Source organism: Metopolophium dirhodum, chromosome 6 (assembly GCF_019925205.1).
Source record: "Metopolophium dirhodum isolate CAU chromosome 6, ASM1992520v1, whole genome shotgun sequence".
Lineage (NCBI taxonomy): Eukaryota > Metazoa > Arthropoda > Insecta > Hemiptera > Aphididae > Metopolophium > Metopolophium dirhodum.
Genome location: NC_083565.1, coordinates 25041393 through 25113481, shown reverse-complemented (window position 1 = coordinate 25113481; position 72089 = coordinate 25041393). Strand labels below are relative to the sequence as shown.

At 30.1% G+C, this 72089-nt stretch overlaps 1 protein-coding gene across 1 annotated transcript; it reads right to left on the bottom strand.

Moving 5' to 3' along the window:
• Positions 1 to 45876: 45876 nt before the first annotated feature.
• On the bottom strand, positions 45877 to 63771 carry LOC132947562 (uncharacterized). Its single transcript, XM_061017864.1, has 2 exons — positions 62844 to 63771; positions 45877 to 45935 (listed from the first exon to the last, which is right to left on the bottom strand). The coding sequence occupies exons 1-2, from the start codon at positions 63769 to 63771 to the stop codon at positions 45877 to 45879; spliced, it is 987 nt and encodes a 328-aa protein (XP_060873847.1).
• Positions 63772 to 72089: the final 8318 nt, after the last annotated feature.

Below are 72089 nucleotides of genomic sequence, written 5' to 3'. Positions count from 1 at the left end.
TTCCATACCCCTAATAAAATAGTAAAATATAAATTTAATTTCAGTTCTATGCGTGCTTCAATCCGTAATGGTTATAAGTAGTGCCCGGAACTTGATGCATATGCATCTTTTTTTCTAATGCTTACATACAAGGATCGTCTTTACAGAAAATTGATTCATAGAGTACAGAATAATTTTTATTTTGCATTTTTAGGGAATTTGTTGCTTTACGGTCAATTTTTAGTATTTTAGGTGCATTTTATTACATTTATTTGCATTTTTCTTGTTGAAAGTTACCCATTATTGTAACACATTCAGTTTCCATTAGCTTGTCGATTATCGACGTCCATTTTCTTTTTCGTTTGTTGTCGCAATCTATGATTATTTAATAAACTGAAAGCCGATACTATTTTAGGCCCGCTAAATTAGAAAAAATTTCCCAAAAGTCGATCGAATTATTTCAAACTGCAAACAAATATTTTTTAAGGCTCCTTCGAGAGAAAACATTTTTAAAGAGATAGAACCTATAATAAATACGATTTATGAACCATGAATTGTATAAAATGTAATTTTTGTAAAACTTTAACTTTTAAAAATGTTAAGTCATTACCTATAAAATAATTCTGGGTATTTTGTGGTTATTTTTTAAGTCATTTTTTGATGTTTATAAGTAATTTTAACATTTTTTTTTTGTGTGCAATTATTAAAGATTTTTAGGTCATCAAGTTCTGGGTCCTAGTTATAAGCGTGTACATTGTGTAAAAATTTTATTTATAAAAAAAAAAGTTTACGGGAAATGTATTTAGTTTATAGGCTTAACTCTTGAGATATTTTCAATTTTTAATAATAATGTTATTTGATTTTTTTATATTATAAGTAAGCTAGGATGACACACCGCTCCAAATAGAATCGTTTTTCGGACTTGTATACAATGTTTTTCTATTGAATTCAAATTTCCGACATCCATTAATTATTAGAATGATAATTTATTATACTCGAAAACTACAATGTACACCAGAGCGGTACACACTTGTTAACAATGAATTATATAAAATGTAATTTTTGTAAAACTGAAACTTTTGAAAATGTTAAGTCATTAGTAATGATATTGCATATTATGTGCATGCATATTTCCTACAATTTGTGTGCAATAAGTCCCGAACCCTAGTCATTACCTATAATTTAATTTTGAGTATTTTTAAAAGATTTTTAGCAGGGCTTGAAACAGTTTTCAAAGCCGATTTCTGAAACTGGTATAAACCGTTTTAAAACCGAAACTGAAACCGTAATCAAAAACGAAACCGAAAAAAATTGGATCGAGCCTCGAGCCGAGCCACGCGTGTCGTGGAAAGCCGGCTTTAGACATATTTTATGCATAACTGCATAGTGAAAGATTTCCGCTTAATTTTTAACGATTTTTAATGGCTTCATTAGGTAGAAATACCTATGTATAAAGTTTAAATATCAGATAAACTTAGTATATTATCCATATTCAATTTAAAAGTGTTTAGAATAAAAGGTTTAAACATTTTCCTTTTTGCTGACTATATATAATACCTAATTTGAAGAGTAAAACCAAAAGTTCATATTAAGATAATACATTTTATAATAATTTTTTTAAACAAACAAATATAATTCTCTATATTCTTGAATATATTTTTTCATTTAATCATTTATTCCTATTAAACAATCGCTTTACTTGTTCAGCCTATCTGAGCAAATGGTATAGAACACGGTTTTATTTAATACCTGTACGTGTATCTTTACACGAACAGCATCAGCAGATTTTTCTAGCCCTCACTATTTGAAACATCGATTAAGCTTATTATCTATTATCATAGATTAATCTTATTAGCTATTATCATAGATTAAGCTTATTAGCTATAAGCATAGATTAAGTAGCTTCATAACTATCCGTGTTACCAAAATTCACCCTGACTCCAATGGAATTGTACGAGCTGTCACTGTACCTACGTAATGCTTGTGGAACCGAGTTCAAACAATCAGCAATCAAGTTGGCTGTAGGTACCAGTGTTGAGCAGTATCTAGATAAAACTACAGCATCTTTATCTCATCTAGATAAATAAAATATTAGGTATCTGATTGTCGTCTAAGATAAACTGTATACCTATCTAGATAAATAAATAATTTTTGGTTTCGATTGATTTGTTGGTAGTTTGGCACTTTTAATTTTTAATTTTATCTAATCATTGATCAAACAAAATATTATTACACTATTTCTGAATTAAACGTCAATATATTTATTTTTTTCATAGCAGTAATTGTATTGATAATAACAATCTAATACTATAAAATCACAATATTATAATTTATAATAATATAATATTCATACGAATGTGTTTTGTTATTTATTATTACGTTTCTCGTGTAATGTTGATTACTATTTTATAGAAATGGTTTCAATGAAATAATATCGTTCTTATCTATTTATATAAAGCTAAATAATATTGTTATTACGTAAAAGTGTAAAACCCTCGTCCAGCAGCGCACATTATTTTGTGAACTCGTAATGGAAATATTCTATACTCTATAATATAGTTATAGTATATTATTATAAATTATAGTATAGTATAGTATAATCTTCGGAATTCGGCACTGTCCCGCTAGACGTTCACAACTTCACGTTATAATAATAATATTATCTTGGTTTTTGGATAGTGAGGCGGTGTCCGGAAAGTAAATCGAACATAAATAGCTCAGAACATAATAATAATTGGTACATCTCGAAAACAGTAATATTATATTCTTATTCAATTGCTAACGTTCATTCGCAGTCGTCACTCAACGTTGAACGTAATTATGTATACCTACTTCCATATTAGCTGTAAAACATGTAAGAATGTTTTTATCAATTGTTTTTTTATAATTTATTACATGTTATTCTATTTTGAAGTGGATGTCATCTTAATGATACTTACATGCAATTATTATTTATTAAATTAGGATAATAATTGTAGGTATAGCGTTTGAAGTTTTGACTTCTTAAAAAATACAATATAAGTTACCAATTAGTGACGATTGAAAAAAATTAATAAGTCTTACAGTATTTCCATATTCAGTTTGAAATGTTTGAATTGGAGTAAAAAAGTAGGTACACAGAAATAAATCATTGTTTAACAATTAAAATAAGGAATTGCATAGAAAAATTTGCTTATTAAAATTAATGGTCCTAAAATAGTAAAATACTAAAAGAATTTGTATAAAATAATTAAGCAATATATTTATTTTTTGCGCATTTTAAACAAAAAATAAAAATATCTATTATGATATCTAGATAAAAAAAATATGTATCTTTATCTTTATCTAGATAAAAGTAAAAATGATCATCTGAATCTAAATCTAGATAATTGTTAACGAAATTATCTTTATCTTATCTAGACATTATTTTTGTTATCTGGGCTTAACACTGGTAGGTACTATATCCACTGAAAGTGATGAACTCGAATAAGGTCAAGTTTTTGTAGTTATAACCTCATAAGTCATAAGTTATGATAACTAGTTATTGTATTATTCATTCCGTTGTAATTAGTCTTAGAACTTAGTTTTTCTTTATATGTTTTTATGATGTTTTTATGATGTTTATTATAGTTAGTTTTCAAGTCATTGTAGTTTTTAAAGACACATCTCTTTTAAAGAAGAAAATATGTTTGCACCACCAACAAGGCGTGTAGGGCTTAGCAAAGTGCAGGAAACCTGATAAATGGCACATATGAGCCTAAAATGAACGAGATGCGCAAAAACAGTCCACCAAGTGAATATTTTGTTCTTATTAAATATTTTTGCATTAGCTTCGAGGGAAATTTATCTGTTTTCATTACGGTTTGAACTTAGTTTCGTTAAAAAATACTGGGTTGGATAGATTAGGAACCTGGGAGTGGGCCAATAAGTTTTCCATTGAGTCAATTATCGGCCTGGGTAATATAAAACTTTTGACCCATTATTTTTACTGCTCCAACATTTTTCTTCCAAGTTCCATAACCCGTAACCTATAGTTGTTTCTATATAAAATGTAGTTTTATTAATCGACCAATATCAAATATTGTGAAATTTAATGTCCATACGTGTTAATAATAAAAAAAAGTATGTACAATGATTACGATACTTTATTAATACTTACACAACTATATAATATGGAAAAAATATGTTTTTTCAAATAAAACGAAGTATGATTTTTTTATTCTAACAAGGATTATAATTCTCATAAATAAATATATATAATTTAAATCATATCAGTGTGATGTACAACGGTAAATTACTAGAATGTAATAAAAATAAAAATTATAATGTAAATATTTTTAATTTAGGTTTATCGTTACCGTCACCACTATATTCGAGCGGAACATCTGTACAATGATCAGATGGGCTGTAATCATCTAAAAAATAAAAACAGTTAGACTTAAATAAGTTTTTTTTATATTGGATATAAAATTAATATAGAACCAATATTATTAATACTTAATATTAATATTATATTATGCATCAGATTCATGTATTACATTTAGTAAGACGTAGAGTCATATAGTCAGCTACATGATCTGAAATAATATACATTTTCTTTATTTATTGTAACTTTTTTAGCGAATTTTTTTTTACTCAGATGAAGATTATGCATGAATTAGGTAAGTATAAATGTTTTACAATTTAAACATTTATTTTATGGAAAAACAATATTTTTAATCATCTTATAACATTGACAACAATTAGGTACTTACTTCCGATCTTCAACGGAGTTTCAATCCCTAAGCAATTTATACAAAAATTACAACATGAATACAATATAATATAATGTTCTATGGTGTATATATTATTTTCCTTATAAAATAATGTATAAAAATAATTATTTTATGTCGATTAGCACTGATGCAAAAAATCTAAATGTCATATTAGCATATAACGAAACATTTTTAATGATATGATAATAATTGTGTATTAGATTCTGAGTGAAACTATGAATTTATTGATTTTACAAAGATTTTTTTTTTTATTTTTTTTTTTGGGGGGGGGGTCTTTGTACACGATAAGTAGTCGAAACAATGCTTCGATTTTCAACTTCAGTATCTTGTTCGATGGAAAAATGAATATTGTTGCTGCAATGGGGAGGTCGAGATTTAAAATTCCCAATAGGTTTTCAAAAGCACCGGGAAAAACAACATAAAAATTAAGGAAAAACGGGAATTTTTACGCAAAATAGGTTTCCGCAAAATCAATTTCGGTTTTGGGTGTAACTCTACAACAAAAGAGTGTAATACATGAAGTTTTCACTGTTTGTTTATATTTGCATTTTATATACACGATAAAATTTTCAAAATATTTTGGTTTGTTTTGAACTGTTTAGGAACATTTTCTCTTTCCAATTTTATTAGCCTTTTTTTATATGAATGTCATTAAAACTTTATTTGTTGGGTAAAAAAGCTTGACAAATTAATACGAGGCGCCTTCTATATTATTACAAGGTCATTTGAAAAATATTAAAAATCCTTAGTCACAGTTTTTATTTATACGCATTTAAGGTTTAAATCTTGACAAAATACTGAAAAATCACAAAAATTAATAAATTATTTTGAGTAAAAATGTCTCTTTTTAAATCTAAGATTTGAAAATGTAATGCAAGATTCCTCATAAGTTTGTCTATCTTTATTAAAAATGTTGGATATTAAGTATTAACCCTATTTCTCATGTAGCGGTTTTGTTAATTTATTGTTATTCAAAAACGAATAACTGTAAATACATGAAAATTTCACTGAATATTTATATTAGCATTTTCTATACACCATAAAATATTTTGACTCGATTTGGGCTGTTTACGGACATCGTCAGTTTTCAATTTTTTTAGTTTGGTTTTCCATATATATCAATAAAATTGTCAGTAAAATTTCAAATCAACAGTATCACAATCTAGATGATTATAATTATAAAATTTCCTTTTGACAAAATAGAATATTAATATATAATAAACTTAATATAGAGAGAAGTTCAATTTGTATAGAAGTTCAAGAGGCTTCACCTGTCATTAGGTTTACGTTACAGCCGTGACCGCAATAAAAGGCAATAAAACGTAAAAATACCCAATTTACTATAGATGACGTATTCTGTCATAAATTGTAACGAACTCTATCTATCGACTATCTGTAATTTGTATGTGTGTATTGTGTTAACCTGCCTAATTATATTTTAATTGTAGTTTGACAATACTTGACAAGTGACAATGTCACAATATATTTAGTCTGTGTTTTGCTCCGGTCGGACACTTAGCGTATCCGTATATATGTGAGGTGCGTTTTACTTTTAGTTTTAAGTAATTTAATTATAAATTATGAGCTCTTTTTTATTAAAACGTAAAAGCTTTAGATGAATTAGAAGACTTATCTGAGTATTTTCAAAGGCGTAATATCACTCTTGTAGAAGCCGATGAGGCTATTTGAACGAATTCTCATGTAACGATTTTATTATTTTGTTGTAATTAAAAAACAAATTACTGTAAATACTAGGTCCATTTCAATGGCCCCCCACTTTCAAAATTTGAAATTTCGACCACGCCAAAAGTTTGTGCATCGTTTGTGCAGAAATGTGCACCAAGTCCAATCGTTTGTGCACAAAAACTGTAAGCTCTATCCCAGAAACAAAATAGGGGGGGCCATTGAAACAGTAGCCCCCCCACTTTGAATATTTGAATTTTTGAATGTGCCAAACGTTTGTGCATCGTTTGTGCAGAAATGTGCACCCGGTCCCGACGTTTGTGCACAAAAACTACCATCGCTATCCAAAAAAAAAGTGGGGAATAAGAGTCCCCCTTTTTTGAAATTTTAAGTATTTTTCATATTAATAAATGTCATTTAGGTACCTAATAGGTTTAATACAATTTTACGTTTTTAAACGTTTAGAAATAGTAGGGTAGTAGGTTCATAATAATTTAATATACAATTTTTCAAATTTCTATAACTGAACTTCCCCATCTTTTAACACGCATTTAGCATGAAGACAGGAATTCTATTTTATTATTCTTAATTATCATTATAAGAAATTATTTTTTCGTTGCTAATGATTAATAATTAAAATTGATAAAAATTATAAAAAAAAAAAACAATTAATACAATTTTCAACTTTTTATGAATTATATTTATAATATATTTATTTGTAATCTATTTATAATAGATGATTTATTCAACTAGACTTTTTATTTCAGGTAAGATTTTTTTTATTCTATTTTAATTTTATTATTCAATATCATTTTTCATTTACTTTAAAATTGGTTTATTCAATGATTTTTTTTATTCACATAAGATTTTTTTGAAACGAAATTTTTTTCAACTTTTTAAACCTTTTTTTTAATATGATTTGTTTATTCGATTTTGATTTTTTTACTATACATTTTTAATCGCATAAGGTTAACATCTATAAATTTATTGCAAATAAAAATTGTAAAGTAAAAAGAAAATCAAAATTAAATAATCAAATCGTATTTAAAAATACTTAAAAAAGTTTAAAAAGATTTAGTAAAAAAATTCTAAATTTAATAAACAAATTATAATTGAAAAAAAAATATGATTTGCATAGAAAATGCATGGTATTTAGTTTTTTTTATTAATTTAACTATTCTTTTTTTATTGAAATTACTTTATTTTTAAATCAATTTTTCTTATTCAGCTGCCTTTTTATCAGTTTTAGATATTATTCCTATTAGATTTTTATTAAAATTAAATATGAATTTTTTCTCTAATAATTAGCTGATTTTTTTTTATTAAATATTAATATTCATTCAACCAGGGTTTTTTTTTATAAATATTTAATTTTTTATTCGATGAATTTTATATCCTTTTTTAGATTCTAAAAAATATAAGTATAAACTAGGTGGGTATGTGGATGTCGCTCTACTGTACAGTAAGTTACAAGTGGGTTACTGTAATGGATGGTGTTAAATTTGAATTCAATGATATAATATCATTGTATAAGAAAAACGATTCTGAGCGAAAAATGTCAGTCGGCCTATGATATTACTAAGTATATTTGATGATATTCTTGTGAATAAAGTAATTTATATATTTACTTATTTACGTGGAACCTTGTTTTAAATTTCCAATCCTTAGCTACAAAAGTTGAATATTTTATAAATTTTTAACTACAAAATCATTTTTAGATACTGAGTGGAGCGATGAATTGTATTGATTTTAAGTAAAACTTCTTCAATTTTCTTTAAAAGTATCTTGTTTGATGGGAAAGTTAATCGAGTTAGAAGTCAAAATTTAATATTCCCAATAGTTTTCAAAAGCGCCGGGGAACACAACATACAAATAAAGGAATTTTTATGCAAATCGGTTATCGACAAAGTCAATTTTGGTTTTGGGCGTAACTCTAAAACGAATGACTGTAGATACATAAAATTTAAAAAAAAAAATTATACAAGCATTTGCTTTTAGATTCTGCACCATAAAATATTCGAATATTTTGCCAAGTTTCAAACTGTTTACTGACATTATAATTTTTTAGTTTTTTTCTATCAATTTTAATAACTTTTATTCGTTGGGCCAAAAAGCATCAACATTTAATACAATGCGCCTAATGTGTTGTTTAAATAGCAGTTGAAAAATATTAAAGCCTATGTATTTTCAACTGTTATTGTAACAATAGATATATCAGGAGCCTTGCATAAAATTATCACGTATTTTCTACCCAACAAATAAATTTTATTTATATTTATAGAAAAAAAAAATAAAAAAAATTGAGAACTGACATTATTTTATCGTGTATATAAAATGTTAATATAAACATTCAGTGAAATTTTCAAGTATCTACAGTCATACGTTTTTTAATTACAACAAAATAAGAATATCGTTACATGAGAAATCGAGTGAATATCAAATGTTGTAATAATATGAATTTCAAATGCTCATAAAAATTTAATTTGACTTTCTTCTATTCATGTAGATAAACTTATGGATAATCTTGTATTACATTTTCAAATATTAGATTAAAAAAGAAAAATGTTTATGAATTCTCAACTCAAAATAATTTGCTAATTTTGTGATTTTTCCGTATTTAACTTTATATTGAACTTTAAATAGTTATAAATAAAAACAGTGACTAAGGATTTTTAATTTTTTTCATCTGCCTTTTAAACAATAACCTAGGAGCCTTCTATTAAATTTTCAATCTTTTTTACTCATCAGATAAAATATTATTGATATTTATAGAAAAAAAAACTAAAAAAAATGGAAATTGACAATGTCCGTAAACAGCTCAAAATAAGACAAAATATTTGGAAAATATTATATGTCCATGAATTTGACCCACCCACTTTCTATGATAAGACCCAAACCAATACCAAAAGTTAGCAAATAGTTAGCAAATAATAGCAAATTTACTATAGAAGTTAGCAAATCATTCTTGAGGCAGTTATAAGCATTATTTATTTGGGTGGGCCAAGTTCAGGTAACCCACCCACTTTGTCCGATCGTCTCCAAACAAACGCCGGTAGTTAGCAAACAGTTAGCAAATAATAGCAAATCAATTTTTGAAGTTAGCAAATCAAAATTCTATTTTTGGCAGATTTTAGAAAAAAAAATTCCAGCCCACCCACTTTGTCCGATCGTCTCCAAACAAACGCCGGTAGTTAGCAAACAGTTAGCAAATAATAGCAAATCAATTTTTGAAGTTAGCAAATCAAAATTCTATTTTTGGCAGATTTTAGAAAAAAAAATTCCAGCCCACCCACTTTGTCCGATCGTCTCCAAACAAACGCCGGTAGTTAGCAAACAGTTAGCAAATAATAGCAAATCAATTTTTGAAGTTAGCAAATCAAAATTCTATTTTTGGCAGATTTTAGAAAAAAAAATTCCAGCCCACCCACTTTGTCCGATCGTCTCCAAACAAACGCCGGTAGTTAGCAAACAGTTAGCAAATAATAGCAAATCAATTTTTGAAGTTAGCAAATCAAAATTCTATTTTTGGCAGATTTTAGAAAAAAAAATTCCAGCCCACCCACTTTGTCCGATCGTCTCCAAACAAACGCCGGTAGTTAGCAAACAGTTAGCAAATAATAGCAAATCAATTTTTGAAGTTAGCAAATCAAAATTCTATTTTTGGCCGATTTTAGAAAAAAAAATTCCAGCCCACCCACTTTGTCCGATCGTCTCCAAACAAACGCCGGTAGTTAGCAAACAGTTAGCAAATAATAGCAAATCAATTTTTGAAGTTAGCAAATCAAAATTCTATTTTTGGCCGATTTTAGAAAAAAAAATTCCAGCCCACCCACTTTGTCCGATCGTCTCCAAACAAACGCCGGTAGTTAGCAAACAGTTAGCAAATAATAGCAAATCAATTTTTGAAGTTAGCAAATCAAAATTCTATTTTTGGCCGATTTTAGAAAAAAAAATTCCAGCCCACCCACTTTGTCCGATCGTCTCCAAACAAACGCCGGTAGTTAGCAAACAGTTAGCAAATAATAGCGAATCAATTTTTGAAGTTAGCAAATCAAAATTCTATTTTTGGCCGATTTTAGAAAAAAAAATTCCAGCCCACCCACTTTGTTCGATCGTCTCCAAACAAACGCCGGTAGTTAGCAAACAGTTAGCAAATAATAGCAAATCAATTTTTGAAGTTAGCAAATCAAAATTCTATTTTTGGCAGATTTTAGAAAAAAAAATTCCAGCCCACCCACTTTGTCCGATCGTCTCCAAACAAACGCCGTTAGTTAGCAAACAGTTAGCAAATAATAGCAAATCAATTTTTGAAGTTAGCAAATCAAAATTCTATTTTTGGCCGATTTAAGAAAAAAAAATTCCAGCCCACCCACTTTGTCCGATCGTCTCCAAACAAACGCCGGTAGTTAGCAAACAGTTAGCAAATAATAGCAAATCAATTTTTGAAGTTAGCAAATCAAAATTCTATTTTTGGCCGATTTTAGAAAAAAAAATTCCAGCCCACCCACTTTGTCCGATCGTCTCCAAACAAACGCCGGTAGTTAGCAAACAGTTAGCAAATAATAGCAAATCAATTTTTGAAGTTAGCAAATCAAAATTCTATTTTTGGCCGATTTTAGAAAAAAAAATTCCAGCCCACCCACTTTGTCCGATCGTCTCCAAACAAACGCCGGTAGTTAGCAAACAGTTAGCAAATAATAGCAAATCAATTTTTGAAGTTAGCAAATCAAAATTCTATTTTTGGCCGATTTTAGAAAAAAAAATTCCAGCCCACCCACTTTGTCCGATCGTCTCCAAACAAACGCCGGTAGTTAGCAAACAGTTAGCAAATAATAGCAAATCAATTTTTGAAGTTAGCAAATCAAAATTCTATTTTTGGCCGATTTTAGAAAAAAAAATTCCAGCCCACCCACTTTGTCCGATCGTCTCCAAACAAACGCCGGTAGTTAGCAAACAGTTAGCAAATAATAGCAAATCAATTTTTGAAGTTAGCAAATCAAAATTCTATTTTTGGCCGATTTTAGAAAAAAAAATTCCAGCCCACCCACTTTGTTCGATCGTCTCCAAACAAACGCCGGTAGTTAGCAAACAGTTAGCAAATAATAGCAAATCAATTTTTGAAGTTAGCAAATCAAAATTCTATTTTTGGCAGATTTTAGAAAAAAAAATTCCAGCCCACCCACTTTGTCCGATCGTCTCCAAACAAACGCCGTTAGTTAGCAAACAGTTAGCAAATAATAGCAAATCAATTTTTGAAGTTAGCAAATCAAAATTCTATTTTTGGCCGATTTAAGAAAAAAAAATTCCAGCCCACCCACTTTGTCCGATCGTCTCCAAACAAACGCCGGTAGTTAGCAAACAGTTAGCAAATAATAGCAAATCAATTTTTGAAGTTAGCAAATCAAAATTCTATTTTTGGCCGATTTTAGAAAAAAAAATTCCAGCCCACCCACTTTGTCCGATCGTCTCCAAACAAACGCCGGTAGTTAGCAAACAGTTAGCAAATAATAGCAAATCAATTTTTGAAGTTAGCAAATCAAAATTCTATTTTTGGCCGATTTTAGAAAAAAAAATTCCAGCCCACCCACTTTGTCCGATCGTCTCCAAACAAACGCCGGTAGTTAGCAAACAGTTAGCAAATAATAGCAAATCAATTTTTGAAGTTAGCAAATCAAAATTCTATTTTTGGCAGATTTTAGAAAAAAAAATTCCAGCCCACCCACTTTGTCCGATCGTCTCCAAACAAACGCCGGTAGTTAGCAAACAGTTAGCAAATAATAGCAAATCAATTTTTGAAGTTAGCAAATCAAAATTCTATTTTTGGCCGATTTTAGAAAAAAAAATTCCAGCCCACCCACTTTGTCCGATCGTCTCCAAACAAACGCCGTTAGTTAGCAAACAGTTAGCAAATAATAGCAAATCAATTTTTGAAGTTAGCAAATCAAAATTCTATTTTTGGCCGATTTAAGAAAAAAAAATTCCAGCCCACCCACTTTGTCCGATCGTCTCCAAACAAACGCCGGTAGTTAGCAAACAGTTAGCAAATAATAGCAAATCAATTTTTGAAGTTAGCAAATCAAAATTCTATTTTTGGCCGATTTTAGAAAAAAAAATTCCAGCCCACCCACTTTGTCCGATCGTCTCCAAACAAACGCCGGTAGTTAGCAAACAGTTAGCAAATAATAGCAAATCAATTTTTGAAGTTAGCAAATCAAAATTCTATTTTTGGCCGATTTTAGAAAAAAAAATTCCAGCCCACCCACTTTGTCCGATCGTCTCCAAACAAACGCCGGTAGTTAGCAAACAGTTAGCAAATAATAGCAAATCAATTTTTGAAGTTAGCAAATCAAAATTCTATTTTTGGCAGATTTTAGAAAAAAAAAATTCCAGCCCACCCACTTTGTCCGATCGTCTCCAAACAAACGCCGGTAGTTAGCAAACAGTTAGCAAATAATAGCAAATCAATTTTTGAAGTTAGCAAATCAAAATTCTATTTTTGGCCGATTTTAGAAAAAAAAATTCCAGCCCACCCACTTTGTCCGATCGTCTCCAAACAAACGCCGGTAGTTAGCAAACAGTTAGCAAATAATAGCAAATCAATTTTTGAAGTTAGCAAATCAAAATTCTATTTTTGGCCGATTTTAGAAAAAAAAATTCCAGCCCACCCACTTTGTCCGATCGTCTCCAAACAAACGCCGGTAGTTAGCAAACAGTTAGCAAATAATAGCAAATCAATTTTTGAAGTTAGCAAATCAAAATTCTATTTTTGGCCGATTTTAGAAAAAAAAATTCCAGCCCACCCACTTTGTCCGATCGTCTCCAAACAAACGCCGGTAGTTAGCAAACAGTTAGCAAATAATAGCGAATCAATTTTTGAAGTTAGCAAATCAAAATTCTATTTTTGGCCGATTTTAGAAAAAAAAATTCCAGCCCACCCACTTTGTTCGATCGTCTCCAAACAAACGCCGGTAGTTAGCAAACAGTTAGCAAATAATAGCAAATCAATTTTTGAAGTTAGCAAATCAAAATTCTATTTTTGGCCGATTTAAGAAAAAAAAATTCCAGCCCACCCACTTTGTCCGATCGTCTCCAAACAAACGCCGGTAGTTAGCAAACAGTTAGCAAATAATAGCAAATCAATTTTTGAAGTTAGCAAATCAAAATTCTATTTTTGGCCGATTTTAGAAAAAAAAATTCCAGCCCACCCACTTTGTCCGATCGTCTCCAAACAAACGCCGGTAGTTAGCAAACAGTTAGCAAATAATAGCAAATCAATTTTTGAAGTTAGCAAATCAAAATTCTATTTTTGGCCGATTTTAGAAAAAAAAATTCCAGCCCACCCACTTTGTCCGATCGTCTCCAAACAAACGCCGGTAGTTAGCAAACAGTTAGCAAATAATAGCAAATCAATTTTTGAAGTTAGCAAATCAAAATTCTATTTTTGGCCGATTTTAGAAAAAAAAATTCCAGCCCACCCACTTTGTCCGATCGTCTCCAAACAAACGCCGGTAGTTAGCAAACAGTTAGCAAATAATAGCGAATCAATTTTTGAAGTTAGCAAATCAAAATTCTATTTTTGGCCGATTTTAGAAAAAAAAATTCCAGCCCACCCACTTTGTTCGATCGTCTCCAAACAAACGCCGGTAGTTAGCAAACAGTTAGCAAATAATAGCAAATCAATTTTTGAAGTTAGCAAATCAAAATTCTATTTTTGGCAGATTTTAGAAAAAAAAATTCCAGCCCACCCACTTTGTCCGATCGTCTCCAAGCAAACGCCGTTAGTTAGCAAACAGTTAGCAAATAATAGCAAATCAATTTTTGAAGTTAGCAAATCAAAATTCTATTTTTGGCCGATTTAAGAAAAAAAAATTCCAGCCCACCCACTTTGTCCGATCGTCTCCAAACAAACGCCGGTAGTTAGCAAACAGTTAGCAAATAATAGCAAATCAATTTTTGAAGTTAGCAAATCAAAATTCTATTTTTGGCCGATTTTAGAAAAAAAAATTCCAGCCCACCCACTTTGTCCGATCGTCTCCAAACAAACGCCGGTAGTTAGCAAACAGTTAGCAAATAATAGCAAATCAATTTTTGAAGTTAGCAAATCAAAATTCTATTTTTGGCCGATTTTAGAAAAAAAAATTCCAGCCCACCCACTTTGTCCGATCGTCTCCAAACAAACGCCGGTAGTTAGCAAACAGTTAGCAAATAATAGCAAATCAATTTTTGAAGTTAGCAAATCAAAATTCTATTTTTGGCAGATTTTAGAAAAAAAAATTCCAGCCCACCCACTTTGTCCGATCGTCTCCAAACAAACGCCGGTAGTTAGCAAACAGTTAGCAAATAATAGCAAATCAATTTTTGAAGTTAGCAAATCAAAATTCTATTTTTGGCCGATTTTAGAAAAAAAAATTCCAGCCCACCCACTTTGTCCGATCGTCTCCAAACAAACGCCGGTAGTTAGCAAACAGTTAGCAAATAATAGCAAATCAATTTTTGAAGTTAGCAAATCAAAATTCTATTTTTGGCCGATTTTAGAAAAAAAAATTCCAGCCCACCCACTTTGTCCGATCGTCTCCAAACAAACGCCGGTAGTTAGCAAACAGTTAGCAAATAATAGCAAATCAATTTTTGAAGTTAGCAAATCAAAATTCTATTTTTGGCCGATTTTAGAAAAAAAAATTCCAGCCCACCCACTTTGTCCGATCGTCTCCAAACAAACGCCGGTAGTTAGCAAACAGTTAGCAAATAATAGCAAATCAATTTTTGAAGTTAGCAAATCAAAATTCTATTTTTGGCCGATTTTAGAAAAAAAAATTCCAGCCCACCCACTTTGTCCGATCGTCTCCAAACAAACGCCGGTAGTTAGCAAACAGTTAGCAAATAATAGCGAATCAATTTTTGAAGTTAGCAAATCAAAATTCTATTTTTGGCCGATTTTAGAAAAAAAAATTCCAGCCCACCCACTTTGTTCGATCGTCTCCAAACAAACGCCGGTAGTTAGCAAACAGTTAGCAAATAATAGCAAATCAATTTTTGAAGTTAGCAAATCAAAATTCTATTTTTGGCCGATTTTAGAAAAAAAAATTCCAGCCCACCCACTTTGTCCGATCGTCTCCAAACAAACGCCGGTAGTTAGCAAACAGTTAGCAAATAATAGCAAATCAATTTTTGAAGTTAGCAAATCAAAATTCTATTTTTGGCCGATTTTAGAAAAAAAAATTCCAGCCCACCCACTTTGTCCGATCGTCTCCAAACAAACGCCGGTAGTTAGCAAACAGTTAGCAAATAATAGCGAATCAATTTTTGAAGTTAGCAAATCAAAATTCTATTTTTGGCCGATTTTAGAAAAAAAAATTCCAGCCCACCCACTTTGTTCGATCGTCTCCAAACAAACGCCGGTAGTTAGCAAACAGTTAGCAAATAATAGCAAATCAATTTTTGAAGTTAGCAAATCAAAATTCTATTTTTGGCAGATTTTAGAAAAAAAAATTCCAGCCCACCCACTTTGTCCGATCGTCTCCAAACAAACGCCGTTAGTTAGCAAACAGTTAGCAAATAATAGCAAATCAATTTTTGAAGTTAGCAAATCAAAATTCTATTTTTGGCCGATTTAAGAAAAAAAAATTCCAGCCCACCCACTTTGTCCGATCGTCTCCAAACAAACGCCGGTAGTTAGCAAACAGTTAGCAAATAATAGCAAATCAATTTTTGAAGTTAGCAAATCAAAATTCTATTTTTGGCCGATTTTAGAAAAAAAAATTCCAGCCCACCCACTTTGTCCGATCGTCTCCAAACAAACGCCGGTAGTTAGCAAACAGTTAGCAAATAATAGCAAATCAATTTTTGAAGTTAGCAAATCAAAATTCTATTTTTGGCCGATTTTAGAAAAAAAAATTCCAGCCCACCCACTTTGTCCGATCGTCTCCAAACAAACGCCGGTAGTTAGCAAACAGTTAGCAAATAATAGCAAATCAATTTTTGAAGTTAGCAAATCAAAATTCTATTTTTGGCAGATTTTAGAAAAAAAAATTCCAGCCCACCCACTTTGTCCGATCGTCTCCAAACAAACGCCGGTAGTTAGCAAACAGTTAGCAAATAATAGCAAATCAATTTTTGAAGTTAGCAAATCAAAATTCTATTTTTGGCCGATTTTAGAAAAAAAAATTCCAGCCCACCCACTTTGTCCGATCGTCTCCAAACAAACGCCGGTAGTTAGCAAACAGTTAGCAAATAATAGCAAATCAATTTTTGAAGTTAGCAAATCAAAATTCTATTTTTGGCCGATTTTAGAAAAAAAAATTCCAGCCCACCCACTTTGTCCGATCGTCTCCAAACAAACGCCGGTAGTTAGCAAACAGTTAGCAAATAATAGCAAATCAATTTTTGAAGTTAGCAAATCAAAATTCTATTTTTGGCCGATTTTAGAAAAAAAAATTCCAGCCCACCCACTTTGTCCGATCGTCTCCAAACAAACGCCGGTAGTTAGCAAACAGTTAGCAAATAATAGCAAATCAATTTTTGAAGTTAGCAAATCAAAATTCTATTTTTGGCCGATTTTAGAAAAAAAAATTCCAGCCCACCCACTTTGTCCGATCGTCTCCAAACAAACGCCGGTAGTTAGCAAACAGTTAGCAAATAATAGCGAATCAATTTTTGAAGTTAGCAAATCAAAATTCTATTTTTGGCCGATTTTAGAAAAAAAAATTCCAGCCCACCCACTTTGTTCGATCGTCTCCAAACAAACGCCGGTAGTTAGCAAACAGTTAGCAAATAATAGCAAATCAATTTTTGAAGTTAGCAAATCAAAATTCTATTTTTGGCAGATTTTAGAAAAAAAAATTCCAGCCCACCCACTTTGTCCGATCGTCTCCAAACAAACGCCGTTAGTTAGCAAACAGTTAGCAAATAATAGCAAATCAATTTTTGAAGTTAGCAAATCAAAATTCTATTTTTGGCCGATTTAAGAAAAAAAAATTCCAGCCCACCCACTTTGTCCGATCGTCTCCAAACAAACGCCGGTAGTTAGCAAACAGTTAGCAAATAATAGCAAATCAATTTTTGAAGTTAGCAAATCAAAATTCTATTTTTGGCCGATTTTAGAAAAAAAAATTCCAGCCCACCCACTTTGTCCGATCGTCTCCAAACAAACGCCGGTAGTTAGCAAACAGTTAGCAAATAATAGCAAATCAATTTTTGAAGTTAGCAAATCAAAATTCTATTTTTGGCCGATTTTAGAAAAAAAAATTCCAGCCCACCCACTTTGTCCGATCGTCTCCAAACAAACGCCGGTAGTTAGCAAACAGTTAGCAAATAATAGCAAATCAATTTTTGAAGTTAGCAAATCAAAATTCTATTTTTGGCAGATTTTAGAAAAAAAAATTCCAGCCCACCCACTTTGTCCGATCGTCTCCAAACAAACGCCGGTAGTTAGCAAACAGTTAGCAAATAATAGCAAATCAATTTTTGAAGTTAGCAAATCAAAATTCTATTTTTGGCCGATTTTAGAAAAAAAAATTCCAGCCCACCCACTTTGTCCGATCGTCTCCAAACAAACGCCGGTAGTTAGCAAACAGTTAGCAAATAATAGCAAATCAATTTTTGAAGTTAGCAAATCAAAATTCTATTTTTGGCTGATTTCAGCTCACCCACCTTGTTTGACTGTGTTGGAATTTTTTTTATAAGTTTTCAAGTCTATTCTTTGTATCTTGCAGGAACTCAACTGGTTATCTCCTATTATTTTAGCAAACAACTTACAAAATATGTTTTATTTTAAACTCTTCAACACTTATCCTTTATTATGAATAATTAATTGTTTGTTCTACGTATAAGTGGTATAAGAATAACAATAAATATAATTTTTTTTTTGTAATCAAAAAACACTACAATTCATAATGTAGTTTTACTTTATTCTTTCATCAATAAAATAAACATACTTATAAAAATAATTTTTAAATAAAATAGATTTTTTACCTTTTTTTTACTGTATATGTTATAATACTAAAAACATGATAATAATATAATAAATTGACTATCAATGTTATTTAAATTATTTAGAAATATTAAAAATATAAAATAATAAATAATCACAAATCATACAAGTAATAAGATAGTTAATTGATTGCTTCTTGCTTTTTTTAACTAAACTATTGTCTGATGTACATTATAGCATGTGGATTTATTGTTGTATTCGTCATGTTTTTAATTTTTTTAATTTTTTTTTCCAAGTCATTGTGAATCTCCCATTGATCGAATCCTCTTCTCACGTAGGTCACGTAGTGAAATGATATGTAATGTATTACAGCCACTAATATGAACCTAAAAAATAAATGTAAATTTATACAGATTCTATGTATTTTTTATTAGGTTACTTTTAGTATATTTTATAAAATAAATTATATAAAATTATTGTTATACATTATTTTATACAAATCATAAAATATGTAAATATTATTTATAGTGTAGTGTTCATAGTATTAAAATGTCAATAGAAAATCTATATTTGACAAAAAAATGTACAATTAATATAATCTAAATCTAAATTAAATTAAACAAATGATTAATGACTGCCTTTGTTTTTGTTTAAACTTTAAACCTCTGTTTTTTTTTTTTTTTTTTTTTTTTTTTTTTTTTTAATGTACTTGTAAACAAATTTGTACACTAGACTCATACATTTTTAATTTTTAATAAATTCTAATTAAAATTCTAATATTATAATGCGTATATGTTTTTATTTCTTTTAATGATAAAAGATTTTATAAAACAATTAAAAAAATGCAATTCTTATTAGCTTATTTATAATTAATAACTATGAAAAACTAACCATAGCTTATTAAAAATGATTAATAATATTATTTTAACGTATAATTTTTATTTTTTTTTATAATTTTTTGCTGATTGATGATTACGTCAACAAAACCAAATTATTATTATCCTATTTTAAGTTTAAATTGTTTTTTAAGCACTTACTTTTCATTGTTTAGATTTATGTCCACTGGAATTTGGTTTAAAAGACACGTAAATGTGGATGAGTCTATTGATAATTGATCTGTTTCAATAAAAATATGACTTCCGAGCTTCTTTTCTTTCTTTAATATGCCGTTACAATGTTTATAAATGCATTGTTTTCTTTCTGATTTTAAATAATTTTCCATTAACATATTTAGACATGAAAACCCTTTTTCAAGTATTTTGCTTAAGTCATTTATTATTATTGAAGCTGAATGTCTTATTTGATCTTCTTCAGGACAGTTTTTATTTGAGCATTGTATAGTCTGAGTAGAGCTAGGATCATTTTTCATATAATCTTGGATGACTTTCAATACATTACATTCGGCATTAAGAGTATACACTGAGGGAATAGATGCAGAAATATTGAAATATGGCATCAATAATATCAATCTTCTTGTGTATGATAATTTCGATGAGCCATGAAGACCAAGATCTTTTGCTAAATTTAAGTACTCATTTGTTGACCTATCGATGAAAGAAGCATATTGTTCATAATCTACATATGCAACTGTAATAGCAACTATAACGGAGTCAAAAGGACAAGTATTATTTAGAACATATGTGTTTTTATTGTAATTGCATAACGGAGAAATATTCCCATTTAAAATTAACGTAGACATATGAGATCGCATTCGTGATCTGTTAAGTATGCGATCAATTTCAGGACAAGTATCAAGGTATTTTGTTGGTCTTTTTTTTTTTTTTTTCAACAGTATTTGAATATTTTAGAGTGTGTTTTAAAGGCCCAGTTTCAAATTCTGTTAAACCACCCCATGTTTCTTCTTGATCTATTGTCATTCCACTACCAAATGAAAAGGCTGGTGAAGGACAAGGCGTTACTGATTGGATTTGCACATCTATTTCACCATCGTCATCTATCAGTTTTTTTTCATTTTCATCAAAGAATTGTTGTTTTTTTTCATGTTTATTCTCGTATTCCGTTATATCACTTTCATACTCTTTGTCAGAAGGTATAAAGTTTAATAAAGACACTGGTGACATACGAGAAATTGATTTTTCAATTTTGTTTGCAAAATTTATTTCACGAAAACTGTCTTCTTGTAACTGACTACTACGTGCAATTTTCATTGAACTTTCAATACTTTTGAGATGAGTGACTAGAAAGCGATCAACAGTCATAGTTGTCGTATTTTGCTTTAATATATTATTTTTTAGTAAAGAAAAGTCTCCTTCTACGGCTGCAGATGTTGCACATTCATATGGTGATTTGAAAACTGGGGACATGATATTTGTCCATAAAGGAAATTCTTTACAAAGCCTCAGTATATTTTTGGTGAACTCTGGTAAAAAATATGGACTTATTCGATCACCTTCAACTAACGACTTAGAACTACTCTTTAATTTTATTGTATTCAAAAATGCATTAATTTTTGAATTCTGTTTTAATTTACTTGAAACATCGGTTTCTTCATCTGAGTGATCAGGAAGTATATCATTGTTATCCATTGTAGATTTCACTACATCATTTTCATTAATTTTGCAACCTCGTATATTGAAAAGTAGTCTGGTTCTTGCTTCCTCAGATGGACATTTGCCTGTACTCTTAATTAAATCACCCTCTGTTTGGCTCATTGATACTGTTAAAATGTCTATTAATAACTCTTCAAACTCATCTATACATTTCACTCCAACTAAAAGTATAACACATCTAACATAAAACTGTTTCAATCTATACTTGTTGGTGCCAGTCAAACATTTCCAGCGACAAACTAATTTAATTAAATGTGCAATATCAATTCGTATGAAACATGGTGGCAAGTCATTATAAGATTTTGAGCATAAAACATTGAAGCATTTATCCACATAATCACTCAAGGTTGTACCATTACAAAATGCTCTTGAAATTGCTCCCAGCAATGCTTTTGAGTAATCACACGCAGTTTCTTGTGGTATGGGAACTCCATCTTTAATCCATTCCGCTAACCAGTAAAATATTGTTAGAGTATCATGTTTTTCACTTATCATCTGCGTGACTGGAACTTGGTATTTTATAGTATTAATAACACCTTCATATAAAAATATATGACTTGATAATATATTTTGTTTAGTTCTCTTCACTTTTTTTACTAAGCTTCCCGTAGCATCTATTGACAACCGGCAGTAAGATTTTTGAACGTGTTTGTAAACTATAAGTTGTGTAGGTGTCCAATAATGAATAAACAGTTTGTCTGCGCTAATTGTGTGAATCGAACCGGCATATTTTCCATGTTTTAATTCAATAAGAGATTTTATAGGACATTTTTCGGTTATTTCTAAAAAGTTATCCATAAACTGCTGCTTGCATTTCCATAAGACAGGTTTGTTGTAAATATTTGGTGGTATATGATCACCAAATTTCATAGGAGAAACGGCATGTTTTTGCCAATTACTAACAGTATCTTTTGATAGTTTTTTTCCCACATGCGACCGTTTTTTTCCATTAAGGGGTCTTTTTGAATGATGGTCTTCCCAACAATGTCTTGTATCTTTAGTGTCTATGTTTAATTGTAATGGAAATCCTTCTTCGGGTTTTCGATCAGCCCATCCATTTAAAAACACTCCACAGTCTTTACATTTTGCTTGAAAAGTAAGATAACGATTGGAACGAGAAAAATCAGTAGATATACGACATCTTCTATACACATAGGCACATGGCATTTTGTAATTTTTGAGGAATTCATCGTTTATAATATTTGTCCAAACACCTGGCTTTAATACAGTATATTGTTTTTTATGCTTTTTTTTACCATAAATGACTTTGATTGGGTTCATTTTTATAAATTTTTTGTATGCAATTTCAATAGTGAAACGTTGTATATTGCTATCAGCAATCGAGGAACTTGATGTTACTGATTTTGAACTTTCTTCATCTGATTCAATATTTATTGAATGAGAGTGTTTAATAACTGAAGAATTTGTATCGTTCTTTAAACGTGATAGCCATGAATGTCGATTCTGATAGACAGATATATATAAACTCTTTGCAGTTAACTTGTTATCCAAATCATCACAAATAGTTGTCCAAATTTGTGATGTACAAGACACTAATTTTCCGTCTATGTCAAATAGCTCTTCACGTTTAGCTTCAAGTGCTTGAAAAACCAAATCATGTGGAATTTTAGGTTAGGACCACCGCAGTACTATCAAAAAAATTTTGTAAACATATTAAACATAGGAAAGTGAAGAAAATATCACTCATTAAATATGTTAATTTTCAAATTGTTATGTTTGCCGTTAAGTATGTATTACATTTTAAAAGTATAATTTGTATTAGTTTATTTTAGGTACCAAGATTCTGTGCGGAACGATGATTGTAGAATTGGTTTTAAATGTACTTCAAAATGTTTTTTTATTTCATCATAAATTAATTTTAGATTCTGAGCGAAGCGATGAATGTATTGATTTTACAATGATGTGTGTTTTTTTTTTTTATTTTTTTTTATTTTTTTATTTTTTATTTTTTTTTTTTTGTGTCTGTCATCACCTTTTAGGACAGTAAAAGTGCTTGGATTTTCTTCAATAGTAACTTTTCTGATAGGAAAGTGAATCTAGTTGGTACTTTGGGGGGTCAAAAGTAAAAATTTCCCAGTAGTTTTCACAAGCGACGTGAAAAACAAAAGAAAAATTAAGGAAAAACGGGAATTTTTACGCAAAATCTGTTTTCGAGAAAATCGATTTTGGTTTTTGGTGTAACTCTAAAACAAATGACCGTAGGGACATGAAATTTTGACTAAATGTTTATATTCGCATTTTCTATACACCATAAAATTTTGAAAATATTTTGACTCTTTTTGAGCTGTTTACGGCCATTGTCAGTTTTCAATTTTTTTAGTTTTTTTTTTCTATAAATATCAATAAAATGTTATCTGTTGAGTAAAAGAGCTTGAAAATTTAATAGAAGGCTCCTAGGTTATTGTTTCAAAGGCAGATGAAAAAAATTAAAAACCCTTAGTCACAGTTTTTAATTATAAGCATTTAAAGTTCAAATTTTGACAAAATACGGAAAAATCACGAAAAATAGCAAATTATTTTGATGAGAATTCATAAAAATTTTTCTTTTTAAATCTAAGATTTGAAAATGTAATATAAGATTACTCATAAGTTTTTCTACCTTTATCAAAAAAAAAATGTCTAGAAGAAACTTAAATTAAATTTTTATGAGCGTCTGAAATTTATATTTTTACAACATTTGATATTTACTCGATTTCTCATGTAACAATTTTCTTATTTTATTGTAATTAAAAAACGAATGACTGTAGATACTTGAAAATTTTCACTGGTTGTTTATGTTTGCATTTTATATACACCATACAATTTTGAAAATATTTTGAATCTTTTTGAGTTGTTTATACACGATAAAATTTTCAAAATATTATGATTTGTTTTGAACTGTTTAGGAACATTTTCATTTTCTATTTTTTTTTAGTTTTTTTTCTAAAGATATCAATAAAATTTTATTTATTAGCTAAAAAAGCTTGAAAATTTAATAGAAGGCTCCTAGTCTATTGTTTCAAAGGCAGATAAAAAATATTAAAAATCCTTAGTCATAGTTTCTAAGCATTTAAAGTTCATAAATTGACAAAATATGGAAAAATCACGAAATTAGCAAATTATTTTGAGTTAAAAATTCGTAAAAATTTTTCTTTTTAAATCTAAGGTTTTAAAAAGTAGTACAAGATTCCTCATAAATTTGTCTATCTTTATCGAAAAAAAATGTCTATAAGAAAGTCAAATTAAATTTTGATGAGCGTTTGAAATTCAAATTTTTAACATTGGATATTCACTTGATTTCCTTATTTTGTTGTAATTCAAAAACGAACGACTTTAGAAACTTGAAAATGTCACTGAATGTTTATATTAGCATTTTATATACACCATACAATTTTGAAAATATTTTGAATCTTTTTGAGTTGTTTACGGACATTTTCAGTTTTCAATTTTTTTGTTTTTTTTTCAATAAATATCAATAAAGTTTTATCTGTTGGGCCAAAAAGTGTAAAACTTTAATACAAGGCTCCTGATATATTAATACAATATCAGTTAAAAAATATTAAAAATATATAGGCACAATTTTTTTTTATAAGCATTTAAAGATCGAATTTTGACAAAATTTATCAAATTTAAAATTGAATAATTATTTTGTAGTTAAAAATTTATAAACTGTTTATCTTTTATATCTAAGGACTTAAGCTGGTTACACACGGAGCGGTTTGGCCGCGCGCGGTTTCGGATTATAATCCGCGGTGATTAGAAACCGCTTCCGCGGCGTGCTTACACACATAGGCGGTTTTAAAAGCGGTTTCGACCAATTTTTTTGGCGCCAATTTTTGAACATGACTACAAATATAATATTTACAACAATAAGATTTTAGCGCGGAATAGTCATCAGTTTCTCTAAACACGTGGTTGAGTAAAGACTCGTATAAGTCATTTAAGTGAAGCATTTTGTAATTTTTTACTTAAACATTTTAAAAATGGACCAACTATTATGGGATGACGTAGAAGCCATAGCTGTTGCACATGCGCTATTTAAAAGACACCAGCAAAAAAAAAAAAATATCGAAGCGACGTTTTTGGGTACATCCGATCAACTTAAAAGACCACAAGAAGGCCAGTTCATTGTCAACTTTATGGTACTTCGAGCACATCCAGAGGAGTTTTTCAAGTACTACCGAATGTCTGTACAATCGTTTGACGAGTTGGTGAGTAGCTAAATATTTTATTTATAAAAGAGGAAAAGTAGGTACCAAATCGATCGTTCAAAAAGTTTGAAAATTGAATGCAATGTTCCTCATAAGTTTCATATTTAAAAAAGGTGGATAAGTGGATGTCACTCTGCTGTACAGTAGGTTACAAGTGGGTCACTGTAATGGATGGTGTTAAATTTGAATTCAATGATATAATATCATTGTATAAGAAAAACGATTCTGAGCGAAAACGGTCAGTCAGCCTATGATAGGAGCCTATGAAATAAGTATATTTGATGATATTATTGTGAATAAAGTAATTTATATATAACCTATTTACGGGGAGCCTTGTTTTAAATTTTCAATCCTTAGCCATAAAAGTTAAACATTTTATACATTTTTAACTACAAAATAATTAATAAATTATAAATTTGATAAATGTTGTCAAAATTTGAACTTTAAATGCTTATAAAAAAAAATTGTGCCTATGTATTTTTAATATTTTTCAACTGCTATTAGAACGATATATCAGGAGCCTTATATTAAATTTTAACGCTTTTTTACCCAAAAAATAAAATTTTATTGATATTTATAAAAAAAAAAAACTAAAAAAATTTAAAACTGACAATGTCCGTAAACAGCTCAAAAAGAGTCAAAATATTTTCAAAATTGTATGGTGTATAGAAAATGCTAATATAAACATTCAGTGAAATTTTCAAGTATCTACAGTCATCCGCTTTTTAATTACAATAAAATAAGAAAATTGTTACATGAGAAATCGAGTAAATATCAAATGTTGTAAAAATATAAATTTCAGACGCTCATAAAAATTTAATTTAAGTTTCTTTTTTTTTTGATAAAGATAGACAAACTTATGAGTAATCTTATATTACATTTTCAAATCTTAGATTTAAAAAGAAACACTTTTATAAATTATCAACTCAAAATAATTTGCTAATTTTCGTGATTTTTCCGTATTTTGTCAATATTTGAACTTTAAATGCTCATAAATAAAAAACTGTGACTAAGGATTTTTAATTTTTTTCATTTGCCCTTGAAACAATAACCTAGGAGCCTTCTATTAAATTTTCAAGCTTTTTTATCCAACATATAAAGTTGCATTGACATCCATAGAAAAAAATACTAATAAAATTGGAAACTGAAAATGTTCCTAAACAGTTTAAAACAAATCAAAATATTTTGAAAATGTTATCGTTTCTAAAAAATGCAAATATAAACAACAAGTGAATATTTCATGTATATACGTTCATTTGTTTTAGAGTTACACCAAAAACCGAAATCGATATGGTCGAAAACCGATTTTGCGTAAAAATTCCCGTTTTTCCTTAATTTTTATTTTGTTTTTCCGGGCACTTTTGAAAACTATTGGGAAATTTTTACTTTTGACCTCCCCAAAGTACCAACTAGATTCACTTTCCTATCAGAAAAGTTACTGTTGAAGAAAATCCAAGCACTTATACTGTCCTAAAAGGTAATGACAGACACAAAAATAAAAAAATAAAATAAAAAAACACACATCATTGTAAAATCAATACATTCATCGCTTCGCTCAGAATCTAAAATATCGAAAGTACATAGTCACAATATTTTTTTATAACCGTTTAAAGTTAGAACATTCACAAAATTGGTGAAAATCACGTATATTTTAAAATTATATTATAGATAAAAATGTATAGGTAAAATGTTCAATTTTTATAGCTAATAGTTGAAAATTAAAAACAATGTTTTTCATAAATATTTTATACTGTAACCAAAAAATTTTAGAAATATATAAATAACATTTATTTAATATCATATTTTTAAGTATGTTGACGAAATCAGATACCTATTTAAAGTTTAAAAACTTTTTTAGTTACCTATTTTGTTACAATTTAAAAATATTATTCGTGAGTTATTGAAACTTTTTAAGTACCTATATCAGTACCTACAGTATTACTTATAGAAAAATAAATTACATTAACAGCAATAATATTAAAAAATATGGTTGATAATTTATTGTTTTTCGTATGATTTTATATCATTCAATTCAAACTTAAAACATCCTACAGTGAGTAACTTTTACTTACCTAACATACTTTTGTTACTGAGTTACTCCTATAAATTGCAAGGTACGATTTACTAACTGTACAGTAGAGTGGCAAAGTTACTTATCCAACCTTCTTTTTTTAGCTTTAAAATAATTAGGGTCATGCTCTTAGTAAATAAGATATACTTTTAATAATATATTTTTATTCCAATTATAATGTAACTACTAATTTCTATTCTTTTTTAGATTTCATTAAGTGGACCATTGATATCGAAACAATTAACAATTATGCGCATTCCAATTTCAAAAGAAGAAAGGCTGATTAGGATTGAAGCAATGAATTTACCAAGTTCACACTTCAATCATGATTTTTAAATGTTTTTACAAGACTACCGCTAGCGAACCGCGGCGGCCAAACCGCGCGTTTGAACAGGTCTATTGGAAAAGCATTGTTTAATTTTAGAGAGCGGAAGCGGTCGACCGCTCGAAAATTAAACAAGAGCGGTCGCAAGCGGCCGACCGCGCCGATCAGCGGCGCTGTTTTTCCCGTATGAATATGCCAATTGAATAACCCGTGTTTAATCGTCGGCGGTTATCCGCCGCGGATAAAAACCGCGACCGCGCGCGGCCAAACCGCTCCGTGTGTAACCAGCTTATAGTTGCAATAATTTTAGTTTAAAAACAATTTTTTTTTAATAGACTTTATTCCAGCTTTTTTCAATTTTAAAACGATGTGTGACATTGCGTTACAAAATAATCGTTGACTAAAAATGTTGAATTTTAAGATTATATTAATATACCAATTATATACCTAGAAATTATATAGAATATCTGAATATATATGGATAAAAAAACACATTATAGTAAAACTAATCACCGCTCAGAATCTAAAACGTTTATCAGTACCTAGCATAATAATGAAAGAGAAAATCCAAGAGTCCTGAAAGTCTGAATAGTGAACAGACTCTGTATAAATTAATCGATAAAATATTATATTATAATTATACTCAACTTCAAATCTCAACATTTCAAATTACCTAGATTTCATCCCGACGCGATTATAGACTAGCTACTACAGGCGGAGCAATTTTACTTTGCTGAGATTTTGCGTAGCTACACAATAATTAATCAATGATGTTTACTTAATTATGTATTTCAATAAAGGAATGTACTTACCTTCGTTTCCATTACGTATATGTTAATTATTATTTTTACTTATTATTATAAGCAATTAACAATATAATACAACTTAACATAAGGTTCAAAAAAGAAACACGATTCACAATCAAGTACATCAAGGTAATGTTTAGACATCGAATGCAGATACAACAATGGTATTAAAATATAATCGATAATAAAATAAAATAATTTCGACGAATATCTATAAATACAATATTGAATATTTCCTTTTTATCAATAATTTCAATACAACAATAATTAGTATAATGTATGTTATATTTAGATCACAAGTGGCCCCCTCCACACTGTGGTAATTTCGCCGTCGGGTCCGAACAGTTTTACCGCCGCAGTTTTTACGATACGAACGGTTAAGCGGTGTCAACGTCGATAAACGGCAAAATCGCTGTGTATGGCGCACTATATTTAAACACTCGTAAACGTAAAAACCTCGGTGGTAAAGCCGTTCGGACCCGACGGCGAAAATACCACAGTTTGACCAGGGTATCTTATGTACAATATTAATTATTAATATATTATAGTCTTTGACGATATCCACTAAAGACTTAACGCAGTATCGAAAATGCAGTGTCGTACTCCATCCAATCGTAAGATTTGTGGCTTGTGCACCAGTGTAACACACTCTCTAACCTTTTGTCTAGGTTAAGTTATGTTATAGTCCTGTATTTAGCCCAAGTGCTGAAGTCCCCAACAAATATTATTTGTGTTCCATAATCCTGTATAATATTAATATCTTAGTCCGTTAATAGATTTACATTTGTCGTGTTCATCTTATTAGCAGTAACCACGATATGTGATGATACCAGAAGACATTAATCGTGTGAAAAAAAACACAGACTACAAAGTGTGATGCATACACGATGATTGAACACTGGTTGATCATGATCCGGTCGTAGTGTTAGTTTGGATTGAGGTGGTAAAATAACACAACACGCTTAATTGCTTTATGTCACTAATTAGTATATAATATTATTACAGCCAAATAATACACGGGGGTGAAGTAGGTATTAACTATACTATTTGTCACATGGTCAAATCCCATATAATGTAGATATGAAAATATTTTTGTAACCCCCCACCCATAAAAAAGGCTTATGTACGCTACTAAAGCAGATTGAGAATATTTTAGAAGTTGTCATATCACCAAGGATACGAAAAATCATACTCATACACGTATCTATTTTATAAAACACTAAAAATTACACCTAATAAGTAATAACTAATATCGTATATGAGTATATGAGTTTTATTATGGATATTATCGTAATTCATAATCTAAAAATAATATAAAAGAGTAATGCAAAAATAATAATTAATAATTTGCTATTATTTCGCTAACTGTTTGCTAACTAACGGCGTTTGTTTGGAGACGATGGGACAAAGTGGGTGGGCTGGAATTTTTTTTTCTAAAATCTGCCAAAAATAGAATTTTGATTAGCTAACTTCAAAAATTGATTTGCTATTATTTGCTAACTGTTTGCTAACTACCGGCGTTTGTTTGGAGACGATCGGACAAAGTGGGTGGGCTGGAATTTTTTTTTCTAAAATCTGCCAAAAATAGAATTTTGATTTGCTAACATCAAAAATTGATTTGCTATTATTTGCTAACTGTTTGCTAACTACCGGCGTTTGTTTGGAGACGATCGGACAAAGTGGGTGGGCTGGAATTTTTTTTTCTAAAATCGGACAAAGTAGGTGGGCTGGAATTTTTTTTCTAAAATCGGCCAAAAATAGAATTTTGATTTGCTAACTTCAAAAATTGATTTGCTATTATTTGCTAACTGTTTGCTAACTACCGGCGTTTGTTTGGAGACGATCGGACAAAGTGGGTGGGCTGGAATTTTTTTTTCTAAAATCGGCCAAAAATAGAATTTTGATTTGCTAACTTCAAAAATTGATTTGCTATTATTTGCTAACTGTTTGCTAACTACCGGCGTTTGTTTGGAGACGATCGGACAAAGTGGGTGGGCTGGAATTTTTTTTTCTAAAATCTGCCAAAAATAGAATTTTGATTTGCTAACTTCAAAAATTGATTTGCTATTATTTGCTAACTGTTTGCTAACTACCGGCGTTTGTTTGGAGACGATCGGACAAAGTGGGTGGGCTGGAATTTTTTTTTCTAAAATCGGCCAAAAATAGAATTTTGATTTGCTAACTTCAAAAATTGATTTGCTATTATTTGCTAACTGTTTGCTAACTACCGGCGTTTGTTTGGAGACGATCGGACAAAGTGGGTGGGCTGGAATTTTTTTTTCTAAAATCGGCCAAAAATAGAATTTTGATTTGCTAACTTCAAAAATTGATTTGCTATTATTTGCTAACTGTTTGCTAACTACCGGCGTTTGTTTGGAGACGATCGGACAAAGTGGGTGGGCTGGAATTTTTTTTTCTTAAATCGGCCAAAAATAGAATTTTGATTTGCTAACTTCAAAAATTGATTTGCTATTATTTGCTAACTGTTTGCTAACTACCGGCGTTTGTTTGGAGACGATCGGACAAAGTGGGTGGGCTGGAATTTTTTTTTCTTAAATCGGCCAAAAATAGAATTTTGATTTGCTAACTTCAAAAATTGATTTGCTATTATTTGCTAACTGTTTGCTAACTAACGGCGTTTGTTTGGAGACGATCGGACAAAGTGGGTGGGCTGGAATTTTTTTTTCTAAAATCTGCCAAAAATAGAATTTTGATTTGCTAACTTCAAAAATTGATTTGCTATTATTTGCTAACTGTTTGCTAACTACCGGCGTTTGTTTGGAGACGATCGGACAAAGTGGGTGGGCTGGAATTTTTTTTTCTAAAATCGGCCAAAGTGGGTGGGCTGGAATTTTTTTTTCTAAAATCGGCCAAAAATAGAATTTTGATTTGCTAACTTCAAAAATTGATTTGCTATTATTTGCTAACTGTTTGCTAACTACCGGCGTTTGTTTGGAGACGATCGGACAAAGTGGGTGGGCTGGAATTTTTTTTTCTTAAATCGGCCAAAAATAGAATTTTGATTTGCTAACTTCAAAAATTGATTTGCTATTATTTGCTAACTGTTTGCTAACTAACGGCGTTTGTTTGGAGACGATCGGACAAAGTGGGTGGGCTGGAATTTTTTTTTCTAAAATCTGCCAAAAATAGAATTTTGATTTGCTAACTTCAAAAATTGATTTGCTATTATTTGCTAACTGTTTGCTAACTACCGGCGTTTGTTTGGAGACGATCGGACAAAGTGGGTGGGCTGGAATTTTTTTTTCTAACTACCGGCGTTTGTTTGGAGACGATCGGACAAAGTGGGTGGGCTGGAATTTTTTTTTCTAAAATCTGCCAAAAATAGAATTTTGATTTGCTAACTTCAAAAATTGATTTGCTATTATTTGCTAACTGTTTGCTAACTACCGGCGTTTGTTTGGAGACGATCGGACAAAGTGGGTGGGCTGGAATTTTTTTTTCTAAAATCGGCCAAAGTGGGTGGGCTGGAATTTTTTTTTCTAAAATCGGACAAAGTGGGTGGGCTGGAATTTTTTTTTCTAAAATCGGCCAAAAATAGAATTTTGATTTGCTAACTTCAAAAATTGATTTGCTATTATTTGCTAACTGTTTGCTAACTACCGGCGTTTGTTTGGAGACGATCGGACAAAGTGGGTGGGCTGGAATTTTTTTTTCTAAAATCTGCCAAAAATAGAATTTTGATTTGCTAACTTCAAAAATTGATTTGCTATTATTTGCTAACTGTTTGCTAACTACCGGCGTTTGTTTGGAGACGATCGGACAAAGTGGGTGGGCTGGAATTTTTTTTTCTTAAATCGGCCAAAAATAGAATTTTGATTTGCTAACTTCAAAAATTGATTTGCTATTATTTGCTAACTGTTTGCTAACTAACGGCGTTTGTTTGGAGACGATCGGACAAAGTGGGTGGGCTGGAATTTTTTTTTCTTAAATCGGCCAAAAATAGAATTTTGATTTGCTAACTTCAAAAATTGATTTGCTATTATTTGCTAACTGTTTGCTAACTAACGGCGTTTGTTTGGAGACGATCGGACAAAGTGGGTGGGCTGGAATTTTTTTTTCTAAAATCTGCCAAAAATAGAATTTTGATTTGCTAACTTCAAAAATTGATTTGCTATTATTTGCTAACTGTTTGCTAACTACCGGCGTTTGTTTGGAGACGATCGGACAAAGTGGGTGGGTTACCTGAACTTGGCCCACCCAAATAAATAATGCTTATAACTGCCTCAAAAATGATTTGCTAACTTCTATAGTAAATTTGCTATTATTTGCTAACTATTTGCTAACTTTTGGTATTGGTTTGGGTCTTATCATAGAAAGTGGGTGGGTCAAATTCATGGACATAAATGTTATGGTGTATAGAAAATGCAATTATAAACATTCAGTCAAAATTTCATGTCCCTGCGGTCATTTGTATTAGAGTTACATCAAAAACCAAAATCGATTTTCTCAAAAACAAATTTAACGTAAAAATTCCCGTTTTTCCTTAATTTTTCTTTTGTTTTTCACGACGCTTTTGAAAACTACTGAGAAATTTTTGACCCCCTAAAGTACCAACTAGATTCACTTTCCTATCAGAAAAGTTACTGTTGAAGAAAATCCAAGCACTTTTACTTTCCAAAAAGGTGATGACAGAAACAAAAAAAAAATTTAAAAATTTAAAAAAACTAAAAATTAAATAAAAAAAATTAAAAAAAAACACACATCATTGTAAAATCAATACATCAGAATCTAAAATCGATAACAGGACATACAAATTGATATTTAATAAAATATAGAAAATTAATAAAGAAAAACACAGGAAATCAATTGAATAAGAATATGATATTTATTAAAAAATAAAATATTAATGATAAGAGCTTAGTTAAATTTAAAAAAATATCTTTATTGGATAAAAAATCTAAAAAAGAAAAAAGCAGTTGAATAAAAAATGTATATTTAATAAAAAAACTAATTTCAATAAAAAAAAGTTAGTTCAATTATAAAACCATTATAAAAAAACAATAATCTAAAAAAACTAAATAGGATAAAAAAATCAGTCGAATAAAAATTGATTAATTGATAAAAATCGAATATTTATAAAAAAAAATCAGTTGAATGAAAAATAATATTTTATAAAAAATCTAAATTCAATTAAAATGCATACTTAACTAGACACCTTATTAGTATTAGATTTTTAATTAAATACTAATTTTTTATTTAGCTGCTTTTTCTTTTTTAGATTTTTTATGCAATTAAGATATTTTTTTTTAAAATTTAACTAGGGTTCTTTTATTAATATTTGATTTTTATTAGATATCATTTTTTTATTCAAATGATTTTCTGGGGTTTTCTTTCTTAATTTTTAATTTTTATAAATTTCAATTTTTATGTATTGTTATTGATTTTTTACTAATATTTATTAGAATCTAGAAAAAGTTATAAAAATCAGTCAATTAAAAAATTGATAATTGATAAAATTCGAATATTAATAAAAAAAATCTTAATTGAAATAAAAAGTCTAGTTCAATAAATAATCTATTTATAAATATAATTAATAAAAAGTTGAACATTTTACTAATTGTTTTCTTTTTAACATTTTTATTAATTTTAATTATTAATCATTAGCAACTGAAAATTAATTTCTTATAATGATTAATAAAAATAATAAAAAATAATTCTTGTCGTAATGGATGGCACGTGTATAAGGTTGCACAGAAATTACGATCGTGTGGATATCGGCGATAGTAATGCAAATCTATGCTTAATGCGTGCTCAATGATGGAGTAGTTAAATTTTAGAAATTTGAAAAATTTCACTCAACTGGCGTTTCAGGATCTCGCCAGCACCACCCCTTGATTTTTGTGATTCCGGGACACTGATATCGTGCAAATTACAAAATTAGTCATGCAAATTCATGCTAATTGCATTTTTTTGTACGTGCTAATTATTAATTAAATAAAAATTTCAAAATTTCCAATAGCCGGTGCTGGCGCAACTCACGTAATAATATAATAATATTATGTTTTAAATATTCCATGATAAACCTAACTGAGAATTTATCTCAGTAGTATTCTGCAGAGAGATCAGTTTTTATTTTTCAAAAATGTTGATTTTGAATTTTCATTAGAATACAGAAATAAAATTTTTTCATAGAATCCATAAATTAATTTTTTTTATTGGTATCGCTCTTCGTATAATTAGTAGGGAATTTTGGTATAATTGGTTGGGTTTTCTGGTTTTTTAATCCATGACAGCTTCAAAAAAGTGTTCATAATTTGAATTATTCAAAAATAAATTTGGCGGGAAATTTTCTTTTGTCAATCTTATGATCGATACGCGATACTTTTTTGAGAACATAAATTTAATATCGTAGATTGGCTGCGTTGTATCTTGAAGACTTCAAGTCAATACGACTAATATTGAAGAAGTAGGATTTCAAGTGTTATTTAAAAAAAAAACTATAAATCTAAAGTTCAATTTTTGGAACTCAGATCAGCTATGATAAAATCTCATTAAGTACCTACTTGAGCAAAAGTATTCAAATTCTTTTTAATTACTTAAATACACGTATTTTATATACTTTTCAAAACAGGTATCTGTATTTGAATACTCTTAAAAAGTATTTTTTCTAAGAAGTATTCTATAATAAAACAACTATACAACTCTAACATTTATCAAATGTGTAATGGTATAATTGAGGTAACAGCGATTCTCGGATAATATTTATTTTTTTCAATTTAATTATTTTAAAAAATACAAAAGATGCATTATTTACGGACACACGTATCTTTCTCAATCACATTCCAAAATCCATTCCCACACCACAGACTCAATATTGCTTGAGAGGATTTGGAATCAACAATCGACTACCTCATATGAAACAATTAGTTATTATCATACTCACACATTTAGGAACCCCATTAATTCATGCCAAATATATGATAGTGTGAAAGAAAAAGTTCACTTAGTCATTGAAAATACCAAAGTAAATTTACAAATTATATTGTACTCTAAGTAATTTTTTATATGATTTTTCTTTGTGGCATAGGCATAGAATTGTATCATTTTCTTATATTTAAATTGTATTTATTTATATTTGAACAGTATCAAAGGTTTCATGATTTATCATAATGCTTTTGTGATAGCTATATTAGTTATATTATATTATATATAGTATAGGTAGTGTACTTATAAATAATATTTACAAGTAAAGTTTTTTAGAAGTTAATTTTATTTTTCTATTTAATTTGTTTTCGGTTATATATTATGATTTTTTAATAATATGTTTTTATTATAATTTATTATATTATAATATTTAAATAATAAAGAGGTTTTTAATATGTCAATTATTATTTATTTTTGATCTGAACAATATAATTATGTTATTGACGTTTTATAATTAAAATAAAACTTTAAGTTCTATTATCTTTTTGCAGAGTGTGTCTTTTAAATATTACTTAACAAACAAAATAGTATTTAAAACATAATATATTACCTATGTCCTACATTCAATATTCATATTGATATAATAATAGAATATTTAATTGTATATTAAATTATTATGAACCTACTGCCCTACTATTTCTAGACGTTTACATGGCAATAGTAAAATTGTATTAAACCTATTAGGTACCTAAACGACATTTATGAATATGATAAATACTTAAAATTTCAAAAAAGGGGGACTCTCGTTTCCCAACTTTGTTTTTTGGATAGCGTTGGGAGTTTTTGTGCACAAACGTCGGGACCGGGAGCACATTTCTGCACAAACGATGCACAAACGTTTGGCACATTCAAAAATTAAAATATTCAATGTGGGGGGGCTACCGTTTCAATGCCCCCCCATTATAAATATCAATAAAATTGTATTTGTTTGGTAAAAAAGCGTGAAAAATGAATGCAATATATCGTTACAATAGCAGTTGAAAAATATTAAAAATACAAAAGCACAATTTTTTCATAAGCATTTAAAGTTCGAATTTTGACAAAATTTATAAAATTTAAAATGTAATAATTATTTTGTAGATAAAAATGTATTAAATGTTCAACTTTTATAGCTAAGGATTGAAAATTTAAAACAAGGTTCCACGTAAATAGGTCATATATAATATATATTACTTTATTCACAAGAATATCATCAAATATACTTAGTAATATCATAGGCTTACTGAACGTTTTCGATCAGAATTATAATGGATGATCCATTAGAGTGACCCACATGTAACCTACTGAAAAGCAGAGCGAGATTCACTTACCCACTTTTTTAGATTTGAATAACCTATATGATTATCTTTTTTGCACTCTATACATTATTGTAGGTATATTCAATGAGAATACTATAAATAATAAATGTGTACCAACGGAAGTCGATCCAAACAAAAAGTTTAGACTTTAGGATTGATGTTTACCAAAACTATCATGAAGGGGTGGTCTTTGGTCAGTAACTTAAAAAAGCCCACCAAGTCAACTATAATTTAATCTGCCGTTCATTGAGCTAGGTCCAACGGCAAACACCGTAAGTGATTCTCAGGTACAGGAATCGAGGTCAATAATTGTGAACCAATGAACCAGCCAACAATATACCACAAAAGACGACTCAGCAAAACAACTTAGCCCACAATTAATATAATTAGGATGTTTTTTTATATTGGATATAATTATTATAGAACCAATATAATTAATACTTTGAGAATATTTGAATTAAATATAAAATATTATATTATGTGTCAGATTTGTGTATTGTAAGTTTTAACATGCAGTTTAATAATATTTACCATGATTTTTAAAATATTTTTTATCCTTCACTGAAATAATATGCATTAGCTTTATTTATTGTAAATATTTATTATACATGAATTAGGTAGGTATAAACGTTTTACAATTTAAACAATTATTTACGGGAACACAATATTTTTAATCATCATACATTGAAAACAATTTAGTACTTACTTGCGATCTTCTCCAAAGCATATTCTTAGAAATTTATACAAGTAATACAGCATGAACACAATATATAATATTATAATGTTTAATGGCATATCTATTATTTTCCTTATAAAATGATGTATTTAAAATAAATATTTTATGTCGACGGTGAACTATTGACACAACGAATATATAAAGACCAAATATCTACAGGAACAGAAACAGTCTTATTCGAGACTTATCCCAATATATCCCTATTCCGTGATACTACCTTGGTACTCTCTGTGCATATTAAATATGCACAAATTAATATATTTCACTTTTCGTAAATAGCGTCAAATTAAATAACTGGCCAACGGCATAGAGATAAAAACCCGTGCTGACCACCTAGTAGGGCCTCGACAGCAGGAACAAACCCTTCTGCACCATAACTGTTGGCTAACAAAATAATATATTGACATTATTTTAACGGGATATGAGTAAAATAAAATTTTTTTATAAACGACAAGGATGTGTGAGGGATAAGCTCTCATTTAAAGTTAATGAAATAAATGAGATTGGGGTAGTAGTGTTTTAACATTTATTTTTAGTGTCGACCAGTCATCAATGAATTCTAGTTGCTAATTATCGGCACTGTATAATACCTATGTAGTATTTAAAACATTTTACCATGCTGTTTGCACAGTATGTATGATTCAATATTAAAATAACATATTATAAAAAACAAATGTATACTAACTTAAGTTTCCAACACTATCTCTCCAAGCCCATGCATCTACATAGTTTCCTAAATATAACAGATACATCGGTTATTATAAAAACTATCGACTTCAGCCGATTGCAAAGTATATTAAGAACAGTTGAGGTATGAATGTATGACCCTTTTATTATAATATTTGTTGCTTAATATATTTCTCAGTAGAGTTCAGTTTATAAACAATGAATGATTATTTATTATTCCAAGATTTATGATTACTGATATGTTAATTTTTGGCATGATTATAAAGATTTTTGGCGTTAGTAGTCAGCTGATAACAAAAGTTGAAATTTTGAATACAGTCACAATATAAAAAATATATGGAATAAACAGCAGGTTCTCTAGGTAGTGGGTGAGGAAGTAGCAGTCCATTAGTTAATAGGTCTATGATTACAATGTCCTCCCCCACTTTCAAAATTTGAACTTCCGACTACGCCAAACGTTTGTGCATCGTTTGTGCAGAAATGTGCACCAAGTCCTGTCGTTAGTGCAGACATTTGCACCAAGTCTCATCGTTTGTGCACAAAAACTGAAAGCTCTATCCCAAAAACAAAATGGAGTGCCATTGAAACGGAACATCTTCTCGGTTGAAATTTTAAATATTTTTCATATTTATAAATGTTGTTTAGGGACCTAAAAGGTTTAATAGGATTTTTATTATTGCCATGTGAACGTATATAAAATAAATAGTAGGACAGTTGTATGTATAGGTAAATAAATAAATTATTAAACCTGTATACTTAACTACTGTATTAAGATAATTTAATAGATAATATCATATGTTTTAAATATTTTGTATGTTAAGTTATATTTGAAAGACACACTCTGAAAAAATATGATAGAACTTAATTTTTCTTTTATTAATAAAATTTCAATAACATAATTATAATGTTCAGATAATAAATAAATAATAATAAACATAATCTTTAAAACCTCAGCATTGTTGAAATCAAATAAGTTTAAAACAAAATGAGTATATAATTAGTTATAATACAAACATAATAATTAAAAATAAAAACCATATTACCTCATCGACAACAAATTAATTCGAAAAATAAGATAAACTATTTAAGGTGCCCGATGCCGATGTCATTTTGTCCTCAAAAATACACTCGGCGGGAATAACGATACCGGCTTGTAGAATCAACCAAATTTCACAAATTTTTTTTTAATTACTTGAGGGAAATATTTTACAGCCCACATCGATCTCTGTTTTTCAATATTTTATTTTTAAGCTTTATAATATGTTTAAAAAAATACAAAATAAAAAGCATTTTTTTTCAAATTTTTTAATACAATTATCTGAAATAAAATACAAAATAAGAGATCTAAGATTTTAAAAAAATAATACAAGTTTTTTCATAAATTTGTCTACCTTTTTTAAAAAAAAAAATGTCAACAAGCAAGTGAAACACAATTTTTATGAGCGTTTGAATTTCATATTATTACAAGATTGGATATTCACTCAATTTCTCATGTAGTGATTTTGATATTTTGTTGTAATTCAAAAATAAATAACTGTTGATACATAAAGAATGCACTGAATGTTTATATTTTCATTTTCTTTTTTTTTTTTTTATTGGTCTTGAAATCTATAAAATTTCTGCTTCGACAACTTGGTCATTAGCATGTTACTATAAATAATAGATACATAATATTTATAGTGGGTAACAGATCTAAGAATTAAATACAAAAAGATACAATAGAAACAGTTTTAGATTAGTTCGTTTAGTAATTTGTACATTGAAAAGGGGTTGACTAGAGTAGCTTGAGTAATTTGGTTGTCTTAAAGAATTCGATGGTGTTGATCTCATTTTCAGGATTTGGGCCTAGACTTGCTCCAATTTGGTGGCTTATATTGAGCTCCTCTCTTTGTTGTATGTAAATTCTACATTCTTCGAATATGTGTTTTATTGTAATTGTTGTGCCACATGATTGGCATATTGGTGGGTCACCTTTGATCATTATGTACTCATGAGTTAGTCTTGTGTGGCCAATTCTGGCCCTATTTAGTTTTTTTTCATTTGTTGTACTAATATTGGGATTTCTTCTCCATCTTTGGACCGTTTGTTTAACTTGGTTTAATTTGGTGTTTTGGATGTTCCATATATTTTGCCATATTATAGTGGTGTCTCTTTGAATTTGTTTTCTTATGTCAGAGTATGATGAAATGTTAATATATTGTGAATTCGGTGAATTGATTGCTAATTTAGCTTGTTTATCTGCCCTTTCGTTGCCGATTATTCCAATGTGTCCAGGTATCCAGATTAATTTTATATTGTTGTTCTTTTGGTTTGCTTCCTCTAGTCTATTCTGAATTTGAATTGCTATATCGCTCGGATTGAATTTATTTTTTACACTAATTAGTGTACTTAACGAGTCGCTTAGAATGATATGTTTTTGGTTTTCCTTTTTGTTTATATATTTTATGGCTAGCAATATAGCAAGTGCTACGGCTGTATATATGGAACATGTCGATGGTAGTTTGAATGATGTCTGTGAATTGTTTTTTATTATGGCTATTCCTACCCTTTCGTCATTTTTGGAGGCATCTGTATATAGTTCTTGAAATTCATTTTGGTTCTCTAGAGTATTTTTCAGAAGGTTTTTGTATATAAGTGGAGGCGTGTTTTCTTTACGTAGAGTATTCAATTCTGTGTTTATTTTATATATGCTTGTCCATGGAGGACAAATTATTTTTTCTTTTTTTATTATTTGTGGAATCTTGGTGTAGTTTTTATTATTTTGTAGACCAAGGGTTATGTTGCTAGTTGAAGCTGGGTTATTTGTTAATCTGGTTAGTCTCGCAGCGTATAGGAGTGTCAACTCTGTTCTTTTTAGGTCTGGTGTTGGTTCACCCGCTATATTATAAATACTTTTAATTGGGCTGCTTTTGAAGGCCCCTATAGCCATTCGCATCCCCGTGTTGTGGTTTGAGTCTATATATTTTATTAATGTGTTTTTGGCCGTGTTATAAAGAAATGAACCGTAATATAATTTTGCTTGAATTGTTGATTTAAATATTTTGATCAGAGTTTCTGTTTCACATCCCCAATTTGTGTGCGATAATAGTTTTATTAAATTGAGCGCTTTATTTGTAGATACTTTCAATGATTTTATGTGCTGCGACCACGTGAGCCTAGAATCGAATGTTATACCCAATATTTTTATACATGTTTTGTTGGGTATATTTTTATTATTCATTTTAATATTTAGTTCTCCTACATTTGATTTCCTGGTAAAGGTTATGCTCTTTGATTTTTCTATTGAAAAACCTAATCCCGTTTTTGCTGACCATTTTTCTAGTTGATTTGCTGTTGCTTGTAGGTGGTATTTAACTGTTTTGATGTTTTTACTTCTACATGAGAAATTAGCATCATCTGCAAATATGTTGGCTTTTATCGGAAATTTACAATGTTTATCAATTTTGTTAATTGCCACTAAAAATAGTGTAACTGAAAGTGCGGATCCTTGTGGTACTCCATTTTCCTGTGTAAAGGTATCAGAGATATGGTTTGATGTTTTGACTTGGAATGTTCTATTTTTTAGGAAGTTCGTTATAAAATTTAGCATATTACCTTGGCATATGACTTTATTTAGCTTAGAAAGAATGTAGTGTCTCCAGGTGACGTCGTATGCTTTTGAAATGTCTATACTAAGTAAGCCTAAGATTTGTTTATTTTGAAGAGCTTGCTGAGCTTCTTCCTTTATTGCGATGAGGTTGTCGTGTGTGGAGCGATTTTTTCTAAAGCCACTTTGGAACGGCGTTAGGTAATTAATTTTTTCTAGATACCAAATAAGTCTAAAATTTACAATTTTTTCTATGACCTTACACATGGTGTTTAATAATGTGATTGGCCGATAACTTTCTGTGTTGAATCTACATTTTCCTGGTTTGTTAATAGGGATGACTATGCCCTTTTTCCATGTTGAGGGGAAGATACCGTTACACCAAATGGTGTTGTATATTTTTTCAAGTAAGAGTTGACTTTTTGGACCAAAATATTGTATAAAAATAAATGGAATACCATCAGGCCCTGGGCTTAGACTTTTACATTTTTTTAGTGTGTATGCTATTTCTTCCCTTGTTATCTTTGAATTAATTTGAAGTTGATTTTCATTGTTGTGGTCAACGATATTAATGATGGGTGTATTTTCTTTTATGTATTTGATATTGATAAAGTTTGGACTGTATGATGTGTTATTACTGTTTAAATGGAAGTACTGTCCTAATTTGTTAGAAATTTCATTTGGATTTGTTATTAGTTTATTGTTGATTTCATCGATTAGGTTTATTTTATAGTTACGTTTAATTCCTTTAAGAGAGTGTATTTTATTCCATATGAGTTTGGTATCTGCCTTTTCGTTTATATTATTGATGAAGAATTCCCATGACTTTTTTTTACTTGATTTAATTATATATTTAGTTGCTGCCCTATGTTTTTTTAAATTAATATAATCACTTTGGTTTTTTGTTTTTTTGAATTTATTAAGGGCTTTATTTTTAGTTTTTATTGCGTTTTTAATGGTCTCATTCCACCAGGGTACCTTTGGTTTTTTCCCCCATTTCTTATTTTTTCCTATCGTAAGTTCAGCTGTTTTTATTATTGCGTCCGTGAATAATTTTGTTGGACTGTCTATGTTTAATGAGTCCATATATTGTATGTTGTCCACTTCCAGTTCTAGTGTCTCTGTGTATCTGGCCCAATTTGGGTCTTTTAAGTTCCACCTCTCTAATGCTTCATTGTTTTTTGCGTTGTATGTCCTAGATAAGATTTGAAGTATTATGGGAAAATGGTCACTGCTAGTTAGGTTTGGCGTTACGTTCCATTCGATCCGTTGTGCTAATGATGTGCTAGCGAAAGATAAATCAATGTTTGATAAGTTGCCATTTATTGGATTTAATCTTGTGGGTTCGGTGTTATTTAATAATATTATGTTGTTATTTTCCAGGATTTTTTCTATGACTTTACCTCTCTGATCAGTGTTTTTGGAACCCCATATTACGTTGTGACTATTAAAATCTCCTACAATTATAAATGGTTGTGGTAATTGTTTTATAATATTGTTAATGTCCGCGTCAGTGAATGATTTGTGGTTAGGTAGATATATATTGCATATGTTAATATCATTATTCGATAATTTGACTGTGACCGCTATGGCTTCTATGTCTGTAGATATGTTTAATTGACTGCTCGGGTAATAAGTATTAATGTATATGGCCACTCCACCACTTGCCCTTGCACTATCTAATCTGTTTTTATTATAACCATCATAATTAGCTAGGTTTGTTATGTTGTCGTTTTTGAAGTTAGTTTCTTGAATGCATATGATATCTGGATTATGTTCTTGTATTAAAATGGTGATTTCTTCGTACTTTTTATTGAACCCATTCATATTCCATTGTAGGATTTTTATATTATCATTTTTATGTGAATTCATTGTTTGTTTTTTTTTTTTTGTTGATTTGTTTATGCTTCTGAACTAGCTGAGTCATAATTATCATCTACTAACTTTTTAGCAAAACGAGTAAGTCTATTTTTTATGCTTTTGTTTTTTAAAGTAGGTTTTATTTTTAATAAAATATCAAGTAGTTCGTCTTTAGTAATCTTGTATTCTGTATATATGTCATATGGGTTAAAATCACCTTGGTTGTTTTCAAAAATATGTTTGAATGTAGTGAAGTCGATTTTGAAGTCTTCATTGTCATTGAAGATTTCTTCTGCGGGGCTTAAATTAGTATCAATGTTTTCTAGGAATTGTTTGAGAGAATTAGAAGTTATTTTGGGTTTTTTTGTTTCCTGTACTTTCATGGTTTTGTTTTCTAATATGTTGCTTTGTGAGGGGTTGTCGATAACTGTAGGTGATTTTGGTAATGAGGGGGAGGGGAAATTGAAAGAGTCAGGAAGAGATCTTTTTGCGCCAGAGGTCGGGTCTATATCCATATTAGCCGTTAAGACTTCTTCATTTGTGGTGATTATTAAATTTGGTATATTTGATTTGTTTTTATATGTATTGTCAGGGCCATTTTCATTTGTTGCCGTCTGTGTTATGATTGTGTTTTCTTCAGGTTTATTCGGACAATTGGAGGCAATGTGGCCTTGCGTTTTACATAAGAAGCATGTTAGCGAGTCGTCCGATATAAATATTCTGTAGTTTGTGTCATCGTAGTTGATTAGGATTGAACTAGGGAGTTTTTCTTCGTCTTCTTGACTTATGAATAATTGACGACGAAAGCTTAAAATGTGGGAGAAGTCGGCATCTTGTATACCTGCTCTTAAAAATGAGATGTTGCTAAGCAAAACTATATTAAGTTTGTTAAATTCATGTTCTATGGCTTCGTGCGGAATGTTGGGATAGACGTTAGATATAATTATTCGTTTGTTTGGGTTATGCAATTTACGGATTTTGAATTGTTGTTCATTAATTGTTATTATTGGGTGGTTGATAGTGAGATTGTCTACTAATGCTTTATTAGTTAGGAAAATGCACAATCGTTTATTCGATATACGGGAGGCGAAGATGATGTTGGCCGGTTTTACAATATTGCCGATAGCGATAATATAATCTTTGTGCGGGAATGTTTCGTTTATGTCTATTAATATTGCTTGTTCTTTTTTCGGGATTAGGCTGTTTGCTACAGTTGAGGCAAAAGATTTTTTGTGTGCATCTGTGGATATTTGTGCTTCGAGATTGTTTGTTGATGAGGAGGTCTTCCGTGGTGTGAGGATTTGCTGGGTTATTTTGGTTACTAGTGGCGTTGATTTGGTTGTTAATACCTGTGAGGTTTTAATTTGATTGATTTTACTGGGTGACTTTGTAACAGTTGGCTTTGTGTTGGTTGGTGGGTTTTGACGGATTGATGGGCTCTTCATCGCGGGTTTTTTTGTGAACATGATTTAGTGTTTCGGGCTTGTGCCCTGGTTGTTTTTTTTTTTTTTTTAGCGCGCGCCTACGGTATTAAATAATTACCATATTTACCTGCGTATATTGACTGCGTTGACTGTATGCTATCGAAGCTAATAAATACGGGACTCGCGATAATAAACGTGTTGTCTGTACGCAGTATAAACACGAACTGATTTTCATTTTCTATACACCATAAAGTATTTAAAATATTTTGACTCTCTTAGAGCTGTTTAAGGACATTGTCAGTTTTCAATTTTTTCTATAATTGTCAATAAATTATTAATTGTTGGGTAAAAATGGGTAAAAATGTAATACAAGTCTCCTGATATATTGTTACAATAGCAATTTAAAAATATTAAAAACACATAAGCACAATTTTTTACAAGAATTTTAAATTTGAATCTTGACAAAATTTATCAAATCGAAAATTCAATAATTATTTTTTTAGTTTAAAATATTATAAAATGTTCAACTTTTATATCTTATGATTTTTTATTCAATCAAGATTTTTTTCTTGTTCTACTTAGATTTTATATTAAACATAGATTTTTCTCATAAAATACATTTCAATTAAAAAAGCCAAGTCGAATAAACAACTTTATTGAAAAAAAAATTTTAAATAAAATAGAACGGTATTTAATAAAAATATCTATATATAATAAAAAATCTATATTTGATAAAGAAATGTTTATACCTTTATATAAATTTATTTTGTTCTAAACTTATTTGATTTTAACAATGCAGAGGTTTTTAATATGTTTATTATCATTTATTTTTTATAGGAGGATTCTGGGGGGAGGGGGGAATATAAATGAACCTCCAAAATCGTTGGATTTAAAAAAATGTAATATTTTAGGTAGGTACACAAAATTTGTTGTATATTATACAACACCAACACCATTAAGTACAAACAGTGAATGCGACATTCTATCAAAAATAGCATTGATATCTAAAGATCTAAATCAAATACTTGCCAGGAGATTTTTTTACCATGAAACCTTGTCTTATCATTTGATCTGTAATGATATTTTTAATAAAAACGAATATTAATAATTAATATTGTGATGTTAATAAAATTATCAACTGATATAGGTATTTTAATATATAAATTATATGGATTTAATGTTTATACAAATATGAAATTAAACGAGTACATATAAAAGTCAAATTAGTTATTAAACAATATTATACCTACATTACAGACTTACTTACAGTTATTATTATATTTTATAATTTTCACCCATAGGTAGGTATCCGGTTAGAAATATTAATTAATTTAAATACATAATATTAAGTTAATTGAAACAAACAATACAATGTATGATTTAACGGTATATAAAAAATGTTAACATATAACCTAACATCTTGCAAATCTCATTTGAGCTTATTTTATTGATATTTCAACTAAATTCCGAGACAATGTATCACATTAAGATTTAAGATTAAAGTGGAACATACCGTACATGTGTAATGTAGGTATACTCATACTGTATAGACATGTTGTACACTAAAATATAATAATTATACTTACCGACACAATCTTGTTTAGCTTGATTGAAAATAATATTTATTATAAATAAAAAAACATGTTATTTTTCAATAATTATGAGGTTTTGGAAAGGTTGTCTTTGAAGGAGATTTAACACGTGAAGCCCGAAGTCAAAAGTATTATAACAATAGGTACCTACATAAGTTTGTGTTCAGAAGAATCAATTTTGTCGGTGTATCCGAATTGGTTCCGAAATGTCCGAATTGGTTCCCGGCTTGTTACAAAAGGTGAATTCGAATTGGTTCCCGGGTTGTTACTAAGGGTATATCCGAGTTGGTTCCGAGTTCCAGGGTTAGAGCATTTTTAATTTTCCTTCCAATTTTATACAGACTTAGGACTGTCAACATATTAATATTATGCAGGTATGGTTAAAAATTATGCTTTTTGTAATAAAGCTACTTTTATTTTTAATCAAATATCTTTTAATTTTTAAATAGTCATGGTAGAATAATGAATAATATAAAAATAATAAAAATAATGATTTTTTTTAAATTCAAAATATAAAATAAAATGTAATATAACAATAAAATATTAACACAAATAAAAACGAAAATACAATCACTACACGTATACGTTGCGGTTATTGCGGTGGATTACTGAATGCCGTTGATAGCGACTAACAAGTAACGAGTCGATATCCGTCCATATCAATAATATAACATCAGTTTTATTACAGTTTCTATCTAAACGACAATTTAGTTCATTTTATATAGCCGTACTTATAAAGATGGGAAATATGTTAAATAATATTATGAGATTGTATTTTGACTTTTTCGAAAGTGTTTATCAGGAACCAATCCCGATGTGTACCGCCTATCTAGAATACTGGGAACCTATTCGGATGACGTGTGTTGCCTGGATTGTCGAGAACCAATTCGGATGTCGATTTTCAGGTATGGGAACCAATTAGGATGCAGCCAATTTTGTGATGTTAGTTTTATTATAAGATTGAATTGACCTGAGTACTTTAAATCAAATACAACACTATTATCTTAATAATACGCAACTTATATAACTTGATATTCAGATATTTCAATATTTAAGCATGTTATCAGCATTTTACTACTGTAATATTTTACATGATTATGACTGATTCAAAAAATTAAATTTCTAATGAACGAGATGCCTAGATAATATTCTGACCTTAAACCTATGACAATAGAAAATCGGCTAAAATCAAAGTTTCTATCATGCTTGTACGACCAGGAACCATATGTGACTGAGGAAGTCTCTATGGCACATATTTTTATATGAAATAACTAATGGTCACTAAAGTAATTTTATTTTTCAAAAATGATAAGGCAGCATAATATTTTCCTATGCCAAAAACATAAAATTATCAAATAATTAAACGTAAACCTAATCTAATTTAGAATTCTCATATTATATTATATTTTTTTTTGTAAAAAAACTTTATTCGACAAATTAAGTGAAACATAATATATAGGTACTTCTTAATCTTACGCAATAAAATACAAATAGTATTATTAGATATGGCATAACCGTATTTTATTAATATTTTTAACAGTCATTCTATGAATTTTTGTGACAGTAATGTATATTCTTCCTATACATCACCATAAATATTAATCTGTGATCTATCATGTAAAGTAATAAAATATATATTTATAAGTACTCACGTCCAGGGCATACTATATAACTAATACAACTAAACATTAAAATAAAAGTTAACATATTAAAATATCTGACACTATTTGTATCCATAATATTAACAGCGTCGGATACAATTGAAAGAATAATACAAAATGTTGTATATTTTTATATTTTAAAGTGTGATTGATCAAATACAAAACGAAACAAGTGTTTCCATAAACAGTTGAATAAACTACCTATTCTCGATTATACCAACTCCCAAGAAGTCATGCACTTTATTGCTCTAGTCGATATGAGTATCAAACTTTATGTAGGTATAGGTATATAGGTATACATTATATACCATACGCAGTACGAACAAACTTTTTACATTTGTTCAAACTACAAAAGAATAATGAAAGAAGCACTTATAATTTGCCAAGTAAAATGTGATAATTGTGCACCGTAGGGTCTAGGGATCACTTGGTGAGGCCCCAATAAGGTTCTAATTAACGATATCATGTCGGTGAAAGTTGATGAATTCCGTGGCACCATTTGTTAAAAAATTTAAATAATATAATGATGTAACTCTAAAAAAAAAATAACTGAAAAAAGTTTGTCAAAATCATAAAATTACATACATAATATTTTAAATTCTAATTAATGTATCGATTTTAGAACGATGTGAGTTTTTTTCGGGTGTGTGTCGATCATTATTTTTGGAACAGTAAAATTGCATCTATTTTCTGATTCTTTTTTTTTGGTAGAAAACTTAATCTATTTGGTAATTATGGAGGTCAAAAGTCAAAGCTGGACAGTAACTAGTTAACAAGTCAAGAGTTAAGTTACAAGTTACTTTTTTATAACTTATAACTTATAAAGTTAATAAATTATAACATTTTAAATTTGATACATTTTGTCAAAATTAGAACTTTAAATGCTTATAAAAAAGAATTGTGCCAATGTATTTTTAATATTTTTCAACTTCTATTGTAACGATATATCAGGAGCCTTGCATTAAATTTTCACGTGTTTTTACCCAACAAATAAAATTTTATTGATATTTATAGAAAAAAAACTAAAAAAATTGATAACGAAGAATGTCCGTTAACAGCTCAAAGAGAGTCAAAATGCGTATTAAATTGTATGGTGTATAGAAAAGTTAATATAAACATTCAGTAAAATTTTCATGTATCTACAGTTATTCATTTTTGAATAACAATAAAATAACAAAACTGCTACACGAGAATTCGAGTAAATATCCAACATTTTTTGATAAAATTTAGGTAGACAAATTTATGAGGAATCTTGCATTACATTTTCAAATCTTAGATTTAAAATGAACAATTTTTACGAATTCTTAACTCAAAATAATTTGCTAATTTTCGTGATTTTTCTGTATTTTTCAACATTTCGACTCTAAATGCGTATAAATGAAAACTGATACTAAGGATTTTTAATATTTTTCAAATGTCCTTGTAACAATATAGTAGGAGCTTTGTATTAAATTGTCAAGCTTTATTACCCAACAAATAAAGTTTTAAAGACATTCATATAAAAAAGGTGGGTAAGTGGATGTCGCTCTGCTGTACAGTATGTTAGATGTGGGTCATTGTTATGGATAGTGTAAAATTTGAATTCAATGATATAATATTATTGTACAAGAAAAATGATTCTAAGCGGAAACGGTTTATTAGTCTGGATTTTTTAATTTTTTATTATTTATTATAGCTTTTAAGTAGAATTAATATTTTAATTTTTATTCGTTGCTGCGGTGATGTACAAATCGTTAGAAATTAAAATCCCAATTCGTAATTTGTCAGTAGTTTTTCCCGTGGCATTAAATAACTATTGAGAAAATCGAAAAATGAACTCTTTAAAATACTATCTTGATCCAATTTGCTAAACGATAAGGTACTATATGTTGAAATCGAAGCACTCCATCTGGTAGAAATTTTGTATACAGGATATAAAAAAATAAATAAATAAACACCATTGTAAAACAGTGCTTTGCATCAGTGCTAATCGACATCAAATAATTATTTTTATACATTATTTTATAAGGAAAATAATATATACACCATAAAACATTATATTATATTGTATTCATGTTGTATTAGATTCTGAGTGGAACGATGAATGTATTGATTTTACAATGATGTGTGTTTTTTTTTAATTTTTTAATTTTTTTTTAAATTGTTTTTTATTTTTGTATCTGTCATCACCTTTTAGGACAGTAAAAGTGCTTGGATTTTCTTCAACAGTAACTTTTCTGATAGGAAAGTGAATCTAGTTGGTACTTTGGGGGGCCAAAAGTAAAAATCCCAGTAATTTTCAAACGCGACGTGAAAAACAAAAGAAAAATTAAGAAAAAACGGGAAATTTTACGCAAAATCTGTTTTCGAGAAAATTGATTTTGGCTTTTAGTGTTACTCTAAAACACACAACAGTAGGTACATGCAATTTTGACTGAATGTTTATAATTGCATTTCCTATACAACATAACACTTCCCAAATATTTTGACTTCTTTTGAGCTGTTTTTCTTTTTTAATTTTTCTTTTTTATCTAAGATTTGAAAATGTAATACAAGATTATCCATAAGTTTGTCTACCTTTATCAAAAAAAGAATGTTTACAAGAAACTCAAATTAAATTTTTATAAGCGTTTGAAATTTATATTTTTACAACATTTGTTACTCACTCGATTTCTTGTGTAACGATTTTCTTATTTTGTTGTAATTAAAAACGTATGATTGTTGATACTTGAAAATTTCACTGAATGTTTATATAAGCATTTTTTATACGCGATAAAATTTTGAAAATAATTTGACATTTTTTGAGCTGTTTACGGACATTGTCTGTTTTCAATTTTTTTAGTTTTTTTTTTCTTTAATTATCCTTAAAATTTTATTTGTTGGGTAGAAAAGCGTGAAAATTTAATGGAAGGCTCCTGATATATTGTTACAATAGCAGTTGAAAAATATTGAAAATATAGGCACAATTTTTTTTATAAGCATTTAAATTTCAAATTTTAACAAAATTTATCAAATTTAAAATGTAATAATTATTTTGTAGTTAAAGATTTATAAAATGTTCAACTTTTGTAGCTAAGGATTAAATAATAATTAAAAAATTGTGCATAAGTGTTCTTAATATTTTTCAACTGCTATTGTAACAATATATCAGGACACTTGTATTCAATGTTCACGCAATTTTTCTCAACAAATAATATGGTATTGACAATTATAGAAAAAATTGAAAACGGAGTATGTTCGTTAACAGCTCAAAGAGAGTCAAAATATTTCTTAAATTGTTTGGTGTATAAAAAATGAAAATATAAACATTCGGTGAAATTGTCATGTATCTACAGTTATTCGTTTTTGAATCACAACAAAATAACTAAATCGCTACTTAAGAAATCGAGTGAATATCCAACCTTGTAATAATATGAACTTCAAACGCTCATAAAAATTTAATTTGACTTCCTTGTAGTCATTTTTTTTTTTGACAAAGGTAGAAGAACTTATGAGAAATCATGTATTACTTTTTATGTAATTTGTTAGCTTAATCTTAACATAAATATTTACATTGTGTAAATGTTATATCATATCTGTAAACTAGTTAGTTACAAGTGTATCAATATTATTGTAATTGATTTTGAGAGTTAATCCTGCTTCCAGCGACGCGTGGATCGGCTTGCCCGAGTGGCCTGTGACTGTACCCAGGAACTGCTTTTGAGGTTTAATTGCTGTGGGTCCCCCATGCAATGAGCCACGCTGTACCTAATCTCACCATTCCCCCGGCACGTATATGAACCATTGTCTAACACCAATTCAGCACGGGCCTCGAGCCTCGAGCCGAGCCACGCGTGTCGTGGAAAGCCGGCTTTAGACATATTTTATGCATAACTGCATAGTGAAAGCTTTCAGCTAAATTTTTAACGATTTTTAATCACTTCATTAGGTATAAATTAGGTATATAAAGTTTAAATATCAGATATACTTAGTATATTATCTATATTCAATTTAAAAGTGTTTAGAATAAAAGGTTTAAACATTTTCCTTTTTGCTGACTATATATTATAATACCTAATTTGAAGAGTAAAACCAAAAGTTCATATTAAGATAATAAGTTTTAAAATAATTTATTCTAACAAACAAAATAATTCTCTATATTCTTGAATATATTTTTTCATTTAATCATTTATTCCTATTAAACAATCGCTACACTTGTTCAGCCTATCTGAGTGCAAGGTATAGAACACGGTTTTCTTTAATAACATTTATTTTTCTTTTAAACTTGAATTTTTTGTGTGTATCGTTATAATTACCATTTACTTACAAAGATATGTTCAAAAAAATTAGGTAAGTAACATCTTTATTTTACATGTATTGTCAAATTGATTTCCTGATCAGAAATTGGAAAAACCTACTATAAAGCCTTGAGACAGACGACGTATTCATGTATTGTAACCTGCAGTTTAATAATTATTACCGACCTTTATTAAGACTTATAGTCATATAATAACCATCCACTTAATCTGAAATAATATGCATTATCTTTATTTTTGTAACTTTATTAGCGAATTTTATTTTTTTATTTAGATGAATATTAAGCGTGAATTAGGTAAGTATAAATGTTTTACAATTTAAACATTTATTTTATGGAAAAACAATATTTTTAATTATTACGTATTAATAATAAAAAAAAAGTATGTACTATGATGACGAAACTTTATTAATACATACACAACTATATAATATGGAAAAAATATGATTTTTTTTAAATAATATGAAACATGATTTTTTTATTCTAACAAGGATTATAATACTCATAAATAAATATATATAATTTAAATCATATCAGTGGGATGGACAAAGGTAAATTGTCTAAACATTTTAGGGTCGATGGACTGATTGCGCTTGATACATTTTACAATACTAAAAAAAACTTATTAGGTAATATAATATAATAAAAAAGTAGGTCAGCGCATTTCGGTGGTGGATGTTTGTCCATCGTCCCTTCGGGCCACGGACAGGATCGTGTAATTTTACTGTATTTGATTTGATTGCAATGATTGCATTCGATAAAAAACGATTCTGAGCGGATTAGGGAATCTTTTTTATTTAATTTAATTCGTTTCTATAGTAATGAACAAAGCGTTTTAAGAACAACTTAAGAACGATTTATATAAATAGGTAATTTATATAATTTTAATTATAATTTATAATTAGGAAATATCATAAAAATGAAAAAAAATATAAAATGAAAGAAAAAGCTCATAAGTTGCTCAAAAATTTTACCATGTCTAGGTAAGGCTAATATAAGTAAACAACCCAAATTTCAAGTTTTTACGAATGTTTTTAACTGAATTACAACAAAAATTCTCCCAAAATTAAAATGTCTATAAATAGCTAAAAAATGGCTAAAATTTTCCGAACTTTAAACCGTAAGGAACAAAATAAAACAAAAAATATCTCTTGTCATTTTTCATTTGAAGCAATATTTCTGGTAGAAAACGTCGTCCGTAATTATTTAATATTATAAAATCGTGAAATCGTACGTTTTTTCTCCTTTAACCGATTTTATTTCAAAAAGCGTTTCGAAAATGAAAAATTACTTAAGAATATTACCTTTCAGGGATGCTCTACTTGACACATTTGAGCAAGTCTAGAGGGAGAAAAAGTGTTTACAGAATAAAAAAGAAAAAGAAATAAACCATTGTAAAACCATTACATTCCTCGTTCCGCTCAGAATCTTAAATAAATGAAAAGGTAGGTACAATAAAATTGTATTAACTTCCACCGACATGATATCATTAAGTAGAATCTTATAGGAGCCTCACAAAGTGATCAATTCCTGTGCACATTTCACTCTTTTTTATGCCATCTGCAAGTGTTTGTTACTATTTTCATTTGTAGTTTGGAACAACTGTTAACATACGTAAGTTTCCGTGGTGTATTATTTATACAGTGTATTAGGTATACATATATTTCGAGACCCACAGCGATTAATGGAATAAACCACATGTGATTATGAGAGCTGCTACCTACTGACTACAGCAAATTTGCAAGATCAATTTTGTTTTAAAAAAACAAATAAGTATAATTTTTAGTGAATATTGAACATATCGTACACATTAAAATATCACAACATTCCTATACGCTATTAATTGAATATGACTTTGAATAAGAAATCCACAGAATTTACTTTTGTTAAACACCATTAATAATTATTACAATTATTATTCAGCGTTACAACTTATTATTTTTAATATTATTTAGAGAGAAACGACCTGTTATATTAATTATAGGCAAAAAGATGGTTGCCTGTTAGGATGGTTACCGCTCTGCAGAAGGATTTTTGTAGGGTTTCTGTAAGGGAAGTTTGGATTTGAATTCAATGACATAAAATCTTTGTTTATTTGTATACAAATTAAAACAGTCAGCCTTAAATACCTGTAATATTACTAACAAGTATATTTTATGATAGTATTGTCATTATAAGTAATTCATTTTTATTGTACGCTTTATAACTACAGTATGTTGAATTTTAAAATGTCATCGCGGGTATTCTATATAAAAGTATATAATTTCAAGTACCAATGCATGACTTTTATTTAAATAGCAACAAAATAACTAAAAACGTTACTCTTCCTTTAAATATCTAATTTCGTCCAAATTTGACTTCGGATATCTTCTAAAAAGCATGTTTATACTTATGTTTATTTTAGATTTTTTGTTACAATATGAAATATTTCTATGATACTTTGTTTTAAATTATCAATCCTAAGCTAAAAAATGTATTATGTTCTATATTTTTATTTACAAAATTATTTGCAAATATTCGAAACTGATGGACATAGTCAACATTTTATAAATGTTGTTACTAAAAATTAACTTATACCATTAAAAAAAAAAATGAATATCGGAAGGGAGATAAATGATGTTTGTTACAAGTTATTGTAATATAAAAAAAGCTATAATTTCGTTATATAACTTGTTAGTTTATTATATTATTTATTTTTGATTTTTATTGATATTTATCTCCAATACAACTCGGCAGAAGAGGCTTTAGTTAGTCTCAATTACTATTTACACTTATTATACATTATATTCTAGTTTGACAATACGATTAAATTTCGTCGATTAGATTGGTTAATTTTAAAAATTTCAGGATTTCTTTGTGCTGATCTGGGTTGGGTTCGAGGGTCGCGTCTAGAGTTTCGGTCAACTTGAGGTCCATTCACTCCTGTTCTTATAGATGGCATTCCATCAGGATACAGGGAGTCATTGTCCACGAGGTTCGTCTTTTGATATGTCGAGATACTCATGAGTTACCTAGCGTGTCCGATTCCTAAACGATTTAAAGTGGTTTTGTCTTTTTGATTGATTAGGATTATCCAATCTGAAGATGGTTGTCTTAGGTCTGGTTTAGTTTTGTTGTCTGGTTATTCCAGAAGATATCCCATTTGTTTTTATGGTGTAACTCAAATATGATAATTTATTGTTAGACTGAGGATTTTTGGCCAAGTGAATATTTACTTTGTAGTTTTATTGGATTATATTAACTATCTAAAATAAAGAATGGTTATTTTAAAATATGTAATTCTCAAAAAATGATGAGGAAGCATAACAACTGCCTAGACTAAAAATACAAAATTCTAAAACAATTAAAGGAGTTATCGAACGATTGATAGCATTATAAATTTTTTGACAAACGATTGAAAATACCTAAAATTAACAAAAAAACTTATCGCTGACCCCCAAAAAAAACCCAAAAAGGAATACGATCGTGAACGAATTTACGTGCAACGTTACCGATAATTTATTCGGCTATTGAAAGATTCAGTAATATTCAGTAATCTGTTTGAATCTAATTGAAACTTAAGAAGAAACAACATTGAAAATAGATTCGCTATAACAAGGTCAAGTATAGTATGTACCTATACATACAACAAATATCTTGAAAAAAGTCATAAATTAATAATTTTAATCTTATACAAATATATTGGCAGATAGTAATAATAAGATCAAATATGTAATATAAATTACGAATAAAACATGTAAAATAATATGTAGAACTTAATTTGAAACATTTGAAACATCCTTAATAATACGTTAATCAAAATATGATTTTTAGAATGTTTGAGTATATATCTGATAATTTTGTACTACTCAAGGAGTGCCATGTGGCGATACAAAATTCAATTTTTCTATCTTATCAAAATTCTAATAAGTAATTTCTGAGTTATTAAAATGTTTATATAATCCTTATATATGATTTAATAAATTATTTTTACGTAATATTAAAATTGAATGTAGTATTTATTATGATTAAATCATTTTTACAAAATATTTATATATTGATAGATCCATTGTAGGTATAATTACTAATATTTTCAAATCATCTAAGCTCCCAAATCTACTTAACCTATTACCATTATAATAGGTCATAGACATAGTAACCTTAGTAATTTTACCTTGTTCAGTCGTAGCTATTTTCAATGTTGTTTCTTCTTGAGTTTCAATTAGAATTTGAATAACAATATAATATATTATATATAATACTTTTATATATTTATATTATTATTATATAACTGGATGATTTCAATTTCAATAGATTATAGTGCTAAAATTATCATTTGATTAGATTTGATTAAATATTTTAATATTCATGTGTTTTCAATTTTGTTATTCTTAGTATGTGATAATATTTTATTAGACAAATTCGCTAAAAATAAATAATACTTCTCAATCAATAAATAATTGTTGTATTGTACCTACAATAGTCCTATGTAGGGTTTTAAAATTTCATGAAATTTATTTTGATGAAAAATAAAAATAAAATGTTTATTATACCTAAAAGTCTATAGTCGTCAACTTCGAAGTGAATATTTTTAAAAGTTTGTATATTGTATGAAACAAAGAAAATATGTTACATATTTACATATAATTTATAAGTTGTTTAACAAATCTATAATAGTTATAACAAACTATATGATCTAAGTATAAAATAATGAGCCCAGAGCACCATCACATCACTCAGCCACATATACACACATATTATACGACTTTCGTACTATTTATAATTACTTTCAAGAACAATGAAATATTTCAATTGGAAAAATTTCAAATTTAGAACCCTAGTCCTATGTAACTGTTAACTAATAAGGTTTTTGAATGTCGTTTGGTTCTCTTTATGCATAACATAGCAAATTATACATGAAGAAGAATTTGATTTACACTGATATTTTTATTATTACAGTGAATTTGATTCATAATGTTACGTGCTGCCCCTTCAGGGATTCTATGTAGATGATTTGAAAATAATAGTAGTCAACTTAAATTTATAAATGCAGTGTTTTATTATAACAGAATGAAATGTATAATATCGTCGTGGTAATAGTAGTAGTAGTAGTCGTCCTGTATATGGCTAGTGGCGTGAAGTCGCTTCTGCGTTGCTGGTCTAGGTACATCTGTCTTTACTGTGTTCCCAGCCCTCCTATATATAATGTCGGTTCCTTTGATGGATCCTGCGCATGGACAGGGCGTCCTTGAGGTGGATGAAGCTGGTTCAATAAGTTGTTATTCTCGCAACCGTCGCCTCGTAATGATAACTTGTTGTTGGCCGCTTCCCTTGATTAGCTTGCCAAAATAGAATGTGGTTTCTAACTATGAGGTTACGTCTAAGAGACCATAACAACTCAAGGAGAACTTTTTCTGCGAGTAGAATAATACTAATCGATTACCTACATATATATTATATTAGTACGTAAAGCTATTCCTTTACAATAATATTTCTAGAGGTGCACTAATAGTTTTAATGTATAGGAATGTTGTTATATACTAATGTGTATGGTATATTTGTATTCAATAAAATAATTAATTTGAATTTTATTCAAAATTGTACGAAAAAAATGCATAGTAGCCTGCACATGTGGTATTAAAGCATTATAGATATTGTAAAATTTGAATTATGTAGATATACACGAAAAATATCACGGACTGGCCGTGTGAGCCCGAGTTCATGACCAGATCCGAGGTCTTGTTCCAGACGGTGAAACAGTTTGCACACGCAACACTGAGCCACTCTGAGAAAGGACGAGCCCGTTAGACGCGACTCGGCGTTAAAGTAAGATTCCGACGCGGGGCCTCTGGCAAACAGAAACCAGTTGCCAGAGGGAAGAGGGATACCTCTCTAATCCGCACGGGGCACACCCGTCCGAGCTACATATCAGCGCCGCGGAAAGCGACGTGAAAAAATGTTGCGACACACCGGTGGAGGTTACTAAGCGGGGAATATAACGGAAGGGCTGGACCAAAGCAACCGCGGGCAGGCACCTCGAATCTCACCTGCCCGCGGACCTCCAGCCACATGCCGGTACATCTCCCGCCCAACTCTGACCGAGAGTACACGGGCCTGGCCAACTCGTGAACGAACAAGTGCAAGATGGAAGTCCGGCTGGGGGACACCCACCGACAAGCACCCAAACCCGAGCATTCGGTACGGACACGGCACCCGGCAAAAGAAAACCGTACCACTCAAAAAAGGTCGCACCGCGGCAGCGTAAGAACTGTTCCGGCGCCGATGCTAGTGGGAAAAGAGTCGTTGTGAGTAGGTACTCTGGATAATGGATCCTTCAATCTCATTCCGCGGGTCGATGAGGAGAGCCCCACTGAAAACCCGACATTGCTAACGCCCGAACGGTATCAGTGCCCATCGAGCTTTGTGGGGTGCGTCCGGCCGACGCGCGCGGGTACCTCGCGTGCTCGCGCTCGCCAGCCGCGCGTTCGCGACTTATGTGCAGGGCTTGAAACCGATTTCAAAACCGGTTTCAGAAATCGGTATAAACCGTTAAAAAACCGAAACCGAAATCAAAATCGAAAACGAAACCGAAAAAAATTGGATACCGGTATTATAATCTAAAACCGAAACCGAAAAAAATTGGATACCGGTATTAAAGTCAAAACCGAAATCGGAAAAAAATGGATACCGGTATTATAATTTAAAACCGAAACCGCAAAAAATTGGATACCGGTATTAAATATAAATTCAAAACCGAAATCGGAAAAAATTGGAAACCGTTGTTATAACTTATAACTCAATTTTTTTAATTTTAATATTTTAAATAATGCTTTTTTTTTAATTAACGTAAATTATTTTAAAATGTACGTAAATACGTAAATTGCATTGATACACCCATGGGATTATGATTAAAATGTTGATAACCATTTCATTATTTGAAAAATTATTATAGTTGTTTTATACTTTTATTATAATAGTTATGAATAATAAATAATATTAATAATAGATATTAATTATTTATTGGGCAGCACATTTGACAGATGATGGCCCGTATATGGGTCTATTAATTTATTAGATTGGTATTTAATAGTATTAAGCTATTAAATACTGACTAGTACAATACTATTATAATCAAACTATAAAATATAAATAATAAGAAAATCATATAATAATTACTGAAAATAGCAAAAACTGAAAATAGCACAGGTTTTAATTTGTGTGAGTGATCGTACGACCATCACCGCTACTGCAGTCTGTAGGCCATGGGGAGCAGAGACAATAATAATAACACTAATATAAAAATAAATTTAAAATATATAATATTGTTTAAGAATTATTTAGTTATTAAAAATAACTGTATTTTTAATTTTTCCCTAGTGCCCATACACTGTATAGTGTACCTATATAATATATATTTCGATATAGAATATTTTGAAATTTTCGTACTGTGTTTGCAGTAGTGCAGTCAGCGTGTTAGTCGTTCATTATAGTGTAGTTCCTTATCGGTTTACTTTTTTTATGTACAACTTGCAACTTTATAATTACGAGTCCATCCGCGACAAAAACTTTTTCAATTTTATTTTTACTAAATGATTTATTTAGTATAAATAAAGATACCTATTACCTACATCAGGTTGTTTCATTAATTACATAAGAAATCATGGGTAAAAAGAATACCAATCCTGTTGGCCGTTTATTTTTCACTTTTAATAATGAAACAAATGAGTCCAAAATATGTACTGTTGAAGGATGTATAAAACCTATTTTACAAAATCACTCCTATTGAAATATTGCTCTTATTTTTATCAAAAATTAAAAAATCATATTAAGTATTTAACTATTTAAGTATAATAAAACTATTTATAATTATAACTTAAAGTCTGCTTTAAATCCGTTTTTAAAAATGTAGAAACCAGCATACAAAACCTAAATCAAAACCAAAATTTCCTAATATCGATATTGAAAAATTGAAACCGAAACCGAAATTTCCTAATACCGGTATTGGAAAGTTGAAACCGAAACCGAAATTTCGTAATACCGGTATTGAAAAATTGAAACCGAAATCGAAAAAATTAGAAACCGGTATCCAAAATCGAAACCGAAACCGAAATTTCGTAATACCGGTATTGAAAAATTGAAACCGAAATCGAAAAAATTAGAAACCGGTATCCAAAATCGAAACCGAAACCGAAATTTCGTAATACCGGTATTGAAAAATTGAAACCGAAATCGAAAAAATTAGAAACCGGTATCCAAAATCGAAACCGAAATCGAAATTTTTTCAATCGGTTTCAAGCCCTGCTTATGTGGATGGCCTCGCGGAGACTGTGGGAGTAGTGCCTTAGTAGAAAGGGAGCTATTTGACTGGGTCGAATCCAGCGCTCGCTGACGCGGTTATACGAAACCCACCGATCTATCTCGAACGAGAGCAGCCGGCGGGGGACCGCCAGCCTGGCGCCTGGGCGCCCTGACGAAACCCGTCGGAGGGATGTGACCGCGTCGTAAAAAGGCGTGAAGGAGCCGCTCTCGCGACATATGGCTAAAGGTGTAAAAACCCCCGAGGGAATGGTCTTATACTCCCCGTCACACAGTGGTTAGTAATACACGAAAAATATAGTTCTCGCGGTGCCCCCGTTAAAGAACACAATATACATTGTACATGCCATACCGGTGGAAGTTTAAGACATTTCTGTCAACATTGGTTAACAAATGTTTTATAATATATTGTAACGTCACAGCATTTTTTGCATTAATATTATTATATCACAAACATACCTGTACCCATATTGCCACTAATGAGCGTACCTTAGTTATATATTATTATGATTATCGCGCGCTAATGCAGAAGTGACCGCAGTATTATGTAATAATTGTCCCCTGGCCCCCACAAATCCACAGTGTACGGTGTCCACATGTCGCCACACACGGCCGCCGTTGCTGTCGGCGCTTTCGTCGCGTCCGGCGGCACCGCACCGGCGGAACAATACTGTACACCCCGAAAATATGATGTATTCCCGCAATATGACGACACTGACCTGCCCCACTCAACACTAAAAAGCTCCGCCGCCGGCATAAGACCACCGCCGTCGCCGGGTCTCCGTTTCAACATTTTTTCACCTACGCTGTACCTGGCTGTACCTGGCTGGTACTGTTGTTCTCACGGCTCCACACCTGCCCGGTCGAGACCATCCACCCGTCTGTTCGACGACCAACACACAACCACCCAGGAACCACGCGGCACACAGGCCTTTTTGACTCACCAACCGACTTCGTTAAATACACGCCAACTGCCGTCAACATTTTTCGACGCCTGTAGTCAACCACGATGATGGGCTAAGTCCGCCATGAGGGCCCGGGCGGCGGCCGATAGCTCCTATCAACATCGACCATGCATGCTGCATGCTCATCACGTCAAAGTCGTAATATGCCTAATTTCCCCTGTCCCCCCTTTACCAGCACGTTTTCCCGGTAACCCTGCGAGGACACACCATGAGTGATATGGTGTGTCGCCTCCCGTGGGCCGGGAAAGCATGCGACAAATTATATATTATTTTGTATTTGCCATGTGCCACTATATCTTCGTACATGTTTGCCCTACTATTATTATATTATAGTAGGATAAAAAAGAGAGTTCTGGAACCCTCAACCTGCTGGCACAACCCTATACCTGATGGAACAACCCGTGAGAAGCCCGTTGCACAACCCGCATACATCTACTATACACCTCTGCACAACCCATATCACATACGTACACGACATTCCCCCCCCGCTACCCCGCTCTTCATATAACCCCACCATCAATCACGCACTTGTACGATATTCCCCCCGCCACTCTTCCCTATCAATTAGCCGCGGAAAATAATTTAAAATTTTTTTGCCGAACCGGGATTCGAACTCGAACAGGTCGATTCCCATACGACAACCATACCACTGCGCAACTTACTCGCTTGCGTCTACGAGGTATATTCTATCTCATTTAACTGGTGTTTACGACAGTCGTTCACATACGTATGAGATGTATAATTTCCCCCCACCACCATCACAACCACTATACCATACAAAGGGCCGCCGCGAACGCGCGCGAACCCGCCACCGCGTTATCATTCCTATGTTATCAGTTATCACATCTATAAATACCTACATACACACTTACGTACAAACACACATACATACATACACACACGTTATACATCTCAAACAAACACACATTCAAATATATTATAATATAGTCTACATATAATATACATAGGTACTACATATATATAAACAATTATACACACATCATTAACACAGTGACTTGAACATATAATATTCCACTGATATTTCTAACAATAAACATTCTATAATTTCCCCCCACCACCACCACCACCAACACCACCAACGCTACACCTTACAAAGGGCCGCCGCGAACGCGCACGAGCCCGCCACCGCGTTATCATATCTATGTTATTCGTCGGATATCTTGCTTCCTCACCCTTTTCATTAGCATCTAGTGTTTCGGAGCTCTCAAATGCAATACAACGACTTGAAATGAATTCTTCCAGCTCGATATATGTTGGTAAATTGGTGATAGTTCGACGCAACTGCCATTCATGACTTGTGGTCTGGTCTAATTTCCTCAGAATAATTGTTACGAGCCATGCGTCCCAGTGTTCAACCGGTTGGCACAACGAATCAAGTGCGGCGATATGAGTTAAAACACATGAATGCAACTTCTGCAATTCGTTCGCCGAAGCGACCTCTACTCGAGGTGCGTCGAGCATGGCACGAATATGCGACTGAATAACCAAGCTTTTATTGTCGTATCTCTGTTGAAGCTTCCTAATAGCTACTTCATAGTTGAGTTCTGTGATCGGTATCCCTTTGATAATGTCCGATGCTGGACCACCTAGTGCCAATCGAAGGTAAGAGAATTTCTGAGCTAACGAATAATGCTCATTATTATGAACCATTGCCTTATAAAGGTCAAAGAAGGAATTCCACTCTTGTATATTACCATCAAATTTCGGTATTTCAATAGGAGGAAGCCGCGCTTGTTGAGGATGCGAAGCACTAGCATTTAATGAATTATTACTCATCGACGAGTTATGCGACTTCTCCTGGTTAATCAACTCTTGCATCTCCGAGCGAACAGCATAATAATCATTTTCAAAGGCTTCTCTAGCCTGCTCATTCTCCTCATAATTGTCAACATCAATAAGTTCGATTTGACATTGTATCTCATCGAATTTCCTGCTGATCTGCGGCAGTTCTTCCTGCCTGAACTCCACTAACGTAATAGCTTGTTCTCTCGGATTAAATGTATTTATAAAGTTTCGAGCTCGTGTTAACGAAGCCTTTATAACACCTCTTTTTCTCTTTAGGTCAGTTAAGACCTTTTGAGCGCTCTCGTCTAAAACCATATTCAATGTGAACTAATACAATATCACGTCGAGGTCACCAAAATGATTGCGCCGGGGACGGAACAATAGTTAGCCCGTACGGCCCGATCGCTAATTACTTCGCGCGCTGTACTCACACACCGACCGATATACATATATATATAAACAATTATACACACATCATTAACACAGTGACTTGAACATATAATATTCCACTGATATTTCTAACAATAAACATTCTATAATTTCCCCCCACCACCACCACCACCAACACCACCAACGCTACACCTTACAAAGGGCCGCCGCGAACGCGCACGAGCCCGCCACCGCGTTATCATATCTATGTTATCAGTTATCACATCTATAAATACCTACTTACATACGCACTTACGTACAAACACACATGATTGCGCCGGGGACGGAACAATAGTTAGCCCGTACGGCCCGATCGCTAATTACTTCGCGCGCTGTACTCACACACCGACCGACCTGTGTATAGATGTGTATGTGTGTGTAGCGACTCAAAGGAAGTGGACGGGGTCGCCGTGAAAGACCAGAGAGTGCTAGTGTGTGGGTGGGTGTGTAAATGTGTGTATAATGTGATGTGTGTGCTTAAAGAATATTGGACGGGTACCTAACTCAAATAAATGAAAACTAAAATTATAACAGTAGTAAATTGCGATAATATAATAATTGATTAAATAATACACAGTGTAAATATATGGCCCTTTTGGCCTAACCGATAAAATAATATAAGCCGCTATTTGAGCTGTTACTCGTAAAAGTATAAATTTGGCCCACTGTCTCGACAATGCAATATAACATAATAAATAAATTAATAAAAAAACTTACAATTTGTCGGTGCACGGCTGGCCAGCTGCTACCTTTGTCTGTATAATAGTTTTATAATAGACACACAACAATAATAATAAAAAGACACTGGCGGCGATTCGCGCCTACAAGGAGTATAATAATATTTGTGGCGATTCGCGCCTATAATACACAATGAATTATTACAATAATAATAAAAAGACACTGGCGGCGATTCGCGCCTACAAGGAGTATAATAATATTTGTGGCGATTCGCGCCTATAATACACAATGAATTATTACAATAATAATAAAAAGACACTGGCGGCGATTCGCGCCCATAATAATATAATACACTGGCAATTCGTGCCGACAAGAAACAACTATAATTTAATTTGTAAAAACGGCGATTTGCGCACGTAATAATGGCTGTTTCGATTACACTACGAAAAACCGTACTGGTTCATTTGCGGCGGCCTATGTGACCGATACCGCGTCGCGGCCTAATCTACATAAAATATAATCTCTAGAACAATATAAAAATAAAAATAAACAATGCTCAGGTGTGCGTGCGAGTGTGTATGTGAGCCGGACGGTGGAGGGATATATGGCGATACGGTGGCGACAATTAACAATTCAATTTAACGCATTATCTGGCGTCGACAACACATACACATACATACATACATATATATATATTCATACATACATACATACATATATACATACATACAAACACACACGTTATACATCTCAAACAAACACATTCAAATATATTATAATATAGTATACATATAATATACATAGGTACTTATACATATATCTAAACAATTATACACACATCATTATCACAAACCCCTGAACATATTATTATTATACAATTTATATACTTATTACTTACATATCAATAAAACGCATCATATAAATATGATATAACCATACATATACAAACTATAATATACCATTAAACTATTAAACATTATACAGTACTCTTCAGTTTTCATTCTGAACTTATATATACATACATACAAACACACATACGCACTTACATACAAACACACATACATACACACATACATATATACGAACATACGTTATGCTCATAATATAATATAAGGTACCTACAACATCACACATACCTATATACAAATATTATACCATAATATTATATACTTATTACTTACATATCAATAAAACTCATAGGTATATATATTTATTCATATAAGTATGATATAACCATACACATACAAACTATAATATAGTATTACACACCATACAGTACTCATCAGTTTTCATACTGAACTTATATAATAATATTTACAACACACACAAGCTCAACATATATATTATATACCTTATCATACATAGGTACACGCATGCATGCATAGATACATACATTCATATCACATCACATCAAACACACGCACACACACACACGATTCCAGTATTCCATATAGTATACAAACAAGCCGCCCAGTCCTTCGTTATACATGGGAATAAATCTCAAACACACACACACACACACACAGACATAAACTTGTAAAAATATTTATTTTCAAAATATACACGTCGGAATATAGGTACATTCGCTTGCATTCACACATTCCTCTCCCCCACAATATACGGAAATATGAATTATAATATATATATATGTATATTATATGGTCAATCGTTTAATCGTTTACAGATGATGATGAGTTTCATTCACACATTTCTCTAGCACAACACACTTACACTCATATACCCATAGGATAGTTCATACATATTTAGATACTTACATAGTCGCATATTATATACATACATACACACATTCATCAGGTATCACAAACACCCAAACATATTATAATATATATGTATATGCAGTATTCATATATATTTAGTTTATGTACATATATTCACACATACAACATCACAAACACACACACAACCAAACATATTATACAGCTTAGGTACATATCAATATATTAAGAGACAAAAGTCATACTTACAAAAAACATAGTCGCAATTACGTAGATGCATTTAAACATTCCAATCCATCCACCCTAGAAAGTATTTTCACCCCCCCCCCCCACCCCATCACTCGTCAATTGCGACTACAAAATTGTAATTCCTATTAAAATACATAGATCTAACTATTTTATACAGCTCAAAGGATTACTCGACAACATACACAAAATTATATATTTATGACACACAATATTATGAATTTGTGTAACTAGTAGGTATACTGACTAAGGAGAATAGAGGATATCGACTCTGAGGGTCTTGGACGTCGTCTTTGAGTATATAGTTTGGTCACTAAATGCAAAAATTATAGTATCCTATTTCAACTTCACCGTTTATACCTATACCTACTACATTTATTTTAATGTTTGAAATAATACAACATTTAATCTAATATATTTGAATTAAACACAAATATGCTTATACTTACTTTTCATTTTAATATTTTAATTTTTGTGTAAAATAAAAAACAACCGTGATATTTAAAAACGAGTTGTAACAATTATAAATATAATAATATAACATATTTATATGTTTCATAACACGTATGTATATAATACGAACTCTACCTTATGTACGATTAACTGCTGTTCGATACATTAATATTAAAACACACACACATAATTGCAAGGGCTATGACCCAACACACACCATGGATTAGTAAAGCAGTTCACTATACACCTCATATCTCAATACACACTACGACTATGTATGACAACGATACAGTCACATATTATAATAGAACATAGCTTAGGAATATTATATTTGTGAGTATTATTATTATTTGTCAGTGCTTAGTAGACAATAAACCATAATTATAACTGAAATGGAATCCTAGTAATTTAAATATATTATTTAAGATTCTGATATTTACATATCTGCCCCTAACCTATGGTATTTATATCTATAGGATCCTACGATTCTCCCTGAATATATTATATTTAACTGCTCGTCCCCCCCCGATCATGATACAAAGTTTTTTTATTCATTGGTAATAATGCTACATAAGGTTACACCACAGCCGTCTCAATCAACATTCGCCAAACACCCCGCACCAGCACCTACGCAATGTGAGACGTAGATTATTCTAATATTTATAGGAAATTAAATAATTTATATGAAACAAAAAGACACGATATATAAAAAAGTATTTTCAATTATTAAAATAATATTAAGGTTTACAATAAATATTTACAAGGTTCTTACTTATCCATTAAATGGATTATAAAATTGTATCAATATCTGAGTAACATATATTTCTCGGTATTTCGTCATCTTCTAGGTAATAATATATAAAAACGTATATGATGCTTCATCCATATTATATATCCAACGATATAATAATTTTCATATCTCCTTTATACTTTCGAACCAACGGATACATTATGTATCAAACAACGTCTTGATCAATTGTTATGTAATACATCTGAGAAAAACATACATACATACATACATACATACATACATACATACATAGACTCAATTATTTCAAATAATAATTCACATAAAATATTTTCGGTATATAATTTATTCAATACCTGGATTCTTTAACATATATTAATTATTATATATTTACATTAGATAGGTACATGAAATATATCACAACGTCGCCCGTGGATACTGATTGTAACGATATCCAATATACAACAATTAAATGCAATATAGTACCTGATCATATATTATAATTTACTCATTTTTTCGTTAAATACGTAGGTAGAATTTATGCAGAAACCTAAAAATATACTCAACAATGTGAATATACATTAAAATGTACTGATTTTGATAAAAAAAAAAAAAAAAAAAAAAAAAAAAAAAACATAGCTGTCTGTGTGTAAATACAGAAATCTTGCTAAAATAAGTAAAAATATCAAAATTGCAATAAAGCATATTATGGAAACATCACAATATTTTAGTAAAAAATGGGCAAAAATATCATAATTTCATTAAATAATATGTAATATTATAAAAAATATCATACCCATGTCTAGTTTATTACCATCAAAGGCATATATACAGTTTAGTTATTAAATGTATCTAAATGCATGACCATCACTATAACGAGTCATTATTACAAGTCTCAACATCCGAAACATATCGTTGCACTATAATATAATAGTTAATACATACATACATACATACATACATACACACACATACACACGTACATGTGTGTATGTATGTATGTATGTATGTATGTATTTAACTATTATATTATAGTGCAACGATATGTTTCGGATGTTGAGACTTGTAATAATGACTCGTTATAGTGATGGTCATGCATTTAGATACATTTAATAACTAAACTGTATATATGCCTTTGATGGTAATAAACTAGACATGGGTATGATATTTTTTATAATATTACATATTATTTAATGAAATTATGATATTTTTGCCCATTTTTTACTAAAATATTGTGATGTTTCCATAATATGCTTTATTGCAATTTTGATATTTTTACTTATTTTAGCAAGAATTTCTGTATTTACACACAGACAGCTATGTTTTTTTTTTTTTTTTTTTTTTTTTTTTTTTTTTTTTTTTTTTTTTTTATCAAAATCAGTACATTTTAATGTATATTCACATTGTTGAGTATATTTTTAGGTTTCTGCATAAATTCTACCTACGTATTTAACGAAAAAATGAGTAAATTATAATATATGATCAGGTACTATATTGCATTTAATTGTTGTATATTGGATATCGTTACATCAGTATCCACGGCGACGTTGTGATATATTTCATGTACCTATCTAATGTAAATATATAATAATTAATATATGTTAAAGAATCCAGGTATTGAATAAATTATATACCGAAAATATTTTATGTGAATTATTATTTGAAATAATTGAGTCTATGTATGTATGTATGTATGTATGTATGTATGTATGTATGTTTTTCTCAGATGTATTACATAACAATTGATCAAGACGTTGTTTGATACATAATGTATCCGTTGGTTCGAAAGTATAAAGGAGATATGAAAATTAATATACCGTTGGATATATAATATGGATGAAGCATCATATACGTTTTTATATATTATTACCTAGAAGATGACGAAATACCGAGAAATATATGTTACTCAGATATTGATACAATTTTATAATCCATTTAATGGATAAGTAAGAACCTTGTAAATATTTATTGTAAACCTTAATATTATTTTAATAATTGAAAATACTTTTTATATATCGTGTCTTTTTGTTTCATATAAATTATTTAATTTCCTATAAATATTAGAATAATCTACGTCTCACATTGCGTAGGTGCTGGTGCGGGGTGTTTGGCGAATGTTGATTGAGACGGCTGTGGTGTAACCTTATGTAGCATTATTACCAATGAATAAAAAAACTTTGTATCATGATCGGGGGGACGAGCAGTTAAATATAATATATTCAGGGAGAATCGTAGGATCCTATAGATATAAATACCATAGGTTAGGGGCAGATATGTAAATATCAGAATCTTAAATAATATATTTAAATTACTAGGATTCCATTTCAGTTATAATTATGGTTTATTGTCTACTAAGCACTGACAAATAATAATAATACTCACAAATATAATATTCCTAAGCTATGTTCTATTATAATATGTGACTGTATCGTTGTCATACATAGTCGTAGTGTGTATTGAGATATGAGGTGTATAGTGAACTGCTTTACTAATCCATGGTGTGTGTTGGTCATAGCCCTTGCAATTATGTGTGTGTGTGTTTTAATATTAATGTATCGAACAGCAGTTAATCGTACATAAGGTAGAGTTCGTATTATATACATACGTGTTATGAAACATATAAATATGTTATATTATTATATTTATAATTGTTACAACTCGTTTTTTAAATATCACGGTTGTTTTTATTTTACACAAAAATTAAAATATTAAAATGAAAAGTAAGTATAAGCATATTTTGTGTTTAATTCAAATATATTAGATTAAATGTTGTATTATTTCAAACATTAAAATAAATGTAGTAGGTATAGGTATAAACGGTGAAGTTGAAATAGGATACTATAATTTTTTGCATTTAGTGACCAAACTATATACTCAAAGACGACGTCCAAGACCCTCAGAGTCGATATCCTCTATTCTCCTTAGTCAGTATACCTACTAGTTACACAAATTCATAATATTGTGTGTCATAAATATATAATTTTGTGTATGTTGTCGAGTAATCCTTTGAGCTGTATAAAATAGTTAGATCTATGTATTTTAATAGGAATTACAATTTTGGTAGTCGCAATTGACGAGTGATGGGGGTGGGGGGGGGGGGGGGTGAAAATACTTTCTAGGGTGGATGGATTGGAATGTTTAAATGCATCTACGTAATTGCGACTATGTTTTTTGTAAGTATGACTTTTGTCTCTTAATATATTGATATGTACCTAAGCTGTATAATATGTTTGGTTGTGTGTGTGTTTGTGATGTTGTATGTGTGAATATATGTACATAAACTAAATATATATGAATACTGCATATACATATATATTATAATATGTTTGGGTGTTTGTGATACCTGATGAATGTGTGTATGTATGTATATAATATGCGACTATGTAAGTATCTAAATATGTATGAACTATCCTATGGGTATATGAGTGTAAGTGTGTTGTGCTAGAGAAATGTGTGAATGAAACTCATCATCATCTGTAAACGATTAAACGATTGACCATATAATATACATATATATATATTATAATTCATATTTCCGTATATTGTGGGGGAGAGGAATGTGTGAATGCAAGCGAATGTACCTATATTCCGACGTGTATATTTTGAAAATAAATATTTTTACAAGTTTATGTCTGTGTGTGTGTGTGTGTGTGTGTTTGAGATTTATTCCCATGTATAACGAAGGACTGGGCGGCTTGTTTGTATACTATATGGAATACTGGAATCGTGTGTGTGTGTGCGTGTGTTTGATGTGATGTGATATGAATGTATGTATCTATGCATGCATGCGTGTACCTATGTATGATAAGGTATATAATATATATGTTGAGCTTGTGTGTGTTGTAAATATTATTATATAAGTTCAGTATGAAAACTGATGAGTACTGTATGGTGTGTAATACTATATTATAGTTTGTATGTGTATGGTTATATCATACTTATATGAATAAATATATATACCTATGAGTTTTATTGATATGTAAGTAATAAGTATATAATATTATGGTATAATTATTTGTATATAGGTATGTGTGATGTTGTAGGTACCTTATATTATATTATGAGCATAACGTATGTTCGTATATATGTATGTGTGTATGTATGTGTGTTTGTATGTAAGTGCGTATGTGTGTTTGTATGTATGTATATATAAGTTCAGAATGAAAACTGAAGAGTACTGTATAATGTTTAATAGTTTAATGGTATATTATAGTTTGTATATGTATGGTTATATCATATTTATATGATGCGTTTTATTGATATGTAAGTAATAAGTATATAAATTGTATAATAATAATATGTTCAGGGGTTTGTGATAATGATGTGTGTATAATTGTTTAGAT

Bases quoted from the DNA above. Each gene is read 5' to 3' on its own strand.
- LOC132947562 (XM_061017864.1), bottom strand. From the start codon at position 63,771: ATGGTTTTAGACGAGAGCGCTCAAAAGGTCTTAACTGACCTAAAGAGA. The intron at 45,936-62,843 runs GTGAGGAAGCAA...ATATCATTACAG, and splicing joins ACTAGATGCTAATGAAAAGG to ATCAAATGATAAGACAAGGT.